General features: G+C 42.0%; 1 long non-coding RNA gene across 3 annotated transcripts; it reads right to left on the reverse strand.

The window, feature by feature from the left end:
* Positions 1-15,031: 15,031 nt before the first annotated feature.
* Positions 15,032-38,553, reverse strand: LOC311518586. Of its 3 annotated transcripts, XR_014711040.1 has the most exons (5): positions 38,498-38,544; positions 35,778-35,873; positions 25,666-25,807; positions 17,962-18,109; positions 15,032-15,932 (listed from the first exon to the last, which is right to left on the reverse strand). It is a non-coding gene; the product is annotated as an uncharacterized lncRNA (long non-coding RNA). The 3 variants fall into 3 exon arrangements; XR_014711039.1 differs by lacking the exon at positions 25,666-25,807; XR_014711038.1 differs by lacking the exons at positions 25,666-25,807; positions 35,778-35,873 and having other exon boundaries at positions 38,498-38,553.
* Between the last annotated feature and the right edge of the window lie 33,536 nt (positions 38,554-72,089).

Here is a 72,089-nt window from a genome sequence, read left to right on the forward strand (position 1 = left end):
CTGGATTTCAGTCCCCCAGGGATCAGGACTGTTGGAATAAGAGGTTTTATTTGGTCCATTATAGTGATATAGGGCTAATAGCAACATTTGGTTCTGGATCAAGAGTATGTTTGCCTCCCACTCCAACCCCACCTGAAATCACTATGTTAAATCTCTCTCTCTCACACACACACACACACTGACTGACCTAGCACTGAATTCTCAGACTTTCACAACTGGTACCTCTGGGCCAAAAAAAAAAAAAAAGATTGGGGAGGAGGTGGGGAGTGAATTGTAAATTGACAGGTACAAATAACAGCATTTCTACTGTAAGTTCTTTCCTTTCGACTCTCAAATCACTTTTGAGGTTTAACTTTTGTTGACTCTCTCTAATTACATAAAGAGATTCACATATTCTACCCCTTGCACTTGTCAAAGGCCACCCAGAGATTTTTAAAGATAATATCACACCAAAAAATCATTATGAAGTGTCATAAAATGTGCTTACATAGAATCCTGTGGAGCTGATTAAGTAAGTTCTTCTAGGCAATGGCTTATAAAATCTTCAACTGATACTTGTTACAGGTCAAAACTGAGAAAATCTTATAATCACATTGGAGTACAGAAATTCACTAACCCAACACAGAGAAGAAGCATGCATAAGAACCTACCTTTGTTTCGCCAGCATTACAGAAGCAACTCCTTCATGCATACTGCACCCAATGTCTAGGGAGGGTGACTTACTGCAGAACTCATTGACTCTACCTGTCTAGGAACGACTTTCAACTTTACATGCCAGATCCTCAGCCCAATGTTGGCTGCTTTGCACCACTCCAACATCACAAAGCAGTGCTCAGGCAAGCTCAGCTGTCCACAGGAGGAGTCACAAGTGGCACAAAATGCACCATAGGGACTTTTACATGACCCAGATCCCAGTGCAGAATGGTTATCCAGATGGGAGAGGGGTCATACCATCTCTATGCAATGGCTGCCAAAATAGCCCAATGGAAGCTGAGGGCAACTGGTGCTAAATTCAAAGCTATTTAAACTTGTGCTGTCGGTTCTACACAAGCACAGACTGAACCCACGGGTCAGGAGACTGTAAAGGATGTTTAAAGATGCCCTTTGGTCTTGCACCAAGAACAGTGGATCTGGGCCTACATGCACATTACATGCAAGCAACATAGTACACACATGGCAAAAATCAGCCAAGACAAACATATAGGTCCAGATCCTCAGGTCCTTACTCAAGAAAAATGTCACTGGTGCCTGTATTCTAGAGTTCACAGACACACAGAGAGCACAATAGCACCCTGAGAATTAGCTCATCACATTAACAACTGAACTTTCTAGCTCCCTGACACATCAAGCTCAATGATGGCTAAAAGCCTGAAATGCACTAAGTTGGAGGGAGAGGGGGATGAAGAAGTGAAGAGGTGCACTGCCCTAGCAGCAGTTGCTGGAGGCATTATGCCAGTAGAGATCCAGGATAAGGCATAATGCCTCCAGGGGGTGCTGGCAGGAGAGCTTTCAGCAGCAATAGTTATCACTTCCAGTAATGTGCATTACCTCAGAGCAGTGTTTAATTTGTGCCAGGGCTTGCCAGGGCTGAGCCCCGAGGCTTGGCAGTTCACAGCCCCAGCACCTGTTGGCTTGCCACGTCAGCTATGAAAGTCAGAAAAAAATTGCTTGAGCCCTGGCACCTCTTTCATTACAAATTAAGCACTGCCTCAAAGCAGCCCTGCAGCTTTGGCCTGTGCATAACCAGTGTACTTTCCCTGCCCTGACATGCCCTTTAGGAGCGCTGCTGGCTTCACTAATTGGCCTCTCCCTTGTGCTCAGGATGTCACGCTGTGGCGGGTCCCCACATGGCAGCTGGCCGTGCTGGGGTGGAAGAGTCTCCCTGCATCATTTCTCTGCACCCCTCCAGCACTCCCGCCACGGGCAGCAACATTTTCCTCTGATTACACAGGTTCCGCTTCCATTGACTTAAATCAGAGGTGCCCTTGTGTAACAGAGCTGAATTGACCCTTGGATGAGATCCAAAGCTCATTTAAGTCACTGGAAAGACTCTCACTGGCTTCAGTAGGTTCTGACTGTGGGGATCCCTCGTCTCTTTAACTCACAGAAATATTTTGATGACAAGTCAGTACACAATGTCAGGTACACAGTTTTAAAGCCCTGACTCCTTTGTCTCCTCTAGGAATAAGTTTTCCACTGAAACAGCCTGGGTAATTATAATGCTTTTCCCCAGCAAGGTGTTAAATTTCTCTCTGATTTCCTCTCTCATCTCCACCTAGTTGATTTAATGTATTTCCAGGTCAGTCCCCATACAGCTCCAACACTTTCTATGCCACTTGTTTAGGAAATTCAGCCAAGTCAGCTTGTTCAAACTGCTTTGTAGCTACCATGGCCACCTGTTCTGATCTGAACTGTGCTCTCAAGGATAAACAGAAAGTTGGTGTTCTGCTATTCCCAGATCAGTCAAGTAAACCCACAAGTTCTGCTAGAGTGTTTTTTCAAATCACACCCTCTGCAGCAGGTGTATGACTCCCTCCTGCCCCACACCTTTCAAAAGACACAGATCTCTGCCGAGGTTCAAGGCCTTTTTTAAAAAAAAAAAAGTTTAAAACAAATCTATATTGTGATAGGATTTGTTTTAAATCTCCCCCTGCCACCGCACTCCTGTCCCTGTTATTCATTAGTTGTCCCCCGGAATTATTTGGTTTTCCAGGTCCTGTGGATCCCCCCCCCCCTTAAGCTGGGGGGGATCCTTCAGCAGTGGGTGGGCTTTGCCTGTCCACTTGGATCCCAATATAGGACCTACTGGTGCGGAGCACATAGCCGCCCACTCACACACACACACACACTTCCCTCCCCCACAGTCAGCATAGCTCAGGGCATGCAGCCGCAACTTCCCACTCCTGGGACACCAAGCACACAGCCCCTATTTCTTCCCCCCGCACCACTGATGAGGTGAAGCAGGGAATCCCTGCTTCATGGTCTGCCAACTCCCAATCAGTCCAATCTGAACTTTCTCACCTCTGTGGCTTGCTTGAGGGATTGACCCCTTCCTCTTCGCTATTTCTGACTCTGTAACCCAAGAAGTGTACGTTTCCTGCACTTCCTCAGGTCTGTGACCCACTGTGTGCATGCAGTCTCAAAAACTCACCTTTGAGCCATATCTTTGTGGAAGGTGGAGGATGAGAAGGAATTGGTGTTGTCTACATATGACCTGAACCTATTGGATTGCATCACGCTGACATGCCAGACCATCTTCTTAATGTGAATATTGTTTTGCCAGGTGGAACAGAGAAATCCTATTAGTGACTGCTCATGTAAAACGTTAAAAAATAGACTTTTCCTTCAGAAAACGAAGGTTATGTGCACACTACTACTTATTGTGGTATAACTTATGTTGCTCAGGGGTGTGAATAAGGACCCCCTTGAGCGACATAAGTTACACCGACCTAAGCACCAGTGTGGAAAGCGCTATGTCGGTGGGAGAGCTTCTCCTGCTGACATAGCTACTGCCACTCGTGGGGACTGGAGTAATTAAATCAACGGGACAGATCTCTCCCATCACCTTAGAGCATCTGCACTAGCTGTGCCACTGTAAGCTCTGTAGTGTTGCAATAGCCTTAGACCACTTTTACTCCCTTTGGCAAGTTTTTTAATCAGAGACTGGCTTCATCTCTTCTCCTCCTTCTAACATACCATAAAATGTAAATCATTGACTGGTCTTTTAGCGTCTGTAACATACAAACCCTAATAGACTTTCCTCAGTTTGGTAATGTCAGAGGTTTCTTTGTTTTTGTTGTGGGTTGGGCAGAAGACGGGAGGTGGACAGCACAAGAAATCTGACAGATTCACAAGTCATTTCCCTTACCTATAGGACGTACACAGTGAAGGCAGCGGGAATGCAATCAAACTCCAACACACAGTATGGGCTCCTTCAAATGACTTTCCTCATGATGTGGTGTCGTTTCTTTGAGCACGAGGTAATGCAGTGTTCATGCTAGCTTAGTCTGGGCTTCTCTGAAGCAGATACTGTCAATCATTTCAGATTGTGTTGAATTGAATATTCTATTTTCAATATGGTGTTTACAGTTTCCCACTAAAGGTTAAGCAGAGACTACCAAACACATTTTACTGAGCAGTACATTCATTTATCCTTGAATTGGACTCCGGACACAAGAGGTCTGTTTCTGTGATATGCAAAGCATCCTCTGCTCCTATGGACTTTAACTGACATTGAGGATGCTCCACACCTTGTAAAAAGAACTCAGCACTCTCAGGGTTGGGCCCCAAAACTATAGTCCCCATTACCATGAATGACAATAATGTGTGATTTAATAATATTGTGCCTTGATGGATTTACTGAGGGATAAATATTTTTCATAGAATCTAACACGCAGATACCACAGTCATAGATACTTTAAAAACAAGTAAACAGGTAGATCAGATAGATTCCTTAGAACTAGATGCTAACAGGGGAGAAACAAGTAGATAAATATACCATGATAAGTGACTATTAAGTGGAGGTTCAGTTTAGAGAAGGACTCAAAAGTGCAGATGCTTATCCACAACCTCTTGAATTTGCAAAACTAAGCTAGAAATCTGTTTCAACACCTCGGCTTCCAGCAATGATCAGAAATGTGAATCTGAAAAATAACAGGAAGGAAAAGTTAACATCAAATTATTCATAATGGGTTTGGTTCATGTTTGATTCAACATTTGGGTGAAGGTTTGGGTGGGGAGATCTTATTATAACTAATTCACTCATCCCAAACAATGTCCATATTAATCAGGGATTCTGTAGATTATAGTGAGGAGCATTAAGATTAAAAACTGAATAGGCAGCTGTCAAGGTTCCTTTCCCACTCTGAACTCCAGGGTACAGATGTGGGCACCTGCATGAAAGACCCCCTAAGCTTATTCTTACCAGCTAAGGTTAAAAACTTCCTCAAGGTACAAACTTTGCCTTGTCCTTGAACCCTATGCTGCCACCACCAAGTGTGTTAAACAAAGAACAGGGAAAGTGCCCACTTGGAGACATCTTCCCCCCAAAATATCCCCCCAACCCCAGCACCCCCTTTCCTGGGGAAGGCTTGATAAAAATCCCCACCAATTTGCATAGGCGAACACAGACCCAAACCCTTGGATATTAAGAACAATGAAAAAGCAATCAGGTTCTTAAAAGAAGACTTTTAATTAAAGAAAAAAAATAAACGAATCACCTCTGTAAAATCAGGATGGTAAATACCTTACAGGGTAATCAGATTCAAAACATAGAGAATCCCTCTATGCAAAACCTTAAGTTACAAAAAGACACAAAAACAGGAATATACATTCCATTCAGCACTGCTAGTTTACCAGCCATTAAACGAAAGATATCTAACACATTTCTAGCTAGATTACTTACTAACTTTCTACAGGAGTTCTGAGCTGCAATTCTGATCTGTTCCCGGCAAAAGCATCACACAGATAGACAGAGCCTTTTTCTCCCCCCACCCAGCTTTGAAAGTAACTTGTCTCCTCATTGGTCGTTTTGGTCAGGTGCCAGCGAGGTTATCTTAGCTTCTTAACCCTTTACAGATGAAAGGGTTTTGGCTCTGGCCAGGAGGAATTTTATAGTTCTTGTCAAGGTTCCTTCCCCACTCTGAACTCTAGGGTACAGATGTGGGGACCTGCATGAACAACCCCCTAAGCTTATTTTTACTAGCTTAGGTTAAAACTTCCCCAAGGTACAAACTATTTTACCTTTTGCCCTTGGACTTTATTGCTGCCACCACCAAGCGTCTAACAAATATATAACAGGAAAAGAGCCCACTTGGAAACGTCTTTTCCCCCAAAATCCTCCCCAAACCCTACACCCTCTTTCCTGGGGAACGCTTGATGAAAATCCTCACCAATTTGCATAGGTGAACACAGACCCAAACCCTTGGATCTTAAGAACAATGAAAAAGTAATCAGGTTCTTAAAAGAAGAATTTTAATTAAAGAAAAAAGTAAAAGAATCACCTCTGTAAAATCAGGATGGTAAATACCTTACAGGATAATCAGATTCGAAACATAGAGAATCCCGCTAGGCAAAACCTTAAGTTACAAAAACCCAGGGTTGTGAGTTCAATCCTTGAGGGGACCATTTAGGGATCTGGAGCAAAAATTGGGGGTTGGTCCTGCTTTGAGCAGGGGGTTGGACTAGATGACCTCCTGAGGTCCCTTCCAACCATGAGAATCGCACCTTTGATAAAAAGACACAAAACAGGAATATATATTCCATTCAGCACAGCTTATTTTATCAGCCATTTAAACAAAACAGAATTTAACGCATATCTAGCTAGATTACTTACTAAGTTCTAAGACTCCATTCCTTTTCTGTTCCTTGCAAAAACAACACACAGACTGAGAGAGAGCCTTTGTTTCTCCCCCCCCTCCAGCTTTGAAAGTATCTTGTCTCCTCATTGGTCATTTTGGTCAGGTGCCAGCGAGGTTATCCTAGCTTCTTAACCCTTTACAGGTGAAAGGATTTTCCTCTGGCCAGGAGGGATTTTAAAGGTGTTTACCCTTCCCTTTATATTTATGACAGTTCTGTATACAGAAAGATGTTTACCCTTCTGTTTATAATTATGACAACAGCATAAGAGCCTTCTCTGTAATCAGAAATCTAAGCATTCTCACAACCTAGACTCCTAGTAAGGTTGTACAATGATACTCACATATTTAAGTGTTGGATCCTTTAAAAAAACAGGGTTGTAAAACCTGTATTTTTAAATGTCACCGCTCTCACTGAGCCTACACTGAGGAAATGCCCACGGTGAATCCATGAGGAAGGCTGAAGAATAACATTCCATGTGTCTATGGTAACTTCCACCTGAGGACCTCAGGGTGCTTTACAAATACTGAAGAATGAAGCCTCACAAACCCTATTAGGCCTTGTCTAAACTAAGACAAGTGGTATTTTATTCAGATGTTAGCTCACATGTCTTAAGTGCTGTTTTAAAATGTGTTAGCACCTACTGTAGACAAGTTATAATATTTATAGTTGGCCACAGTCAACCCTGGGCTCCCACTTGAGTTGACCACAAGGCCTTAGTTAATTAAGTATCACTAACTTAATTTGTAGATGGCAAAACTAAGGTACAGAAAGATGTAATTGGCCTAAAACCACCTGGTCTGTAACACGGCCAGTAACAGAACCCTGATTTCTTGATTCCCAACCCTATGTTCTCACTCCCACTAAATACCAGTTGATTCCTGCCTAAGATGTTGACTCAGGATGAGAAGTGACAGCATATTGATAAGGCAGCACAAGGATAAGTTACAACTAGCCCTGTACCTGCTCACCGACAGCACCCCAGGGGCACCTGAGGGTATGTCTACACCACAATCCAAGGGGTGTCTGCAGCTTGGGGAGACATACTCAAGCTAGCTTTATCCATGCTAACCTGGCTAAAAATAGCTGTGTAGATGTGGTGGGGTGGGCTTTAGCGCAAGCCATACAAGCATGCCAGGGAGACTGGTTACCTATTTGCATTGCTAGCCAGTGCTGAAACCAGCGCCCCTGCATCTATACTGCTATTTTTAGCGGCACTAGTGTAGGTATGCCGACCTGTGCTACAGTCACACCTTGGATTGCAGTGTAGACATAGCTAAGGCCCCTGAACACATTTTTCACCGCTCCATTCAATATTCCCAGTCAGCTTTGTTGCAAAGAGGAACTGGAGTGGTGAACGATTATCACTTTTCAATAATGCAGATCTCTGGAATGGCCTGATCTTAAACTCACTTTACTCCCCTTACCTCCCCCATGCACACCCCCCAAATAACTTGTGTGACAAAGTTCCTCCTCTGCCTTGGTGGGTCCTGCGCTTATTGGATGATTTGCTCACCTCAGAGGTTCACGGCAGCCCACAGTTTGGCCACTTTCGTGGCTCAAATCTGCAATTCACTCAGTTAGCCTCATCACTGGCCAGCATGGGGAAAAGGAAGAAGAACAATCCCCGCAGTCGGTGCTGATCCACCTAGTGGATTGGGGAACAGGCCAGAGACCTTCCCCTCTGGTGGAACCCACAGTCCAGGTCAACTCCTCCGGTATCAACTAGGGAGTTGGGGGAATGGAGGGATGGGAGGAACCCAGTCACGCCCTCTACTCTGGGTTCCAGCCCAGGGCTCTCTGGATTGCAGCTGTCTATAGTGGCTCCTGTAACAGCTACGTGACAGCTACAACTCCCTGGGGTACTTCCCCATGGCCTCCTCCCAACACCTTCTTTATTCTCACCACAGGACCTTCCTCCTGATGTCTGACAATGCTTGTACTTCTCAGTCTTCCAGTAGTACGCCTTCTCACTCTCAGCTTCTTGTTCCTCTTGCTCCCAGCTCCTCGCAATCACACCACAAACTGAAGTGAGCTCCTTTTTAAACCCAGGTACCCTGATTAGCTTGCCTTAATTGATTTTAGCAGCTTCTTGATTGGCTGCAGGTGTTCTAATCAGCCTGTCTGCCTTAATTGTTTCCAGAAAGTTCCTGATTGTTCTGGAACCTTCCTTGTTACCTTACCCAGGGAAAAGGGACCTACTTAACCTGGGGCTAATATATCTGCCTTCTATCACTCTCCTGTAGCCATCTGGCCTGACCCTGTCACACTTGCTAAAGAGAGAGTGGCACAATTACCCTTTATTTGTTGCACGTTCGTTCCTGACCATGGGAAATCACAGCAGCCTCTGACTTCTTTTTATTTTGGTTAGTCTCTATTTGTTCCATGCTTTGTTCTTCAGATGAGGCAATTGACTCACCTCCCTTATCTTCAATCTGTAATTAGCAGAGATTAAGGGGGCTGACAGAAATGACAATCAAAAATAAGAAAATAAACAAAAGGCTCAGGGAGGAAGTGAAGGGTGTGTGTGGGGGGAAATCATACAGCTCTCCCTGTGGAGAAGGTCATCCCAGTGAGGAGGAGCAGGCAAAATCAATGGCTTTTGGCTCTGCAGTGAAGGGAGTCAATCTGTCAGGCAGATTGATGGCAGTCACTCAGCCTCTCACAGGCACCACCTGTCCCTGCCAGCACAAAGTCAATTCTGAATTCATTTGCATAGCACTTCTCCCTGGGGCCACATTTCACAGTTCCACAGCTGTGACAGCAACCAGTGGAGCAGGAGAGATAATACAACTCTCCTCTCTGAGACTGAAGCTAAAGTCATCTTCATTTCAAATAGAAGAGGAAGAGCGGTTGTGACATAGGCTGTGTCTGTGTTTTTAATGTCAAGATCACTAGCTCAGTGTAAAGTCCTAGCAGAGACAAGGCATAGGTAGTTTTTACCTTTATGTAGCTAGTCGAGGTCAACCCTATGGTTCATCTCGACTAGCTACCTACCTGTGCCTTGTCTCTACTGGGATTTCTCAGGTTAGTTATCTCTTTTGCAGTGAAGGCATCCATAACAGGAAGGCCTGCCTAAGTGTGCAGGGAGAAGTGCATTTAGTGAGATAGATCAGATAGTGATCTCTCATGCTTCACCACAGAACTGGACCTGTCCACCTGTACAATTCTGGTACAACTTAGACAAAGTGTTGGGATTTCCCCACTTCCCCCCAATAATGATGGCAGCATCAGCAAACTCATTTTCAATTGAGACCTCAGCCAGATTTACAAAGAGCTCTCCAGAAGCGATATACTTCTAATTCAGGAACACACTCAGGAGTTCCTCTTTAAATATTTTCCATTTGGACTACAGATTGGGGTCCATTCTTATTCTGGCTGAACTGGTGAACCCAGTCCCTAGTTGGACCACACCAGCTATTTCAAACTGCATTAAAGAGACAGCACTGCTTCTGTTCATCCAGGCAACTATTATATATGATTTACACATAAAAAGAGCATGACGATTTCATAATCCAAAACTTGCCTATAAACTAGCTATTTAAAAAATACGATTAGTGTCTATTGTGCCCAAAAAATGCAACTCCCAGTAACTCCGATTGGAGTCATAGGTGCTCAGCACCACTGTAAGGAACCGAATTCAGGAAAGCACTTAAGCACATGTTTAAAATTAAGCATGTGCTGAAGCCTTGATTCAGCAAGGCACTTGATCCCTCTTGCAACAAGCTTTAAACATGTGCCTAACTTTAAGCATCTGAAATGTTATGCATGTGCTTAAGTACTTTGCTGACCTGGGGTCTAAGTCCAGCCGTTTTTATTTACATCCTCAAATATGCACTTACGTGTCCAACTTATGGCTGCCAGCTTTGCAACTTTTGGCTGTAACTCCTCTGCCTCAGTTTCTCCATCTCTAAAAAAATAAAATGGGGCTAAAATGTACTAACCTCTTGATGTGTTGTGAGGATTTAAAGTCTGTACAGCAGCCAAGAAAATAAATGCTAAGTATTCTTAGTAAGAGTAACTATGCAAGTAAACACCTGATGTTGGTTTTCGCATTGTTTATATGTGAGACAACGCTTAGACTTTCTATGCTCCTCTTCTCATCTTTCAGAACTTGAGCTGCTAATTCACTTGTTTTGGTTTGGGTTGTTTTTTTTTTTAAACATAGATCTTCTTTAAAATAAATAAATATTCATTTTGCATGCATGAATGTTGAATATATTAACCCAGCTGGTGAAATAACTGTGAGGTACTTTGCCTTAATTACAGCACAGCGATATGGTGCAGTTAAACATCCATATAATTTTATATTACTGCCCTTAAGGCCCTTGCTTAGAGTCAAACTTTTTTTAAAAAAAAAACCAAGATTTAATTTGTAAGCGCCAAGGAAGTGAGAAAAAATGACTTCACTATAGATCCTTCACATTTTTCCCTTCAGTTTTAGTCTCACTTCTGAAGATTAACGTAAACAGATAGGGGGAAAGGATCTTTTTATTTCATCATGCTTTAGGGAACTTTGTTCTTATTTTTCCCCAATTCTATTTTAGGCCCCAATCTCATTTTCTCATAAGCCACAGTGGTTCATTAAGAAACATTAGGAAATAGCCAATTGTATCATTTTCCAGCAGATACTCCCTCTCTTATGCCTCCCTAATCACCAGCTCTACTCTTTTTGCATTGCATAACTCCCCAGGAGATAATTTCAGCAGAAATGTCCCCTTTAACAATACAAATAAGTGGCATTTAGGATTTTTTCCTTGCTAGATTGTTATGAGAAGTTAAATGTTTAGTGTACCCATTGCTGTGGCTTACAGGGACAGACAAAAAAAAAATAAGCACACAAAATTAAACTGCCAACAACCGGCAACACAAACAGCCCCTTCCTGTACTGCCTCAAAGTATAAGAAGAGAAACTGTCTCGGTGTTGGTCCATAATCAAACAAGTACTTAACAGAAACATCTCCTTTCTAGTGCACCTTGAAGGTTAGCAAATTTGAGTCTGGGTACAACACTGAAGGTAGCAAGTTCTACCCCAGGCAGCCTCTCTGCCATAATGGCCCTACCTCCCCTCCCCAAGAATGCATGCATCCAGGCATTATCTGCAGAAGCTTCTCAGTTGAGCTCAGTCTTTGTGATAGCGCGTATGGAGAGAAACAGGCATTAGTGTGATCATAGGGCCAGTCCCCTGACAATCTCAAATCACTTTACATTCCATTTTAAAATTGAGGAAACAGGGACAAAACTAGTTGTTCAAGGGCACCCAGAGAACAACAGAGCTAGGAACAAAACCCAGGTCTCTCTACTCCCAGTTGTGTGCTCTGACTGCTAGACAAGCCAGCCTTGCTTAGGAAGTCAGGTTCCAAAGCACAGACAACTTTATAAATTTAAGCCAACAGCTTAGACTGCACTTTGGAGTGGATTGCTACCAGAGCAGTTCCACTATCACAGAAGTAACATGCTTGTGGCAACACGCTGAGCTGTGCAGGCAGGCCACAGCCTTCTGTTACGCCAAAGCTCTGCATCAGGGAAGGTATGTGCGTAGACACAGTGTGGGCAGCGGCCATGCAAGCTTCCGTTGCCATGTGGAGTGACCCAGACCTGGCAAGACCATTTCTCTGGAAGTAAGAGTTCAGTCTCCATGTCAAGAAGCAGGATCTGTGAGTTCAGAGATCTGGGCTCCAGGTAAAAGAGGGCCTTTGTAGCCACAAAGTTTTTACTCAAGGACTCATGAGAGAGACCCGTAGCTAGATAGCTGTGGTCAACCATGCCAGTACTGCCAATACCAAGCCTTCAAAAAATCAGGCATCAGACCCTTCCCTTCCCCACCTCCCCTCCCCAAAATCATGAGATGAGCTTAAAAAATGATAAGTTTTTTCAGAAATAATGAACTGGAGAGGTGGAAGTTTGCTCTGCCTTCTGGTTTGCATGGTTAGCAGGTAGCAGGTAGCCACCCAGACAGACTGTGTGTGTGATCATTTCAGTTCAGGTTCAAAACTCAACCTTAAAAGGCACACACATAATCAGGTTTCCCATTGGCTGCTTGGAGGGAGCTGTCCCTCTGTCCTTCTCCATCGCTGTCCCGTCATTAGTGTCTACCTCCCCGCCTTACCCAATCTCCTGTCCCACTGGTGCCTTCTTTTGTGATTTTATTGCGGTTCTTGTGATGCTTGGTGTTTGCCTTGAAGCCCCAGCTGCTGAGGTTAAGATTTCAATTTTTTTGTGTCTCATGAAACACTGTTTTTTGTAATGAAAGTATGAAATAGTTTTGGCTAGTGCTGTAGTGCTATTGGCTAGTCAGGCCAAAATGGAAGGGCTTAGCCTGGGGTAATGGTTGGTGTTATAAGAACAGTAAAGAGACAGAACATTACTTTCTTCTACACTGAACAAGGAACTAAATTAGAATGAAGAAAACAATATTAGCCCCAGAGGCAAGCACACACTCACTCTAGACTTTCTACTGAGAACCATCCCCCATTCTGCCCCCACCAGCCTGTCTCCCTGCAGCAGTTTCAAACAATATATGTCCTGGTTTCCCCAGCTCCTATCAGGTTACATTAAAGTGGCATCTCTTTGTGATCTTGGTGACTTGGGAAAAAAGGTGGTGCATCACTAAGAGCAACTAGCCCAATCTGCATGTGACTAATGTGGATATGACAGTCTCAGCAGGTACAGGGACTGTTGTCTGTCTATGTTCCCTGAAGTCTGAAGCCAAAAGGAGCCACAGCCAATCATCACCCACACAGTGCAAATGTCCACCACTAGCACAGGCAGCAAAAGAGCAATGGGGATCAAAATGGGAGCACTGGAGGGGGACAATGAGCGGTCTTGTCTCAGAGAGGGGAAGCTGAATTATAGGAGAAGAGGCCCTGAGTTATGAACAAGTCAGAAGAAGAAGAAGAAATTTCTTCCTCAGAGAGAAGATACTAGGCTAGACAGGCCACAGGTCTGATTTGGTATAGCAAGTCCTATGTTCCTATTAATTCTGGCCCCCATTTAAAGTTCCCTTTCATATGCAGAACACTCTTGACATATTGGGCAAGATCTAGCAACAGATTAATAATGAACTCGGGTTTTCCTTTGGGAGCAGATAGGTGTATGGTTCCCAAGACCTGTGGGATTTCTCTCCTATCAGATAAGGTCTGTGTTATTTAAAATAGAAAGGTATGGTACAGATAGTAATCTGTTTTTTAATTCTTTTTATAAATAGAACATGCATGTCCAATCCCACTCCATTTTATTTTATTTTTAAAACCTAGTTACTCCCATTTGGCAACGTGGCTTAACTAAGCAGACGGGAGAACCCCTCTCCTTGCTATAGTGAGCGCAGCAGCTGTAGCATTTCAAGTGTAGACAAGCTCTTAAACCAAATAAGTAAGGAGGTCCCCCTCTTTTCCTTCCCAGGGATTAATAGAGTGAGTAAATGCATGTGGCCAACCTTTTTTTTTCTTTTTTTCCCTCATATCGCTCTCCCTTCAGAGCCTGACTCTCTTTACACACGCCCCACGTAGACAAGCCAACATAACAGGGAGTAAAAGAACTAATTACAAGAAGTTACAGAATTCTAACATGCAGCAAAAATGGTGGGAAGGGGGAATTAAAGGGCATCAATTAAACAAAGAGCTTTCTTAGCATAGCCTGGCAGCAGGCCAGTTCCACCCATCCACCTGCCACCTAAACCTCGGAAAAACAAAGAAAGAGGAATGTGGTTAATATTGCAGCAGTGTACGGGGAGACTTTGGCAAACCAGTGAAGTGCCTGAAATCACTATGGCTTATTGCTAAAAACAGTGAAGTCAGCAGGCTCTAAATAGCCAAGTCAGCAGGCTTAGCTTAACCAAGGCAGGGGGTGGGGAGGGTGTTGGGTGCCACAGAAAGGGCAGCTTGACCCTGCGTCCTTCCTGATAAGAATTGTGTTGAAGTTGCTGATACATGCATCTTAGAAGAGCAGGATGTGCCCCAGGAATGTCTATTGGGGCCTCAAGGCTGCAAACTCTGGAAAAACTCACACCTGGTTAATCGATAAACAGAAGGAGCCTCTTGCTTGCCCATTGGAACCGCTTGCTTAACAAGTTTTCTTTAAGGGACATGTCATTCTCTTACTCATGTATAAATAAGGGGGGGAAGTTTGAAGTAGGGGGACTCTTCAGGACTGAACTCTCTCTCTCTGGATGCATCTTGTGTTTCCCAGCTGCAGCTGTGCCACTTGAGAGCCACACTCAGCTTTGGTAATTATCAAAGGTTGGGGGTGCCAGCCATCTATCGGCCAGACGGCCGTGTCTCCCCTGATTTATTTCCTGACACCACCTCGCACAGAGTAAAAGTTACCAAGAGCTTTGGGTTGAAAGAACCCCGGGTAACAGTAGCATATAGGAGCCCCTGTCATGGACTAGGACCACTGTACAAATATCAAACCAAAGGATGTCCTTGCCCCAAAGAGCATAAGAAAACCCTGCACTCCTCATTAACTGAACTTTGTCTAATCTCCAGTTATCCCTTCTTTATAACAACCTGAGGGATTTTAATTACATATTCAGTCACTGAAGTATCTAAATTTGTATGATTACAACACTGATTAAAGAAGGGAAAATCTATTCTCATTCTCCTCTTATAAACATAACCTAATCCCAATAAAAGCTGTTTTATTCAAAACTTAACATACATTTTAATATAGGAGCTTTCATCAGCATCTACATTTTCTTTTACTACCTTTCTTAAGCAAGAAAATAGTAAAAGCATAGAGCTGAGCTTGTCAGAGTTCAGCTCTGTGCCTCTCATTTGGTTTTTCTCTTTGGAATTCTTCTGGGCTTATGTATTCATTATTTAGATCCATTTTGATTTTCTGAAAGACCCAACAATGGCATTGCTTCCTCTTGATTACTGAAAAAATTAATTGGATTCCTGTAGATGGCTAGAGTCTTGCAGGATACCCAAGAGCAAAAGATGTACCTTTTCTCTCCCTCTTCTCTTTGCAGAAATATACAGCATTCTATGAGTGGAGGAACAGACATCAAGGAATACATTTTTCTTTCCTTTGTAAATTGAATTACTCTACTGAGTTAATTTGGAGATCCTTTCTTTGGGGCTTAGAATATTAAAATAACCCCCCAGAAGCAGCAATGATAAAATTATCACCAAGAGGCCTTGGGGAAGTACTTCAATGAACTCTTTCTGGCCCCAATTCAGCAAAGCACTTAACCCTGTGCTTAAAGTTAATGACAAGCGTAAGTGCTTTGCTGAGTCAAAGTTTCCATTTCAATGTCAGGCTCAGCGAGCTCTATGGCAAATACATAACATTATTTGTACAAGACAGCATCTCTCCTACTTCCTCTCCTTCTGGAGGACCCGCTGACCAAATTTTTTATCTTTTCTCTCCATCCTCCTGATTTTCCATTTCTTCCTGGATCCTGTTTGCTTGTTTGTTTATTAATTTCCACTTGGACTATAGATTTCTTGTCTTCAATAGTCCAAGTTCAATGCTTCAATTCTTGTGCTTGGGATGGCATACCGAGGACTGTATCGGAAGGGCATCTGTGGCTGTGGGTGTTTTTCTAGGTCCCGCTTGCAAGTTAGAGGACCCTGTAACAAAGCATGTGAGCTAAGTCAGTTTGGAAAAAGCCAGTTTAAAGCAAGGTGAGATGAGTAGTATCTTTCTTCCTTAGAAAACAGCCTGTTTTCTCTATATATATTTTTGGGTGCTTGGGTGTTACTGTTGTGAATTCTCAGAAACAGTTATATTGCAACCTTTCAACAAGAGTATTTATCTTTCTGTCTAAATTCTCTGTGTCTATGCCAGGAATATAATACTCAGTTTTCCTACATACCAGCCTAACAGCATTTACTGTTTCTCTCCACCAAGAGAAAACACGTCTTTCTGCATTTCTTTTAGGATATTGAGTATTGGTGACCTGCACTGGCCTTCCAATTTCTTACTTGAGATCTGGGTGGGCTGCATGAGGCTAATTCCACAGTGGAACAATCTGTTGATCCTCAAAGACTGGTATTTTGGCTGTTTTTCCTCCCGGTTCCCCAAGGTGTAGTATAAAATCCACATCACTCTATGATTTGCAGCAAGGTATTCAAAGTGCAGGTAGCCAACCAGGTTGGGATGGGTTTGTCCATTCATTGTATGGACCAGCCTGTTTAGCATCCACAAAGCGGAAGGGAAAAAGGATTTGTGCAGAGCCTGCAATGGCTTGTATTTTCTAACCTTGAACAGTACTGTGCAGCATCTATCAAATGGTTCATACATATGCACTCTTTCAGGCATGTTACAAGTGTAAAGCAGACATCTGCTTTCTGACATAGCATGAGCACTTAACATGTGCGGCTAGAGCCATTGCACAGGAACTAGACTAGACTATTTTCAGCTTGGGCATCATCATCCTCTCTTTGAGTAACTCTTTCTAAAGCAACTGATAAACTCAGAGAGCATGAAGAAGCCAGACAAGCCGAATGGGAGCCTAACAAATGAACAGGATCATGTTCTCAAACTGTAAATAGCTTTGAAGGATTTGTTCACCATTGATGCAGATCTCTGGTGGACATTTTGCCATAGTTCTGAAAGGAATAAATAATGATTAGTGACTGATCATAGAGTGCAGCAGGCACTTTATTTTAGACAGTTTCTTGTTATTAATTTTGTACCACACCTGAGTGTGGAAGCAACTTTGGAGCGGATAGCTGCTCAGGCTAGTGTAAGCATACTTAATCTCCTGGAAAAAGCTTGTCTGCTATACTGTAGTCTGCAATGCTCTTTGAGCAGACATGGTTGCCACCACTTAAATTATAGAGGGAAGATGCTGGGATCTGTTGTGGTAATTCTGATTGAATAAATGGGCCTAGAGAGTCGAAGGTGTTAACATGCTCTTGTCATGGTACAACACTAAACATGGTTAGGTGAGTACAGAGACCTCAGCCTGCTTTGTCACATGGCCACAAAAACACTACATTTTTATAACCAATTAAAGATTTTTTTAAAAAAGGAAGAGAGAACAGCAGCTAAACATTTAACATGGAAAGTGGTAAGTAAGGCTTTTATTTTAACAAAATATCTTATTCCCTTTAGCTGTAAAGAGCACAAGTGCTGGGATTACGCCGTATCCCAAAACCCTCGGATGCCAGTAGCATGCCAGGTGTAGTGTGTCTTGGAAGCAAGCACTACATAAGAACATAAGAATGGCCCTACTGGGTCAGACCAAGGGTCCATCTAGCCCAGTATCCCATCTTCCTGCAGGGGCTTCAACAGCCAGGCCTTGTAGGCGCTAGCCCTTATGGATTCCAATAACCACTCAGACATGGGACTAAGTGAAAGGACGTTTCACTAGTGTGGCAGCGGAGGGAAAGGTTGCAGGTACCTTGGGTACAGAGGCTTAAACAGTTACAGTTCAAAGTAAGCAATAATGGTTCTGGTTTGGGTCCCTGGGGCAGCTCAGATGAGAGTCTGGGCTCTTCAGCCCTAGTGCCAAGTTCTGTCCAGTCTCTTCAAGCAAACAGGCATTTGCAGGTTTCCAGGCCAGGCTCAGTTAATGTCTCTCATTGGGGTTCCCTCTGCCCTGGCTCCCTGCCCAGCCCCTGCTGCTTCCTCATAAGCCCCACACAGACTTACACGAGCTGTAATGTCCATCAGTCACAGCCTGTTCCACACGTGGCTCTGCGTACAGTTCCTGGGGCCTCTCTCCAGCTCTCTGCTGCCATGCAGCTCCCATTGCCAAACAGAGCCCAGCCACTTCCCGGTTCAGAACCTTCCCCGTTACCTAGCCAGAGGAAAGAGACATGCAATGGGGAAGGTGCAGATGGGAAATGTAGTCCCTGCTTAACCAGGAGGAAAGGGATATCCATGGGGAAAAGCTGGTGGAAGCTGTAGTCCCCTGCTTTGCAGGTCCATCACAAGAGATTTTAAAAGGAAAAATGAACTTTGTCTTCTTATAGCATTAGAGATGCTATTAACTGTCCTTTTTGGTGACAAGAGAAAAAGTTAGCTGAGATGGGCTGGGGTGGCTGTTGTTAGAGTCTGACCCTACTTCCTGGAAGACCAAACAAGTCAACCACATACAAAAGGGAAGAAAAAAGTAAGGAAGGCAGAAAATGCAGCTGCTGTCTCTGGTGCTGACTTTCATATACAACCTTGCTGCTGGAGAAAGAGGGGCATAGCTCATCCTGTGATTAGCCTCTCAGAGACCTTGCAAACTTTTACCAGCAGCAGGCAGCTAAAAGCAATGCCCTAAGCAGCCTTTCTTGGTGTGGGCTCACAGCAGTGTTGCAAAAGATGCAATCTTTGCAGCTTCACCAGAGTCTTATTGAACAGAAGGCCAAAAGGGACAGATGGGAAAGAGAAGTAGTAAGGTGGAGGAAGGAAAAGGCCATGAGTAGGGCCCTACCAAATTCACAGCCATGAAAAACGCATCACAGATTGTGAAAACGGATCTGCCCCATGAAATCTAGCTATTGTAGGGGAGGGAGAGGAGCAGAGCTGGGGACGCCCTAGCCGGTGTCTCTTACTATGCAACAGGCTCCAGCTACTAGTCCCTGTGGGGCTGGGACTTCCTCTTCCCCTGCATGGCCATTCTCGGATGGGGGGAGATCAGACCCACCTCCAGGTACCTCCCCCAGCTGCAGGAAGCTCCATGGCTGCGCTGCCTTCAGAGCCCAGCAGAAGTGAGGGTGGCAATCCTGCGCCCCCCACCCTCCCTCCGCCACAGCTTTGCGACCCCACCCTCCCCATGGTCCCTTTTTGGGGTCAGGACCCCCGCAGTTACAACACTGTGAAATTTCAGGTGTAAACATCTGAAATCACACCATTGACTATTTTCTAAAATTCTATAACTGTGCCATTGACCAAAATGGACTGTGAATTTGGTAGGACCCTAGCCAGGAGGGAGGATATAAGAGTAGGAAACCAAGGTTCACATCCCAGCTGCTGATCAGGATTTATTCAAAGGTGGTGGAGGTGACAATGTCATTGGTTCGCACTCTCTGGCCTGGTCAGCACATCTCTCAGGATGAGTTCCGTGAAAGCAATGTCACGGTGGATGGTAGATCCCAAGCTCCCAGGAGATGGAAGAGGCTCCTACTTTCAGTTCAGTTGTCCTCCGCATTTGTGATCGTCCCGGCCACCTTTTTTCAAGGACCCCCAAAAGGGGGTGATGTTCAGAATATCCCATCCCCTCATTATTCTGTCCACAAAATAGACCTACATTCCAACACACCAACTCTGGGTCATTAACTTATTTTTCATTGTCCGTTTGTTTAGCAGTCATGATTTGAAATACAGTCCTTGGGCAGTACAAATAGCCATTTTTTATCGTGTGTGTGTGTGTGGGAGGGGGACACTAATCCAGTCTGTCTTTAACTTTTGCTGACTTTTTATATACACTATTATGTAACCAGGCTGATTTGGCATTTCATTAGCTTAGACAACTGAAAACAGGCCTCTGCACAATAAATCATTGTAGTCTTAAAGGGGTAGATGAAATTAAAGTCTAATGACCCCATCAAGCACAACATAATAATAGTCTCAAGAAATAGGTGGGACTAGAAAAGGAGAGATACGTACTGGAATAGGAACCTGAGTGGAATTAGTAGAGCAGAACATATGCAAATACCCAAATCTTCTGATTTCTGGATAAAACCTAATATTTGTAATAAGCTACGAAACTTTTCTATAAAAATCTTAAAAGTATTGGGTACTGTGACAGAGTGCTAGGTATGAAACCCGGAGTCAGCACTCTGTTCACAGCAGCTCCAATCAAGCATAGCAGATTGGAGCTTGTTCCTAATTTGTGGATGGGGCTGGGCAGAAAGGCTAATTAAGCCATTAACAGAGCCTACAAATAGACACGAGACGGAAGTGAAAAGGGGGAAAGTATGCAATGAGAGGGAGAGAGAGAGAGATTGCTCTCCCTCTGCTTGTAAAGACACTAGGTATGCTGTGAAGTTGGTGGGACTTACTTATAAATTAACTGCACAGGGTGTTGAACCAGCACAAGGGTCTCTGCATGGTTTCTTGAGTGAGACAGAAGCGGGACTGAGGAGGTCCTATTACAGTAGCTAATACACCAGAGAGGGCAACGTATCAGGTCAGAAGTTTCAAAAAACAAAAAACAGTTAACATTGCCCAGTACCTCACTTGTACTTTGTATTGGAAACAATGAATCCAGCCTGGGCAGGGGAGGTTTCACATAAAGATGGCAAATGCTTTCTTTATTTTCAGACACTGAAACTTGATCTGGAAAGGGGCTTGTAAAAAACTTCCTTTCTTCTCAGGTGAGAGTGGAAGATCACAACACATTTAGGCCAGTGATTTAAAAGCTGGAACATTTTTAAACACGAGGAAAGAACTCACTATGGGAGTGTATATGTTTGTGCCTGTGGAAAAGGCACAAACAGGGCCAGATGATGAGCTGTCCTTCTCAGGAGCCATAGATCGGCCACATGACTATATGCCCCCAGCATGACTTGAAGCACCCCCTATAGCTGTTCCCCAGAAGAACCTATGGGCCACTTTGTCCTGGTCTACACTTAAAATTTAGGTCAACCTAGTTATGTCGTTCAGAGGCATGAACAATTCACATTCCTTGTCACCACAGTTAAGCCAGCCTAGCCCCTGGAGTATGCACCGCTAGGCCAATGGAAGAATTCTTCCTTTGACCTAGCTACTGCTGCTCAGGGAAACACATTACCTACACTGATGGAAAAACCCCTTCTGTCAATATATGAAATGTCTATGCGACATCGGCATAGCTGCAGCGGTGCCACTGTAGTGCCCATAGCGGAGACATGCTCATGGCGTCCCACAACAGCTGGACTGCAGAGTGATTTGGATGTGCCTTCACCATACCCCCCTGCAGAGACCGGGATTGCACAAGCTACTGATGTAGAGGTCTTTTGATGTCTCTAGCGTTGGTGGAGAGGCCCCTTGCATGGTGTGTGTGGGTGCTTAGGGGCTATCACTGGAGCAACAAAGGGAGTGGATTATAAAACAGACTTCGGGGCACAGTATTTAAAGTGGAAACTCTAGAAAACAACATAAGGCAGAAAAGTAAGCTCCAGGGATGCAAAAGCTCTATTTTCTTTAGGTTGTCAGTACTCTAGTATCATAAGATTTCATAGAATCATAGGACTGAAAGGGACCTCGAGGTCATCTAGTCCATCTCCTGCACTCATGGCAGGACTAAGTATTATCTAGACCATCCCTGACAGGTGCTTGTCCAACCTGCTCTTAAAAATCCGCAATGATGGAGATTCTACAACCTACCTAGGCAATTTATTCCAGTGCTTAACCACCCTGACAGTTAGGAAGTTTTTCCTAATATCCAACCTAAACCTCCTTTGCTGCAATTTAAGCCCATTGCTTCTTATCCTATCCTCAGAGTTAACGAGAACAATTTACCTCCTTCTTCCTTGTAACAACCTTTTATGTACTTGAAAACTGTTATGTCTTCACGCCATCTTCTCTTCTCCTGACTAGACAAACCCAAGTTTTCAATCTTCCCTCGTAGGTCATATTTTCTAGACTTTTAATTTTTGTTTCTCTTCTCTGGACTTTCTCCAATTTGTCTACCTCTTTCATGAAATGTGGCACCCAGAACTGGACAAAATATTCCAGTTGAGGCCTAATCAGCACAGAGTAGAGCTGAAGAATTACTTCTTGTGTCTTGCTTACAACACTCCTGCTAATACATCCCAGAATGATGTTCGCTTTTTTTGCAACACTGTTGACTCATGTTTAGCTTGTGGTCCACTACGACCCCCAGATCTTTTTCCACAGCACTCCTTCCTAGGCAGTCATTTCCCATTTTGTATGTGTGAAACTGATTGTTAAGAAAGTGGAGTACTTTGCATTTGTTCATAGTGAATTTCATCCTATTTACTTCAGACCATTTCTCCAGTTTGCCCAATCTTTGGCTGGTGACTGTGAATTAGAATGCTGTGACAGGTAATGAGGGGGATGGTTTTGCAGGTCCGGAGGAACAGTGAATGAAAAAAGGAAGAAAGAGGTGTGAGGATGGCTGGTGATAGGAGGAGGGTGCCTCCCCCTACTTACATATGTGGAACTATTTGAAACCAGTAGAGTCCATGCAGTGGTCTGAATTTCCTGTCCAGGAGCGTGCGAGCTGCTTATACACACTAGGACAACCAGGGAGATACTACCAGTGAGCCTGTTGCCTCCCCCAGCGGGCAGGGCTAGGTGGCGGTACAGCCATGCCAGAGGAGTTGCCTGGGTTGGGTGCTGGCTTCTGCAAGCGGCGGCCTGACATGCTGCTGCTTTCACCACTACGGTTCCTGGTAGAGTCCTGCAGCACCACAATATCTGCTTTATATCCGTAGATATCCGCATTGGTGGATATAAATTTTGTATCCACGCCAAGCTCTATAAACCAGGTTACATTTCATAATTGGACTGATATTAAGCCAATACCAACAAAACTGCCAGTTTTGCACTTGCAATGATTACAATTCAGAGATTTGTTACAACAATATATCTACTGCAATAAGTGCAGTTTGCTCCAGATTTCTTTAACCTCGTCATAGACCAATAGCAGCAGATTCAGAAGTGTTAACTTTAGGAACACCAAGAAAACAGGGCTGCAGCCTGCACTGAACAGTTTGATGCTTAGGTAGAATATCAAGTACAAGCATGTGTAGATAAAGGTAGGACACTCATGTATAACAGAGCCCTCGCTCCTGGATCAAAGAGTGAGTCACATTGCAGAGGGGTTTTAGACCCAAAGATTGCTGTTTGCATTCCAAGAGGAAAAAATAATGGGATTTGCCAAAGGGCCTTCTGAAGAAAGGATAATAGCATGCAAGTGACAATGAGAAGATCTATTATACTGAATCATATTGACACTAAATGGTTTTAAAGGAAACACTTTGGTGCTGTGTGGTCTGCAAGCTATTGTACTGTATGGGACAGGAAATGAAATACAGGACCCTTTTCTCTGCCACTTCTGAAGACTGCACAGACTGTACGGGAATTCACAGTATGAAAAACTGTGTAACAAATTTCAGTTTGTAGTAATTCCCAGTTTAGGATATTGAGGTCAAGCAAAGGGGCCAAAGTGCATGCTGCAGTTCCTGACTTTGAGAGATCATTTTCAGTTTCTTTTGTTGTTAATTGGGAGCTGTTTGACAGCTGCTCAAAGGTTTTGAAAGCCAGTAGTCTTGGCAGAGCTGGATTAGTGGACAGTGCAAATAAGGCTGCCTATGATAAATTGCATTTAATCCTGCGCACATGACTGTATATGGGAGCGTAAGGGGTTTTACTAGCACTCATTTGGGATGAGCCACACAACTATTGCAGCTTTGACCCATGTGAATAACTTGTGTGTGTTTAAAAGTAATTCTTTAGAATAGAGTAATCCAGCAATGATATTAAGGTTTAATCTAGTAGTTCTGTGCATTTGTCCGATGGCTCACATTTAATCTTTATCATTCATCACTGGGAATGGAGCTCTTAAAAAAATGGGGGGGCGTTGTCTAACTAGTGTTACTGATCTGGGGAAAGCCCTCCAGGGACTATACTGTTCTGTTTTTAAGAAAGAGCTAAAGCTGAATGTATGTTTCAGTGGAATCCAGCTAACACCCACCCACAAATTACACTATTTTAAACAAGAGTTCTACACCTTAAAAAGATCTGGAAATAACTAGTTAAGGAATCTAAATCATGTCACCCAATACCAAATAACTTTGATCATATGCTATCTTCCCACCCAACCTTAATTTTATCTTTCTGTTTTATAATAAAAAATAGAGTGATAGATGCATAAGGTTGAATAAGCATTATAAAAATCAGTGTAGATGAAGGAATATGATCCAAGGTATATGAAGTTGTCTCAGCATTCTGTTTTTCCTCAAATGTGATATTTAGGTAGAGAAGAATAATATTTTGAGTAAAACTGGAATAAGTGATCTGCTTGATGTTGCAGGTCTAAATAAGCGTATATAGCTCTTTCAAGTTTTTATTTTAAATATACTGTGTTCCAGCTAAAACAAGTAACCGTTTCTAGTGAGTAACGCTACAGGATAGAGTTATAGAATATGGGGAATGGATTCTTGGAACACCAATAAACAGTTATTCTAGTGCTCTGGTTATCAGCAAGCATGGGGGTACACTGTGCCAAAACCAGAAGTGGAATGCATGGAAAAAGAAATGGAAGCAGGATCCTAAAGAAAAACAGTTTCTTCCAAGGCAGATCATGCAAAAAGATCAAGCTAACCCCAGAGCTGAAGCTTACAGGAATTGTTGAAAAGGCCTAGAGAAGATTTAAATTGTGTTTCCAACTTTACTTAGCTTCTACTGCAGTCACAAAACTCAGAGAATGTCATAAAAGAATACTTCTAACCATCACAGGATAAGATGCCCAGCATCGTCATTCTCCCTTTCAGCAACGGCTTTGTTCTGGGCATGTATAAAGCATATTTACCAAATTAAAAATAAACAAATGTGAGAAATGTGCTGCCTTCAGAAAATTCAGAAATATCTGTGACTGAATGGAAGTTGAATCAACAAATTGAGATCTGCCAATGACAGGCATAAGACACAAAATGACTCCTGAGAAGAGTTTAATGTTAGCAAAAGCATGTTGCACAAGCAGGTGAATAAACAAAGTAAATGAAAAACATACAGCACAAGGACAGCACAATTATCACAGCGGTCTGTAGTACTTCTGCCAAGTCACATTTATATGTTGTAGTTGGAATAGAAAAGGCAGTTTATATTTTCCCAGCGTAATGGAACCATAGATGATCCCAGTGTATACCATTAAAGTACTACTATTAAGGTCAAATGCCCTTTTTCTAATTAGTAGTTTATTTCCTCTGTTTTGTTTTCCAAAGCAATGTGGTTTATGAGTGCCACTTTATTTTTGTTTGTCTACATCTGATACAGCAAAATGCAAAGCCTTATACTCTAATGGAAGCAAACACTTAACTGCAGTGACACTTGTTCCATTTTACATTTGTATTAAGCCTTGTGAAATGCAATTAGTATTGGAGAAAAACATAACTAAAAGAATTGGCTCAAGCCAGGCAGATATTGTGTAAGTTTCTCCACAAAGATCTGACAATGTACCGCATTCCCTCCTATTGCCAGGCTCTACTCCAACACGGACGGTCAGTTGTGCCAACCTATGTGGTGGCCTGTTGATACACATCCATTGTACCATCAGTTCACCAGAGTCAATGTTCTTTTTTATGTCACACTTATTGAGACAATTAAAAAAATGCAAATCAAAGTGCAACTATGCGCCATGCACCAGAAGTCTGACTGTTCTTACACTTTTTCACCCCATTACGAGTCAAATCCTACCTTGGCTTGTGCAGTCAGAAACAATGTAAACAACAGCAGATGTATTATCTCCTGCAGAAATCCTTCTAGTCAGGGCAGGATTTCATGGTGTGGACTTGGGGGCGGCGAACAGATATGTGGTGGAACACAGACTGCTGTTACTCTAAAGAGGAACGAGAATGATTGGGAGCCAGTTGAGATTCTGACACAGACATTGTTCCAACAGACAGTTGTCTTCTGATATTGACCACCACAATCTTAAAAAAAAAAAAAAAGAATTTCCCCCAATATCTGATTCCTATACATCCAGGTGAGCAAGAAAATGATCTGTAATAATGTTACATTATTGGGAGTGACACAAATTCAATTGTAAGCATACAAAAATGCCACAGAAAAACTATTACAGCTCCTGATCATAAGTTATAGGCCGCCTGATGCTAATAAAATCCTTTAGGATGAACATAATGGCTGTACTGAGTGAGACCAAAGGTCCATCTACTCCAGGATCCTGTCTTCTGACAGTCGCTGGTGCCAGATGCTTCAGAGGGAATGAACAGAACAGAGATTACAGTTAACCATCCCCTGTCATCCAATCCCAGGTTCTGGCAGTCAGAGGTTTAGGGACACCCTGACCATCTTGGCTAATAACCATTGATGGACCTATCCTCCGTGAACATATCTAATTCCTTTTTGAACCCAGTTATACTTTTGGCCTTCACAACATCCACCGGCAATGAGTTCCACAGATTGATTGTACATTGTGTGAAGAAGTACTTCCTTATGTTAGTTTTAAACATGCTGCCTATTCATTTCATTGGGTGATCACCGGTTCTTGTCTCATGGAAGGGATAAACACTTCCCTGATCACTCTGGCCACATCATTTATGATTTTATATACCTCTATCATGTCTAATTCTAATATTTTTTTGCGATGGAGCAATCAGAACTGCAGTATTCAAGGTGGGGGCATACCATGGATTTATATAGTGACATGATATTTTCTGTCTTATCTGTCCCTTTCCTAATAGTTCATAACATTGCGTTAGCTTTTTTGACTGTCACTGCACATTGAGCAGAAATTTTAGAGAACTATCCACAGTGACTCCAAGATCTCCTTCTTGAGTAGTAACAGCTAATTCAGACCCCAACATTTTGTATGTATAGTTGGGATTATTTTTTCCAAATGTGCATTACTTCGCACTTATCAACCTTGAATTTTATCTGTGATTTTGTTGCTCAGTCATTCAGTTTTGTGAGATCTCTTTGTAATGCTTCACAGTCAGCTTTGGTCTTAACTATCTTAATTTAACTTGGACTTAACTATCTTGAGTTATTTTGTATCATCTACAAATTTTGCCACCTCACTGCTTACTCCCTTTTCCAGATCATTTATGAACATGTTGAGCAGCACACACGCTAGTACAGATCCTTAGGGGATGCAGCTATTTACCCCTCTTCATTGTCCACATGCTTGCTGATACCCTCAAAGAATTCTCAGAGATAGGTAACGCATGATTTCCCTTTGCAAAAGCCATGCTGACTCTTCCCCAACATATCATATTTGTCTTGGTCTCTGATAATTCTGTTCTTTACTAGAATGTGAACCAATTTAATGGTATCTGATGTAGCCATAATATCACCCATGTTTTGCTAGACCAACAGGTGCAGCAATACACCCTCAGGGGTATATTGCAGGCTGGCTTTATCACCTTTTGGGGATAAACTCTATCTATAATTGCTTTGTGAGAAAATGCAAACCTGATTGTGTCCTTTGTTATAGTTTAGGAGGCTTAAAAAAATTTCTCTGGTAGTTGCCCATGGTTTTATTGTGGTCTTGGTAAAATTCAAGTAGTTTATGGGGAGGGTTAACTTAATAAATTCCAGTTTATTTTAACAGAAAAATACAATTCATGTGAGATAAAAAGAACGTGTAATAAACATTTATATATTATGAGGCCTCTTGGTAATGTTTCTAGTCAAAAATCACACCCAGAGTCCTGTTCTAAACCCAACCTTTGGCCTTTATTCCCTCTCACTTCAGCAAATAAAAAAAAATCTATTTTGTCTGAACATATGTTGATCGAGGAAAATTTTGGCATCACAATTCAGTGAACATTTCATGTCTCAGATTTTTAAAGGAATATAACTTCTAAAAAGTAACTCAAATGGCACATATTTAAGACTTGCAATATATGTTGCAACCCTACTGACTCTTACACAAGTGGCTCTGTTAAACTAAATATTACTAGTTATGAATAAAGTTACTGGAGCATTTTCAATGTTTGCAAAATGGGGAGGGTACACTCGTTGCTGGGGTATGTCCTTGTGGCAGAGTCTGGAGTTTAGCTCGCACCCAGTCTGGTGACACTTTCCCTGACTTGTTTGCACCATGGCTTCTCTCTGGGACTCAGGGTGCTCCTTCTTCATGACTCAGCCCTCTGGCCAGGTCACCATTTAGTCCTCCCCTTCTAAAGTGTCAAAGTCCCACTGGATAACTTGTCTGTATGCCACATCAGGCAGTCTTCCAGTTCACATCTAAAGTCTGGTGCCACTTTCCCAGTGGCTGGTAGAGGAACCAAGGTAAAACCCTTACTCTGGGTTCCAGCCTAGGGACCCTATATCTAGCAACAAAGGTCTACTCAAACTCAGACCCTGTTGCTGTTTCCTGGGCTTCTTCCTACCTCACTTCTGTCTCCTGGTCCACCTCTAGGTTTACCACTCTGGCCCTGTTCTGCTCTCAGAAGCTACTTCACCCCTCAACTTCTCACCAGACTCTGTAGCCCAGGGCAGAATCCCAGGGCTTACTCTCCCCCTTGAACTCCTCCTCGGCCCTAGTCAACTCCCTTTCCTTCTAGGGAGTGACTATGGAACTCCTCCCTGCAGCCCACTTTAGCTCTCAGCTTCCTGGGATTTATACAAGCCCAGCCTTCACCTTCCCAGCTAGGCCTCATCTTCAATTAGACTTTGCCAGTCCCTGGCTGTCCTCCAGCTGCTTGCAAGTATTAAAGCTGACCATGGCTCCCTATGATCAGGTATCCATCCCACACAAGGCTTGAGCAGGTTAAAAGGGACCAACTAACCTTATAAGATGCATCTAGGGGAGATGCAGGACTGATAAAGTCTAACTGAAGATGAAGCCCAGCTGGGCAGGTGCAGGCTGGGCTTGTTTGTATTTACTAATGACTTTTGTATGTGGAGAGATTAGATCCTATAAACCACAAGCCAACTTCTTTCTTCAGTGTAGATCCTTATAAGATGTTCATGCTTAAAGAGCAAAATATACAACACTTACATGTGGACACAGCATGCACCCATGTTGCCTTCACTTTTAAAACAGGATTAGAGTGGCACTGAAGCCAATTCTTTTCAGTGTCCTGTTGAGGATGGTAAGCATGAGAAAGCTACCAGTTCCTAGGGGTCCATGTAACTACAAGAGTTCAGTGGAAATTGACTTTTGTCATGTGACGGGGCAAGGAGATATACTTCTTTACAATTACTCCTGTGAGTCAAACCCTTATTGTAACCCATAGATGCACACACAACTGTGTGTGCAAACACTGGCCTGCATGCTACTAGGTTCTGCAAACTTTCGGCACACAGTTTTAATGACTTAAAAGCAAACCAAAATATTGGCCGATAACATTTTAAATGCTGAAGTTAATGGAAAGGGGTTTGTATGCTCAAGTATCAGTTGTTCAGCCAGGGAATAGAATTCAAGTGAGAAAACATCTTTTTAGCTTTATTATCGAACCACTTGGTAACACCTCCATTTTTTAATATATTAGTAAAAGGTCCCATTCTAAGTCTCATATTTAGCCCACTTCTATCTCTGCAACAATGAAGAATCTGTGCTATCAGCATGGTGGAGAATATTTTTAGAACATTAGAAAAATTCCTCAAGGAATTTTATGGATTGCAAAGTAAAAAATACTGAACTGTTTCAGTTTTTAAAGCTCATTACTAACATTATTATCTACAGATTAAAAATGGCTTGTTTCTCCAAGGCAAAACTTCTAAGCTTTTATATTATACTCACAGCACATTTGAATATTTTCATACTCTTGCTTTTCATCCCACTGTAAAGGATCACTTGCAATAGGAGCATTCCTCAATCAGTGTAGCTGGAAATTTATGTAAGCCAATATGACTCTGGGGAAAGATACATTGAGTAGGGTGGCCATTTTCACATATTCCTTTTTAAAGTAAACTCACACTTTAAGATGCTTTGATCTCAGTGAACTTTTCTGATCATGTCTAAGAAGAGTCTGCATTATATATTTTGTTTAAAACAGTCACAATACTCTGTAGTCTCACTGTGCACCAAGCACGGATATTTCATTTTATTGATCACCCACAAGTCATCACCATGATTAAAATATAAAAGTCAATACACTTTACAGGATCTCCAGTACAAGAGAGAATAAAGCAAAACAAACTGTGCTTTTTTGAAGATGAGACACCTTAGGAATAGGATATTGATGAGTGAATCTCAATGGTTCTGTAGGCCTAATCTCTTAGGATGAGCACCCAACAGTGGTAAGCTTTGGAAGTTTTGGTTGGCAATGTCAAGGGAATGGACTTGTCTGTGACGTCTTTCAGCAGGAAGTACTGTTGGAAAACTTACAGCAGCTTGGCTGCCAGCCTGGGCCAGAAGAACAGAGGTACATGAAAGCTAAAAATGTGAAGGAGGAAAAGGTAATCTCAGAAATCCTTCAAAATGGATTAGGTTCAAGGTTTGGGCAAAGGTTGAGGTGAGTCCTTGCTTATATGAATAGAAAACTATTTTGTACATTATAATGGGGTGGGGGGAGAACTACACAGATGACTAGATGTATCCCATTGCCACCAGGGAAAGGAGGATTTATCATCATCATCTTTGTTTGGAATTTGGGTGCATTAAGCCAGTAGGGTTGGTATGTATATTAATATCACTATAGTGTCAAGCCATCCCTCACATGCTATTCTGTTGGCTATAGGGCATGCGGTGACAAATTCATATACTTACAGCATCTCAATTGCTGAGGCACTCAACTGCCTACTGCTGAGCCACCATCCCCTTCTTTCTGTTCTAGAGCCAGCCCTCCTGGTTGAGTGCTCTCCTTCTCCTTTAATTTGGGTGGGAGGGTGAGGAGGGCGAGGAGGCCACAAGAGAAAGTGAGTGGTTATTTTGGGCTCTCTTGGTATTCAACTCCCTCTTCTTCAGTGTGCACATGAAATCATTAATTAGGGGAGTTGGTGAGGGAAGAGGTCTGCAATTTACTAAATATGCTGATGATACCCACCTCTATCACATCAGATCTGCCCGGTGCCATGGAAAAGAACTAGAGTGGGTTAAAAGTTTCTCAACAGAACAGTTTTCCACTAAAAAACGCTGATTCAATAGAATCTAAACATTCCATGGAAACATTTTAATAGACTTGACACATTCCCATAGATTGAGATTCAAATTTCAGGAATGCTGAGATCTGGGCTTTTGGATCAGGCCCATCTCTAATAACCTCTGCAAACAATAGAGTCTTTCAGAAAATGTGTTTGTTGCCATTCAGATACTGTGATGGATAAATAAAACAGATTGGCTAGATTATCATTCTTGCCTCTGAATTATGTGCCAAAATTTCCAGAAAGCTTTTCCCAATTGTCTAAGAGTTGCATGTAGCCTAAGTATATCTCCTATTCGTGGCTGGGTCACTTTGTGCAGTCCATTTAGTTGGAATGTTCTTTTGAATTGGGATAGGGACATTTCATTTGACACACAAAACCACAGGACTGTGCTTTCCATTGTATTGTCTCTGCTCAAATGCCACGTGTTTCTCAAAGCAAGCCAATCTGTTCTGAAGGACACTGGACACTGCTGAGGCTAACATCCTTTGCCTGCAAGGCACTGTGAGGAACCAGAGCCAGTCCATGAAATTCATCACACCCCAGCAAGCAGACAATGAAATTGAAAGCATTCATCTGAAACTGCAGACCAGATGCTTCCACGGTATACTTTCAGTATGGTTCACTTAATTCCATCAGAGTCTTTATGATGGCAGGAAAAGGGGAGGGGTATCTGTTTTGTTTGATTGTTTTTAAACTAGCAGAATACTTTTCAAATCAATCAGTGTTGGGAATTCAGGTTTTCCCCATCACAAAAACTAGTGCATTTTAATGAAGACTGCCCAGCTACCAGCCACTACACAACAGAATGAGGATGTTAACACCAATTTCCTTATGAGACTTTTTGCAGTCTAAGATTTTTACCTTCAGCAAATGGTTCCTGATATTCAGCTTACATTTTCCTTTCCAAACTTTCATTCCATTATATCCTTTGGACCACCCTAAATACTTCTGTTTCTGAAAACCAGACACCAAACAGACACCCTGAGGATGATTACCACCACAACCCTACCGCAACCATTCTTTAGTAAGGAAATTTCAGTCCTTGTTGGGATCATGTTCTGTTTAGAGTATTGGTATTTTCCCATGTAAATGCCCAACTAGCTCTCATTTCTGATAGTAGTAATGTGCACTTGGTGTCATGGATGGTGATGCACCATGTAGCTATCTGTATTTCTAACCTTATTGTATCATCAGTAAAACGTGCCACAATTAGAGTCTAAAGCAAACATATCCCACCAAGGGCCCTTAAAATTCATGGTCTATCCAGCCTTTCATCCTGCACTGAATAATTTGTGAAATGCTGTGTTAGCAGGACCACTACAGACTACACTGGGGGAGGGTAGGCAGAACCACTACCCATGACAACTAATTTAGAATGATTTTTTTTAAATCTCAGATGACTGTGAAATGATGGTGCACACACCAATGACATTTCTGATCTAATATTCTGATATGAGTTGGACCCTGCTGCAGTAATGACATTTCACAAGAAAATGGTTGAATGCTTCCTCTTCTCTTGCTGTACATCTGTTTGTATGCTATGAAAAATAACATGAAGTTAGATGAAGACAGAAAATACTCTTGCTGGGAGGTTGCAATGTAACACTACTGTTTCTTAGCATTCAGACCACCACCACACTAGAATCCCACAGACAGAGAATCAAAGCAGCTGCTCCCTAAGAGAGGCATATCTCACCTCATCTTACTTTAGACTGGCCGGCTGCAGACTGATTACAGGTTTCCCTACAGAGCCCCCTACTCTACAAGGAGAGCCAAGAAACCGCCTGAGAATTTAGATCACAATTTTAAAACAGTTTTCAACAGACCATACTTTAGAGCTCTCCTGAGGTAAATTCTGTGCAGAGAATACAGTGCTAACTATGTGGAGTAAGAGGCAAGGTTTTTCATAATGTGTTTTGTTATGTAAACAGTTATGGCTTTCGAGGAATGATTTTTGAAGTCCTCTATCAATGTAGCCTAATCACTATTTTAGTATGGCTACACATAAAGACATCCACAGATTTCTACTATTACTTTGTACTGTAATTGTAAGGTATGCTAAGGAGGACTTCCAGCGGACCCAAGACTTGTATAACTGCTATGGAAAACTAGGGAAACTTGCCTGATACAAATGCTACCTACAAATCACAAGGATCCTTATTCAAATATCACTGCTCTGATAACAGGATGTTGAGTCAGAATGGGACCATCGGCTGGGTGAGGGACTCCACCAATTGAGCATGTGCCTTGTGGCCAAATTCTGCTTTGCCGTGTAAAAGCAGAGTATGTCCACTTCCAAGCAGTAGCAGCAAGAACAGTCTTGCCCCCACCACCTGCACTGAGAATGTCCACAGAAGTCTGTGTGGTTGCTAAGGAAACCCCAGCATTTCTTTAGCTAGCTATTTTACTGAAGCCCAGAGAAAGACATGGGGAGCACTTCTTAGTGGCAACTCCGTACAGCCAGAAGCAGCAGGCAAGTGCATGGTGCACACAGCTTTCACAGTCCAAGAAGACCATCAAGGATTGGGTGAGTAGACTGCACTAAGCACCAGAACTCATACCAAGTGGAGAAAGCAGCCACTCACTGCCCCTGAAGAGTCCTCAAAGGAAGCACTGTGGTAATGGGGTCTGTGCCTTTATGGACAGAGTTTCCCCAGACACTGTCTGGCCTGACGGGATCACTGAACACCACAGGCACAATCTGCCCATAAGTCAGGCAGCTAAGGGGGCTAAGGACAGTGAAACTGAGGCATAGAGAAGTTCAGTGATTTTGCCATAGTTCAATAGCAAGCCAGCAGCAGAAATGGGGTCTGAATTTAGGAGTTTAGCTCCCAGACCCTGTTTTAGCTGCTAGACTATTCCGGGTTCCATATACACAAGCTAATATCCCTGAAAAATCCATAGGTTGGGAAAGTGTGATGGAGATGACTCTCCCTCCTCTTATCTTTACCACTCCTCCCCTTCCTTCTCCCTTTGTTGCGGCTCTGTAAACAGCTCACCACTTTTGAGGTAGCACTAACATCAGAGGTGACATCATTCCTCCCTCCTCTTGGTAGCGTGGGGTGACTGCAGAGTGAAGGGCCCTTCACAGCTGGGCTCCAAGGTGAGCAGAAAGAATAAGGCATCATCAAAAACTAAACGCAGAAAATCTGCAGAGGGCTAGAGAGTGGGCCTTGGAAGAGGAGCCAAATAGATGAATTAATAGCTCATAGGAATGGGGTTTTAATGCTGCTGATGCTAATCAAAATGATTTTATGGACTGTAACTGCTCTCTCTGATCAGGCGTTGGGCTCTCCCATTCCCAGTACTCACCTGTGAATGGAAAGAGATTACAACATTACTGCCATCCCATCAGCACCTCTTCCTACCCTACTGCCAAGCCCACCAGCCCCTGTAGGTTTAAATATAGGGGTTTTTACCGATACCAGGTTAAGATATGAAGGGGTAGACACTAGAAAAAAAACTTTATAGTGGTTCACATTGTTGCCACTGTATGAGTAAATTTTTTTTCAGGAGCAGTTCTCTTGAGAAGCAGGGGCATATGCTTGTGCATAGTGGTGAATTTTAGAGTTGTTGCTAATGGGGTCACAACATTTTCAAAACAAATCCAGAAGCACCTGTGATGCAAACGTGCAGGGAGGGTATTTGTAGAAGGTCCAGGAAGTGTGTAAGAACGTGGGGTGATGCGGAGTTCCTGTTAGGTTCAGTGCCCAAACAGATTTCAATAGTCAGGCCAGAGCACAAGGAGACAGGCAGTCTCTAAGGCAGCCCGGACCCAAGTCATAAAGAGTTACGCACGAGATTGCCAGCAGCATATCTTCAGCTGTGGAGAAATGCTGATGTGTCACCAGTCAAATAGGCACAGAACATGAGCATATGGATAAAAAACAAAATGCAGGGTTTTTTTTTTTTTAAAAAGGCACAAGTAGGATCAGATGAGGTATTTCCCATGCAGGGCACAGAGAACAAAACTCCCATTAACACTAATGGGAGTTATGCACGTAATGTCCCACATGCTGTTCTGAAAATCTAATATAACCCAGTGCCTAGATAGCACTTTACATAAACAAAGAGTTAAAGCATAAAAAATGAAATGTACTATCTACCTATTTAATATCTCCTAAAAATACCACATTACTTTCCATATGAACTTAACTGCTGACTATGTCCTAGGGGAAAACAGGTCTCATAAGACAATTTCTAGCTTTTAAGACTCATTTTGGAAATAGAGAATATGCTTGTTCTCTGGATCTGTGTTAGAGAAATAGGAGAGATTGTATCCAAATAGTCTTGTTTTAACTTTTGGACAGGCTCCTGCTGTCATTCAAAGGTTAAACTCCCAATAAAATCACTGGCACATGTGAGGCCTGGAAGAGAGGCCCTTTTGTTGGTAAACACTTAAGAATTTGGGGATGTAATCTCCAGTCCCAGTGTAATGAATCCTTGAACCTGATCCTACCAGCTGTTCCCTTCTATCTCATCATTTTTCTATTAATCTTAGGCATGTAGCAAAATAGAATTTGCAGACACAGGGCCCAGTCTAGTAGCCCTTAATTCCAGGAGAGTAAAGGCTGCAGGATGGAGTTAAGGCTCTATGTTCATGGCACATACAAAGCAGTTAGATAGATACTTTTAATGGAAGCCTGCAACTAAACACTATTTTATTTCTTAGGAGTCAGAACACACACAAAAACCCAAAAGCAGAGCAACTCAAAGCAGGCTGCTCTCTAAAACAAAGGGTTACTACTTACCCCAACTTATTCTAGGTTGGCTCTCTACCAATTGATTCTGTTCACATTCTTCCCTGTAGCACCCCCCTCATTTACAAGCAGGACCAGGAAACCCCTCTGAAATTTAAAGCAATAAAGTGTCAAGCTAACAGTTTTCAATACAACATAGGGCTCCAGGAAGAATTTGTCAGTTCCAGCTATGGACATGGAAAGAGCAATCTTTATGACTAAAGCTGTGTGAAATGCTTGATTGCTGGTGAAACCAACTAAAGAAATACTTCATAATTTACATAAAGCTCAGCACTTCTTGTAACCACCTATAATATATTGTCTGGACAATAAGAAAATCAAGATTAAAACTGAGACTTTTCACAAAGTACAAGTAGAATCTGGGTTTAATGTAATGATGAGTCCAGCAAATTTGGGCTTTAATGAGGGCCGTAAGTAATGATGAACAGCTGGCCTTCTTAAATCAGGATGTCTGCTGAGAGTGGGCAATTTGAAAAACCATAGGCTAGCTATTGCCAGCATTTTAGATGCATTGCCAAAAACCTAAGAAACAAGAAAAATACCTTTGCTAGAGTTTAACCCTCAAGCCATTTTTGGTGCCTAGAGACAGCTAACAAGTTCATTTAGTTCGCAAAGCAGTGACTACCTTAGGGCAAGATTTTGACTTCACTGATCATTTGTGAGCAAAATAAAAATATTTCTTGGTGGGGGAGAGAAACAGTTCTGTATATCCACTGGGAACAAGACTTAGATGGTCACATCCATATCAGAGACTACTGAAAAGCCATCACACAGTAAGAGGGGATAGAGCCACTAGTGAAAGTTATTACTCCTTATTACAATCCCTTATCAGGTCCTCTATAAGACACATTTTTGTGACTAGTTTTAGTTTTTACTCATTTTTATACTATGGTTATAAAACAAATTAAGATATTGCAATAAAGGAAAAGTTTTCAATTAAAAAGTAAACTGATAAAAATATTCAGTCATTCCACTAGGATATCAGAATCAGGACATGTGGTAGCTCAGAGGGATGTAAATTGATGAGATGCCATAGCTTTTTAATAGAATTTCTTTTATATATTTTACACTCATGATCCATCATAAACAGGCCAAACACATCCAAAATTATGATCACAACAAATGGAGGGAGAACATAACCAAGTTACCTGTACTTCTCAGAAATGTGTTGAAAGAGACCTTGACAAAACTTTCTAGCAATCAGGATGGGGACAATTGTTACCCTTTTATTACCACCCTGGATTAACTCCCCCTTGAGGATGCTCAGACTTCTGTAATAGACCCAACCCTGGACCCCACATGCCCTGTGCTGGCTGGGTCTGGACAGAGTTTAGTCACAGCTTCTAGGCACTACCTTGGAGTGCAAATCCCTTATTTAGCATGCCTTCCTGAGATGGGAGACTCCTCAGTCCAACTACCTAAGCCTTGAAACCAGTGCTAACCCTCCGAAGCATCAACTGCAATCTCCTCAGAGTTCCACTGAAGTTATGGACACAAACCTCCCTCCAGTGTCCTCATTATTTTGAGAATCCTCTGGACATTGGTCAGTGAGCTTTCAGGGTCCACAGGCCCTCCTTCCTAATCTTGCCTCTTTCTTCTGATTGATGAGAGCCCCTACTAAAAAGAGACCTGGTTCTTTAAAATTTCAGCCCTCTGTCAGGTGACCTCACTCCATGGCTTCAAGTCCCTTTCCAGGTGATTCACTTCTTGGTTACAGCCCACCTGAAGTCCTAACTAGAAAAACTGGTTCCCCTGTGTGGCAGCCAAGTCATTGTTCTAGAATGCTTCCATTTGTCTCACTGAAGTTTTGTCTACACAGGAAAGCTAATATGGCCTGTAACCTGCAGAACATAGCCTTTAGGGAATCCTCTAGCAATACAGAAGCAGTGGCCAAGCTGAATTGAAGGACCATCAGGGGCACTTACTAGCCCCGCAGACACATTTTGTCTGGGCTTACAGCCCATACAAAGGGGAGATTTTGGAGGGCTGCAGGAATTTCACTTGCTTCTGCAGTTAGGGTCAGTACAGCATGAACCATGGCTGTCTACATGATTGGTTGAGTATTATTGCTGAGACTTAGTAATTAGCAGTTAGTAGGACAAAGTCCAGTCAAATAAGCTAAGCTGTACCTGGCCCTATAGGATTACAGAAAGGAAATGGGGTGTGTCAAGGTTCCTCCCCCACTCTGAACTCCTAGTGTACAGATGTGGGGACCTGCATGAAAACCTCCTAAGCTTACTTTCACCAGCTTAGGTTAAAACTTCCCCAAGGTAAAATTAACTTGTACCCTTTTCCCTTGGATTTCCACTGCCACCAAACTTTATCTGGATTTACTGGGAAATGTAGTTTGGACAAATCTTTCCCCCCAAAATCCTCCCAACCCTTGCACCCCACTTCCTGGGGAAGGTTTGGTAAAAATCCTCAATTTGCATAGGTGACCACAGACCCAAACCCTTGGATCTTAGAACAATGAAAAAGCATTCAGTTTTCTTACAAGAAGACTTAATAGAAGAAAAGGAATCACCTCTGTAAAAATCAGGATGGTAGATACCTTACAGGGTAATTAGATCCAAAACAGAGAATCCCTCTAGGTAAAACCTTAAGTTACAAAAAAGACACACAAACAGAAATAGTCATTCTATTCAGCACAATTCTTTTCTCAGCCATTTAAAGAAATCATAATCTAACGCATACCTAGCTAGATTACTTACTAAAAGTTTTAAGACTCCATTCCTGTTCTATCCCCCGCAAAGCAGCATACCAACAGACAGACCCTTTGTTTCTCTCCCTCCCCCCAGCTTTTGAGAGTATCTTGTCTCCTCATTGGTCATTTTGGTCAGGTGCCAGCGTGGTTACCTTTAGCTTCTTAACCCTTTACAGGTGAGGATTTTTCCTCTGGCCAGGAGGAATTTTAAAGGGGTTTACCCTTCCCTTTATATTTATGACAGGGTGAATTGGTGTTACTGAGTGCACAATTTAGTCAGGAGTGGTAGTAGCCTACACCTAAAACAGAAAATGGAACAAAGTGAACATTAATGTATTTTGTGACCAAACACTTTATGATTCATTTGCTGCTTTAATTCCAGTATTTCACTTCAAGCAACTTTACATTTCTCCTACCACTTCATTTTGTTTTTCCTCCCCTCTCCTAGGGAAGAGCTGGAAGGGAAGTTCCATCCAGTACTTACATAAATTATATCTAAAATTGTAATATAAACAAAAAAGTGTGCTAAGACATTTGGCAAGTAGAATGATATTACTTTAAAATCGCTTACATTGAGAATGTGATCAAGAGACTCTGGCAGTACATTCAAAAGTAATGAAAAACTGTGCTGTACACATTTTTGCCATAAAAGCTGGGTATATTAACATCTTACTCCCAGTGTGGTGTATGTTGCTTGTTTTCTTTAGGTTACTTCCTCATGGCAGGAAATCAAACAGGATAACTGCATTGTTGTATGGGACTTATTGGCATGAGAGCAAAGCACCAGGCTGTGTAACACAACATTTTAATGTCTTCTGGACAAATGCAAAGGGAAAAAAAAGTAAGTAACAGCAATAAAAGAGGCAAAATCATGGAGACAGCTGTTGCAGCTGTGAATAGCTACCCATCTTCACTTCATAAGCATTTGCTTGGGAAAACTGATTGTTGCGAGTACGGTGCCTTCCCTTTAATTCAGTCATCAGCTGGCAGTTAATTTGACCCTCCATTTAATTTGATGAAAACCTCTGAAACGAAATCATTTAATGTTTAAAAATGTAACTTCTACCCTTCTTTTTTTCTCCTTCAGGCAGGTACTGCTGGATAAATTGATTCCTTGCTCCAGACAGTTGCTGTTTAATGGTGATGAGCAATATAGAAATGCCTACAAATAAATTAATAAAAAAGGTCAAAATCCTGATAGAGAAGATGCCCAAGAAAAACCTGCACAATAATTAAAAATGACTGTAAAACTAAAACGTGATATTATAAGCACTACATAATACTTAGAACTTATAATTACCTTTCAAATATCCAAGTGCTTTACAAATGTGGTTTAGTGTCACTTTTCCCATTTTACAGACAGGCAAATTCAGACAGAGAGATTAAGTGACTTGTGTAAAGTCACCAGGCAAGTCAGTGGAATAAATGGGAACATAATCACTGTCTCAGAATCCTTAGTCTGGTGCACTTTCCATTGGATTGCTCTGTCTCCTGTGTGAGGTGCAAGCTATGATACATAGCTTGGTGGTCACACTGATAATAAGGGAAACCACATATTTTAATCAAAGAGAGGAACAGACTTGATTGACAGATGTAAGGAGGGAGGTTCCACTTTGCCCCAAAGGAGATGTTTTCTGCAGAGCTCTAACCCTTGTCCCAAGACAGTTCTCAGTAGGGCCAAGCTGAGTCCCTTCCTGTTTTTGTAGGGGCAAGCATGACAGAAACTTTAAACATCAATTTGGCTAATGCAGAAAGTCATTGGCAAGAGACAGCAGAGACCTAAATGGTGGACAATGGAATAAATTGATAATAGCTAATGGAAACAGAAAAGACCTCATGCAGCACACCAAAACTCAGAGGCATGAGCATTTCCAATATTTCACAATGCCCTTGACTTACTATTTGTCTGAACTAGAACTGGTCATACACAGGCTCCCATATGACCTGGGGATCATGATTGTGGGATGCCTGAAAACAAAATTAAACATACACTGAACGTTATTTAAGTTACATGCCCTTAGTGAGCCAGCCTATCATAAGCAGTAGATCTGGAGTCAGGGTCAATGTTCCCTGGAGGATTGTTATTAAGTGGCCACCAGTGAAACTGGGAATGTGGACAATTAGGCTGGAAGCAACTCCGCCACATGGATAAAGCAGTCCACAGGGTTTCATAAAGTTTGCAAAAGAAGCATTTTAAGCTGAACAAGTCAGAGTACGAAGCTATGTGCATCTAGAGACTTTATTTAAGGGAAAAAGAGAAGAAGTAGTAGTCAAGGGTGCCATTAGTAAGGCCCCCACCATGGCAGAGAGACTATAAATGTTGCTCTGGCCCATAATCAATATCTGGATCTCGATCCAGTTTCCTCAAGATGCAGGAGTGATGGCACTGGGGTTTTGGTTCGGTCCTATTCTAAATTTTGTGCCTATGGATCTCCAACCATCCTACTATTTTCATCTAGTACACTCATTCTTTTCCTCCCTCCCAATAAGCAAAAAACAAGGTCTCTTACCTCATTTTATTTTTGGGGCCAGTGCCTGCGTGGTAGGTTTTCTATGTAACATTTTTACTACTCTGGTTCATGCTAGTCTATTCTGAGGACAGCTTGTGTAAGCTACAAAAATGTGGTGCTTAACTAATTCTTAAAAAAAAAAAAACACACAAAAAACACCTGAGTCAGGACACTGACAACTCTTATATTTTGAAAGATACAATGAGATATGACATGTTATTCCCCACCCCCAAAATCAGTATCTTTCCAAAAGAGCTCAGTACAGCATTTCTATAACATTCCATTTATTGTGATACTTTCCTCACTGTTCTATTTTGACAGGCAAATGAATACAGGAGAACACTAATAGGCACCTGAGGCAGATAGAGGGTTAATGAGACTTCTAATGAAATGTTCTCATTAGGTGTGAAGGGGTCTTAGAGGAGGATATGGCTTATGAGAGGGAAGTGGGCCACAGCCCAGCAGCATTGCTAACCAAATCTAAAAATGTCCTTTTTCTTTTGAGATGCCCAACCCTAGTAGTGGTAGGGAAAAAAGCAGGCCTCATCAGCTCCTAGAGCAGAAGCAGCAGGTTCATTTCAGCCTCTCACGCTCAATTTTCCTGTAAAGATTGGTGGCACACAAATACAGTGTTTTCAATCATAAATGATGCAGAGTATGTCATGTTGACTGCAACTGTGCAGGAGTTTTTACTGACAGAGGAGAGAGAAAATAAACTCCATAGCTGAACCATGATATCTGAATGACTGGGTACTGCCATAGTCAACCATGGAAAGGAGGTGGACCTTGTTATTAAGGTCTAAGAATGGGTGGTGGAGAATCTGGATTCTATTCCTATGCCCTGATTCTTCAAATGTTTAAGCATATACTTAAGTGTCACTGAAGTCAACTCAAGCACATGTTATGTACTTTATTGAATAAGGAGGGGCATGAGCATGTACTAAAAATTAAGCAAGTGCATTGCTTAATCAGGGGTCTAAAACTTTCTATGCCTCAGGCTGCACCATTTAAGTTTTGAGAGGGGGTAACCAGAACTGAATACAGTATTACTCACAACTAAAATGTTGTATTCAGTTACCTCATTTTATTTCCCAGTGGCAAGTTGTGAATATCACCCAAGCTGCCGTCTCTCTTCCTCCTCATATCCTTGTTGGTTGTTTCAGAAGAGATCACAGATCCAGTGAGCATGGAGAGTGAACTACAAAAGAAAAAGGACACTAAACTTTCTAAACTACTACATGCCACAAGGGGCCACAGCAATGGTTCCCTCAACCCACCCAGCAATATTGTTAATCTATCCAACTATACTCTTAGCCCAGCAGAAGCAGCTGTCCTATCTTGGGGCCTCTCCTTCTGCCCCTCCACCCCCCCCCCCAACATCATACAGTTCTGTGGTGACCTAGAATCCTATTTTCGATGTCTCTGACTCAAGGAATATTTCCAACACACCTCTGAACAGCATACTAATCCACAGAGGCCTCCCTACTAACACGACAGAAAGAGGGATTCTAGGTGGACTCCTCCTGAAGGTCAAGACAGCAGACTGGACTTCTATATAGAGTGCTTCCGCCGACGTGCACGGGCTGAAATAGTGGAAAAGCAGCATCACTTGCCCCATAACCTCAGCCGTGCAGAACACAATGCCATCCACAGCCTCAGGAACAACTCTGACATCATAATCAAGAAGGCTGACAAAGGAGGTGCTGTTGTCGTCATGAATAGGTTGGAATATGAACAAGAGGCTGCTCGGCAGCTCTCCAAAACCACTTTCTACAAGCCATTACCCTCTGATCCCACTGAGAGTTACCAAAAGAAACTACAGCATTTGCTCAAGAAACTCCCTGAAAAAGCACAAGATCAAATCCGCACAGACACACCCCTGGAACCCTGACCTGGGATATTCTATTACCCAAGATCCATAAACCTGGAAATCCTGGGCACCCCATCATCTCAGGCATTGGCACCCTGACAGCAGGATTATCTGGCTATGTAGACTCCCTCCTCAGGCCCTACGCTACCAGCACTCCCAGCTACCTTCGAGACACCACTGACTTCCTGAGGAAACTACAATCCATCGGTGATCTTCCTGATAACACCATCCTGGCCACTATGGATGTAGAAGCCCTCTACACCAACATTCCACACAAAGATGGACTACAAGCCGTCAAGAACACTATCCCCGATAATGTCACGGCTAACCTGGTGGCTGAACTTTGTGACTTTGTCCTCACCCATAACTATTTTACATTTGGGGACAATGTATACCTTCAAATCAGCAGCACTGCTATGGGTACCCACATGGCCCCACAGTATGCCAACATTTTTATGGCTGATTTAGAACAACGCTTCCTCAGCTCTCGTCCCCTAATGCCCCTACTCTATTTGCGCTATATTGATGACATCATCTGGACCCATGGAAAAGAAGCCCTTGGAGGAATTCCACCATGATTTCAACATAGTCCAGTCCACACAAGAGATCCACTTCCTGGACACTACAGTGCTAACAATGGTCACAAACACCACCCTATACCAGAAACCTACTGACCGCTATTCCTACCTACATGCCTCCAGCTTTTACCCTGATCACACCACACGATCCATTGTCTACAGCCAAGCTCTGCGATACAACTGCATTTGCTCCAACCCCTCAGACAGAGACAAACACCTACAAAAGCTCTATCAAGCATTCTTACAACTACAATACCCACCTGCGGAAGTGAAGAAACAGATTGATAGAGCCAGAAGAGTTCCCAGAAGTTACCTACTACAGGACAGGCCTAACAAAGAAAACAACAGAACACCACTAGCCGTCACCTTCAGCCCCCAACTAAAACCCCTCCAAAGCATTATTAAGGATCTACAACCTATCCTGAAGGATGACCCAACACTCATAAATCTTGGGAGACAGGCCAGTCCTTGCTTACAGACAACCCCCCAACCTGAAGCAAATACTCACCAGCAACCACATACCACACAACAGAACCACTAACCCAGGAACCTATCCTTGCAACAAAGCCCGTTGCCAACTGTGCCCACATATCTATTCAGGGGACACCATCACAGGGCCTAATATCAGCTACACTATCAGAGGCTCATTCACCTGCACATCCACCAATGTGATATATGCCATCATGTGCCAGCAATGCCCCTCTGCCATGTACATTGGTCAAACTGGACAGTCTCTACGTAAAAGAATAAATGGACACAAATCAGATGTCAAGAATTATAATATTCATAAACCAGTTGGAGAACACTTCAATCTCTGGTCACGCGATTACAGACATGAAAGTGGCGATATTACAACAAAAAAACTTCAAAACCAGACTCCAGCAAGAGACTGTTGAATTGGAATTAATTTGCAAATTGGATACAATTAACTTAGGCTTGAATAGAGACTGGGAGTGGCTAAGTCATTATGCAAGGTAACCTATTTCCCCTTGTTTTTTCCTACCCCGCCCCCATATGTTCTTGTTAAACCCTGGATTTGTGCTGGAAATGGCCCAACTTGATCATACACATTGTAAGGAGGGCGATCACTTCATATAAGCTATTACCAGCAGGAGAGTGGTGTGGGGAGAGAGAAAACCTTTTGTAGTGGTAAACACCCATTTTTTCATGCTTTGTGTGTATAAAAAGATCTTCTACACTTTCCACAGTATGCATCCAATGAAGTGAGCTGTAGCTCACGAAAGCTTATGCTCAAATAAATTGGTTAGTCTCTAAGGTGCCACAAGTACTCCTTTTCTTTTTGCGAATGCAGACTAACACGGCTGTTACTCTGAAATAAGTCTGGGTTGTGGCACACTGGTAGCCCAGGCTGCGAGGAAGCTTGCAGTGCTCCTGTCTGTGCTGTACCTGTCCTGTGGAGAGAGAACGTCATTTGCCATGGCTGTCAGTCCAGGCCCTTTCATCAGCTCAGTCTCATGCGTGCATGCATAAAACATTCAGAGTGATGGAACTAAGAGGAAAAAAGTAAGATACACCTACAGTATGAGCAACATGTTGAAATGGTTAGGCATTCTTTGTGCCAGGGAGGGTGGTATTGGAGAAGGTGCCCTAAGATGGAGAGGGCACCAGGATCAGACCACTGCTTTGGTAATTAAAGCCAGAAGGGGAAGTTGGGGTGTGACTGGGCAAGTGGTCTGATTGGTAGTGCCATTTGGGAAGGGGAGAATAAAAAAATCTAGTGCCCAACATTAAGTTCTACAAGAGACCCTGCTGCCAGAAAACTCCTTGTGTGCAGCTTGTGAAATGCCTGCTCATAGCACAGCAGTCTTTCACTGAAGCTGCCACCCAGTGCATCTGCAGCTTCTGGATTCAATTCACCAGCCTTATTGCAAAAATGAAAAATTATTAAAAGAAAAGGAGTGAGTGGATGTTAAAGTGTCCATGTCTGGGTTACCAGCCGTTCCTTACTATAAAGGAGCATTTCACAAACTTTTCTGGTCAGTGGCGCCTTATTAAAACTCAAATATTTTTGTGCTTGCCATATATGATATCCTTTTACAGAGAATGTATCAATGGTAACAACAAGCCTAATTTATCTGTGGGTGTTTTGAGAAGTGGCAGACAATAATTGACCTTAAAAGGTGAAGATGTGGAGAAGTGAGATTTTCCTTTGATTTACATTGTAATAAAATTTGCAACAACTTGAGATACTCCCCCACACCAATTGCCTTTCATAAGCCCCAGTAGTCACAAACCACCTATTGAAAAATACTGCTTTTGATCCACTGCCTTAAAGCATCATTTTCCAGAAGGTGTTATTCCTAGCACCATCACTTCAATCTTCCCAGCACAGAAGAAGTCACTTCCTGAAGTACAGAAGCCACAGTAGCAGTACATCTAGCAAACACAGCCATGCTGGTAATTTAAGTGTTACACCTTGTTACGGAGCCACTGGGTGATGCTCTGGAACTACTCCATACGAAGCCAGTCAGGACTCTGGGGGAGCATGCCTCCTCTCTGAGCATACTGACTCCAGGGCAAGAAGCTTACACAGCTTTGACCTTCCTGGGTCTGACCTCAGAGTATTCAGCATCCCCTTCTCACACCATGCGCTTCCCACAGCAAGTCCGCACAGGTAGGGCTCCTGTGGAAGCCAGAGGGCCTGCACCCCAATTCTGCAGTCAGACTTGACTCTCAGCCAGCCAGTAAAACAGAAGGTTTATTAGATGACAGGAACATGGTCTAAAACAGAGCCTGTAGGTACAGGAAACAGAACCCCTCAGTCAGGTCCATCTTGGGGCCAGGGAGCCCAGAGCCTCATCTGGACCTTCCTCCATTTCCCGAGCCAGCTCCAAACTGAAACTCTCCTGCCCCGCATTTGCCTTTCTCTCGCCAAGGCCCGACTTCCTTGCTTTTCATACCATGTGGGACACACCACATTTATATCTACCACCTATTACCACCCCAGTGCTCACTTTCCAAACTAACTAGTCAAAGAGCTTACAAATGAAGAATGTAGTTTCCTTAATAAAATAATGTTTTGCATGTATTTAACATCCCACATAGTTCAAAGCACTATGAACTTTAATCCTCACAACAGTTCTATATGGTAGGCAAATAGGTAACACTAGCCCATTTTACAGATTGGCCATCTGAGACACAGAGCGTAAGTGACACACCTGAGGGCACCTAACAGTTCTGCAGCTGAGCCAGAATTTAGAGTCCAAACCTCCCAGTCCTGTGCTCTATCCATGAGCCTGTGTTACTTCTCATTAACATAGATTGACCAGCAAAAGATAAAGGTCTTATATTACAAATGAAAAGAACAAATTAGGAACAGGTAGAGCCTGTCACTTGCTGAATTACCACAGAGCTCGCTAATACTGCTGCATTATGTTCAGTTTCAATAATTTAATGCCACTTCAAATAGAGAAGCTGCTCCAGACGAAACACGGCAGCTCTGAAGAAATGTTTGGATAAAACAGCAGGAAAAAATGAACCCAGATGGAGCGATGGTTGATATGGTTTACTAACAAATCATTAGAGTTAATAACAACAAAAAACCCATCATCATCATAGTCTGGTGTAAATCCTATGATTAGGATGGCCACAGTCAGAATAGCACATGCAACTGGTGGAGATTTACAAACTATACCCAGGGCACTGAAAATAGATACCTACTCTGGTAGGTCTGATTCACAGCAAGTTAGCACTGAGGGGGCAGGACCTGTTCTGCTTTAGCCACTGAATGTTGCAAGGTATGTCATTGTTAGAGTCCAATCCTGTTTACTAGAAAACAAAACTAAGACACACACAAAAGGGGAGAGAAAAGAACAGCAAAAATAGACAATACATCCATCTCTGATGTTGACTCTCATTTACAACCTCACTGCTGGAAAAATCCAGGCATGGCACTTGGTCTTATTAGCCTTTCTGAGACGTGGCAAATTCACACCATCATCAGGCAGTTTAGGGCATTGTTTTTAATTGGCCTCTTCCATTCCAGACTCACGGCAGTGTTGCAAAATATACAGTATTGGCCAGCTAAGCCAGACTCTTATTAGACAGAAGGAAAAGGAGAAGGATAGGAAAGTGAAGACAAAGCAGGGAAGAAAAAGGACACATGGGAAGGGAGTGACACAGTCTCATATCCCACAAGACAGTTGGGATTTATCTGGGGACAGTAGAGATGGCAATGTCATCTGGGTCCCTCTCTCTCTCACCCAGTCACGATCTCTCTCAGGATCAAGACAACAATGGGCCAACAGTCACACGGTGGACCCCAGGAGACAGTGGGGATGGCAGCCATGATGCTGAAGCTCACTCTTTTCCTATTCACCCATTAACCAGCTAGCAGTTGTTGTCAGACAGCTAAGTCCTCTGCTAATTTTCCCACCAAAGTCTTCATTTTTTTAAGAACTACAAAAGGGAGTCTGTGAAAGGGTTGGTACTCACCACCACAGCACCTCCTGCTGACACATCTGGGAATTAGCTCTGTCTTCTGCAGGGCACCCTCTGCTGGTGGTGTTCTATGCACTGTCTCTGCTCCACTGTCCTGGGACCCACATGGCTCCCTGCTCAGCAGCATCCTCTGCAGGACACTCTGCAGCCACTTCAGGACACTGCCCTCCAGCAGTGCCCACCACTCTGGTCTCACCCCCTTCCAGGAGGAGTGGGGGTGGTTAACACCAGTCTTCCAATTCATCCCTGCCACAGCAGCCAACCACTATCCCCAAAGTCTAGCCCCTCTGCTGGCTGTAGTCTGTCATGACCAGGTGCAGTACAGGGAGGGGGGACGACACCCAGACCCAACCACTGCTCTGGGTCCCAACCCAGGCAGCCTCTCCACCCTTCTTCTCTCCCCTCATCTGTCCATCCTCCCTGGGACACTTCCCCTCTGACCCCTTGCACCCTCTAGGCCCTTCTGGTCAGGGCCCACAGTCTGACAGGTGTCTGGCTGGAGCTCTCCTCTGCTCCCCGTAGCCTGCGCTGCGCTGTCCAAGATGCTAGTCTCCTTAGCTCAGGAGACAGACCTTCCCCTCTGAAGGTCTTTGGGAGAGACTAACTACTTTGCTCCTGGACAGCCTTTATATAGGGCCTAGCCTGGCCCTGATTGGCTGCCCTCTGCTCAGCACTGATTGGCTCCCCCACAGGCCCTCTCTGATTGGCTGCATTTCCACGCAGCTGCTCTGGCCTGTTGTAGCCCAATCTTGCCGGGGGGTGGGCACCACCCCACCACAGAGGAGTGGGTGGAATAGCCTATCCTTTTATTTTTTATTCATCAATTAGGCCTAATTTCCAGCACACCAATTTTGGTCCACTGCTTCCAGTCCCTCACTTGTCTTTTCACCAGGCATGATCTTAACAGTTCTTGAATTATATCAGTAGGTCTCTTTGTTTGCTCTGGCTCCCTTCTGCATCTTTTTCCATTATCACTTGTTATAGGTTATGACATTTTCTGAAATTTCACTAACTTTTTTACAATTCAGGTGAATTTGTAGGTTCAATAATCACAACATAATTTCTAAGGATATACACTTTATTTTAAAAAGCTATTTTCCACTGGCTAATGTTTAAAATACTGTGATATTATCTTTAGTCATAGCACTAGCTATGTTTTGCTAGGTGCTATCTTCAACTTCATTAAGGATCTGGAGGATGGCGTGGATTGCACCTTCAGCAAGTTTGCAGATAGTATTAAACTGGGAGGAGAGGTAGGTACGCTGGAGGATAGGGATAGGATACAGAGGGACCTAGACAAATTAGAGGATTGGGCCAAAAGAAATCTAATGAGGTTCAACAAGGACAAGTGCAGAGTCCTGCACTGAGGAAGGAAGAATCCCATGCATTGCTACAGACTAGGGACCGAGTGGCTAGGCAGCAGTTCTGCAGAAAAGGACCTAGGGGTTACAGTGGACGAGACGCTGGATATAAGTAAACAGTGTGCCCTTGTTGCCAAGAAGGCTAAAGGCATTTTAGGCTGTATAAGCAGGGATATTGCCAGCAGATTGAGGGACGTGATCATTCCATTCTATTCAGCACTGGTGAGGCCTCATCTGGAGTACTGTGTCCAATTTTGGGACCCACACTACAAGAAGGATGTGGAAAAATTGGAAAGAGTCCAGTGGAGGGCAACAAAAATTATTAGAGGGCTGGAGCACATGACTTATGAAGAGAGGCTGAGGGAACTGGGATTATTTAGTCTCCAGAAGAGAAGAATGAGGAGTGATTTGATAGCTGCTTTCAACTACCTGAAAGGGGGTTCCAAAGAGGATGGATCTAGACTGTTCTCAGTGGTGGCAGATGACAGAATAAGGACTAATGGTCTCAAGTTGCAGTGGGGGTGATTTAGGTTGGATATTCTCAAAAACTTTTTCACTAGGAGAGTGGTAAAGTGCTGGAATGGGTTACCTAGGGAGGTGGTGGAATCTCCTTCCTTCGAGGTTTTTAAGGTCAGGCTTGACAGAGTCGTGGCTGGGATGATTTAGTTGGGGATTGGTCCCTGCTTTGAGCAGGGGTTTGGAGTAGATGACCTCCTGAGGTCCCTTTCAACCCTGATATTCTATGATTCTATGAACTGAAATTGTGCCTCTATACTGTGCTTATGACTTTACAATCCAGATCTGCAAGTTGCTCAATTCACAACAACTGTTTTTCCTACAAAATGGTGCACGTTTCCCAAAATTTAAAACCACTTTTATATATATATATATCCAAAGACTGTAGTCCTGGACAGTTCTGTTATTTGGGTACTTGGGAAGCAGGAGTCATGGCAACTGAAAGAAAAGCATCTCCAGAAGCCACAAGCTCAGGAAGCAGTATCTAGTGGGCTCCTGCAGGGATCTGTCCTGGTTCCAGTACTGTTCAATATTTTATTAACAATTTGGATAATGGAGTGGAGAGTATTTTTATAACATTTGTGGACAACAGCAGGCTGCTAGCACTTTGGAGAAGAGGATGATAATTCAAAATGAATAATTGGTCTGAAATCAACAAGATGAAATTCAGTAAAGACAAGTGCAAAATACTACACTTAGAAAGGAAACATTAAATGTGCAACTAGAAAATGGAAAATAACTAGGGCTGTTGATTAATTGCAGTTAACTCATGTGATTAACTCAAAAAAATTAATCGCAATTAAAAAATTAATCACAATTAATTGCAGTTGTAATTGCACCGGTAAATAATGGAATACCAATTGAAATGTATTAAATATTTTGGATGTTTTTCTACCTCTTCAAATATATTGATTTCAGTTACAACACAAAGTACAAAGGGTACCCTGCTCACTTTATATTATTTTTTATTTCAAATATTTGCACTGTAAAAATGATAAACAAAAGAAACAGTATTTTTCAATTCAACTCATACAATACCATAATGCAATCTCTTTATCATGAAAGTGAAACTTACAAATGTAGATTTTTTTGTTACATAACTGCACTCAAAAACAAAACTGTGTAAAACTTTAGACCCTCCAAGTCCACTCAGTCCTACTTCTTATTCAGCCAATCGCTAAGACAAACAAGTTTGTTTACATTTAAGGGAGATAATGCTGCCCACTTCTTATTTATAATGTCACCAGAAAGTGAGAACAGGCATTCGCATGGCACTTTTGTAGTTGGCATTACAAGGTATTTATGTGCTAGATATGTTAAACATTCGTATTCCCCTTCCATGTCTCGGCCACCATTCCAGAGGACATGCTTCCATGCTGATGATGCTCACTAAAAAAATAATGCTTTAATTAAATTTGTGACTGAACTCCTTGGGGGAGAATTGTATGTCTCTGGCTCTATTTTACCCACATTCTGCCATATATTTCATATTATAGTAGTCTTGGATGATGACTCAGCACATGTTGTTCATTGTAAGAACACTTTCACTGCAGATGTGCCAAAATGCAAAGAAGGTACCAATGTGAGATTTCTAAAGATAGCTACAGCACTCAACCCAAGGTTTAAGAATCTGAAGTGCCTTCCAAAATCTGAGATGGATGTGGTGTGGAGCTTGCTTTCAGAAGTCTTAAAAGAGCAACACTCCAATGCAGAAACTACAGAACCCGAACCACCAAAATAGAAAATCAACCTTCTGCTGGTGGCATTTGACTCAGATGATGAAAATGAACATGTGACGGTCCACCTGCTTTGGATTGTTATTGAGCAGAACCCGTCATCAGCATGGATGCATGTCCTTTGGAATGGTGGTTGAAGCATGAAGGGACATATGAATCTTTAGTGCATCTGGCATGTAAATATCTTGGAATGCTGGCTACAATAGTGCCATGTGAACACTTGTTCTCACTTTCAGGTGACATTGTGAACAAGAAGCAGGCAGCATTATCTCCTGCAAATGTAAACAAACTTATTTGTCTGAAGAAAAGGAGTACTTGTGGCACCTTAGAGATTAACCAATTTATTTGAGCATGAGCTTTCGTGAGCTACAGCTCACTTCATCGGATGCATACTGTGGAAACTGCAGAAGACATTATATACACAGAGACCATGAAACAATACCTCCTCACACCCCACTCTCATGCTGGTAATAGTTTATCTAAAGTGATCATCAAGTTGGGCCATTTCCAGCACAAATCCAGGTTTTCTCACCCTCTCCCCCCACCCACAAACTCACTCTCCTGCTGGTAATAGCCCATCCAAAGTGACCACTCTCTTTAAAATGTGTATGATAATCAAGGTGGGCCATTTTCAGCACAAATCCAGGTTTTCTCACCCCCCCACCCCCCTCCAAAAACCACACACACAAACTCACTCTCCTGCTGGTAATAGCTTATCCAAAGTGACCACTCTCCTCACAATGTGTATGAAAATCAAGGTGGGCCATTTCCAGCACAAATACAGGTTTTCTCACCCCCCCACCCCCTTTTTTCAAAAAAAAAACCACCACACACACAAAAACTCACTCTCCTGCTGGTAATAGCTTATCCAAAGCGACCACTCTCCCTACAATGTGCATGATAATCAAGGTGGGCCATTTCCAGCACAAATCCAGGTTTTCTCACCCCCCACCCCCAAACACACACACAAACTCACTCTCCTGCTGGCAATAGCTCATACAAACTGACCACTCTCCTTACAATGTGCATGATAATGAAGGTGGGCCATTTCCAGCACAAATCCAGGTTTTCTCACCCCCCACCCCCAAACACACACACAAACTCACTCTCCTGCTGGCAATAGCTCATCCAAACTGACCACTCTCCTTACAATGTGCATGATAATCAAGGTGGGCCATTTCCAGCATAAATCCAAGTTTAACCAGAACGTCGTGGGGGGGGGGAGGGTAGAAAAAAACAAGGGGAAATAGTTTGTGGGGGGGGCGGCGGAGGGTGAGAAAACCTGGATTTGTGCTGGAAATGGCCCAACTTGATGATCACTTTAGATAAGCTATTACCAGCAGGAGAGTGGGGTGGGAGGAGGTATTGTTTCATGGTCTGTGTATATAATGTCTTCTGCAGTTTCCACAGTATGCATCCGATGAAGTGAGCTGTAGCTCACGAAAGCTCATGCTCAAATAAATTGGTTAGTCTCTAAGGTGCCACAAGTACTGCTTTTCTTTTTGCGAATACAGACTAACACGGCTGTTACTCTGAAACCTGTCATTATTTGTCTGAGTGATTGGCTGAACAAGAAATAGCACTGAGTGGACTTGTAGGCTCTAAAGTTTTACATTGTTTTATTTTTGAATGCAGTTATTTTTTGTACATAATTCTACATTTGTAAGTTCAACTTTCATGATAAAGAGATTGCACTACAGTACGTGTATTACGTGAATTGAAAAACACTATTTCTTTTGTTTTTTACAGCGCAAATATTTGTAATAAAAATAAATATAAAGTGAGCACTGTACACTTTGTATTCTGTGTTATAATTGAAATCAACATATTTGAAAATGTGGAAAACATCCAAAAATATTTAAATAAATGGTATTATATTATTTTTTAACAGTGAGATTAATCACGATTAATTTTTTTAATTACTTGACAGCCCTAAGAATAACTGAAAATTATCAAGGCATTATAGTGGATCACAAATTGAATATAAGGCAACAATGTGATGCCACTGCAAAAAAGCTAACATCTTTCTGGGGTGTATTAACAAAGGAGCAGTGTATTTAAGACACAGAAGTTGTTGTCCCACTCTACTCAGCATTGGTGAGACGTCAGCTGGAGTACTGTGTCCAATTCTGGGTGCCAAACTTTAGGAAAGACATGGATCAATTGGAGGGAGTCCAGAGAAGAGCAACAAAAATTATGAAAGTTTTAGAAAACCTGACCTTTGAGGAAAGATTTAAAAAAACTGGACATGTTTAGTCTTGAGAAAAGCAGACTGAGTGGGACCTGATATCAGTCTTCAAATATGTAAGGACTATTATAAAGAAGATGGTGATCAGTTAGTTGTTTTCTGTGTCCACTGAAAGTAGGACAAGAAGTAAAGGGCTCAATCTGCAGTAAGGGAGATTTAGGTTAGATGTTAGGAAAAACTTTCTAACTATAAAGATAGTTAAGCACTGGAATAGGCTTCCAAAGGAAGTTGTGGAACGCCCATCACTGGAGGTTTTTAAGAACAGGTTAGACAATCACTTGTGAGGGAAGGTCTAGATTTATTTGGTTTTGCCTTAGTGCAGAGGGCTGAACAAGATGACCTCACAATGTCCCTTCCAGCCCTAGATTTATATGATCCTCCATGCCTGGAGATTCTGAATTGCCATTACAAAAAATTCTCCCCTGTATTTTTGTCCTTCCAGCAACCTTCTGAAGCTTCCATGAATCCTCACAACTCACCCGCTTCTCAACTGCGAACACTGTCTTAAAGGTGAATAGATGAAAAATGCAAGAGATGAGAAAACCAGGGAAGTTTTCTAAAAGGCATGATACTCACTAGGGGTCTGATCTAAAGACCATCAAGGTCTGAGACTCTTTCCATTTGCTTCACTGGGCTTTGGTCCAGGCTCTCAGGGCCCCCAAAAATCCAGTTAAGTTCCCAACTTCTATCTCATTTCTTAAAAGCAGGCTCCAAAGCAGCCACAAACAAGCTCACCATCATGTTTTCTGGTACCATCTGTCTGTTGCAAGACTTCTCTAGTGACAGCCATAGCCAGAGATGCAATGGAGTAAAGGTGATGATGCACTACCATTTATTCAAACAAATAGCACATAAAACAGCCTAAAAGGGTCCTTTGTGACCCAGCAGCACCTGAAGACTAAATCAATTTTCAGTCTTGAAACTTGTGTGTTATAACTGTTTTTGTTTGTCCTGTAACAATCACCATTTTATCTAGTTCAGTGGTCCCCAATCATTTGGTGGAACTATACCAGTTTACCAGCTTCAGAGCTCAGGTTTTCCCTCAGACATTCCTATCCAATCCCATTTATTTGAATAGCTCAGCGATAAGCAACGAAGAATTGGAGCCCATAAACCTAATTATTCCAGCCATTGCTAAAATACTTACCGATTCAGTTGCATATGTTCAGCCCTAATAGAATGTGTGCTTCTCCAAGCCCAGGTTTCAATTACTTTATACTCTATTATAGAAGACAATGGAAACACAAAGATGACGTGGTGGGAACACTGGAGCGCCTGGGAGCCAGGACAGAGACTTATTAAATAAGGGAGTGAGGGAAGCTAGAGTATGATAAGAGAATGAAGTACAAGTACTAGTGTCCTTACAAGTGGAGGAGAAGCACTAATCTGCTATACTTTCCCAGTCTCCTTTATGGGTCCATATCCCTATCAATGTGATCTGAATATCTTACTTTTATAAGCCTCTCCAAACGCATGACACTTTTCTTGCCAAACACTAGAGTGCTAAGGGATCTGACTGGCAACTCTTAGTCCATGTATAGCAGCTTTTAAAAAAAGAGAACAGAGAGAAAGAAAAAGGTTCCTCTTATATATTGGAAAGCTGTTGTTTCTTTGAAGTTTCTCTGGCCCATTGTTTTGTTTTGTTTTTTAATGTTAGATGCCCAATTAATTACTTGGGGGTTTGTGTGATTCTGCTTAACAAACAGCACTATTTTCTTGGTAGGGCACATCCCATTAGTGATTGATCGTAAGAGCCTAGGAAATGAAGCTCTAAGTACTTTATCAGCTTCCTGCCCTTCCTTTGAATGACAGCCCATAATCGTTAAAAAAACACACCCCTGGCATTAAAATGATTTATTTTAATCTAAACAGCTATTACTTTAATTAAACACACTTTACTCCTCTTGAAAGTGACAAAGTACTTCTCTGAAGCCCTCTATCGCTCTATTTATCAAACAATTACAATGGAACAGCACGTCCGTTCTCCCAGACCACTTTGCCATGGAATTTCAGTTTCGCTCTGAAGAGAAAAATGCGCAGGGGAAACAATAAGTGGCCAGAATAATCTCAGATGGAACTGCAGCAATGTCAATGGAGTTCCACCTGAGGTGAGCCTGGATCATTGGTTTGAAACAGGAAACAAACCCAAACAACAAAGCGTGGATCCAAATCTACATGTAAGCTTTCTCAAAGCTCAGAAATATTCAAATCCAAGGTTTTGGCTTAGATGAAATCTCTTCATCATAGGTGGGTGAGGAATCTAAACCTCACTATTGCTATTATATAACATTTGTATTGCACTAGTGCCTAGAGGCCTGCCAGACCTCATTGTTCAAGGCACTGTACAAACATGTAGTAAATGACAGTCCCTGCTCCAAATAACTTACAATCTAAGAGGAATCCTAATACTTGGAAAAGACAAACAATCATGTTGAGAAAGACAGGGTAACAAAAGTAAGAGGATGTGAGCAATGGAGCAAACCAGTTCAGCTAACTTAAGAACTAAATATCAAAACTAACTTTTTTTTGAAATTCAAAGAAGTCCATTAGATTTTGACTTTTACAGATATACAATTCTGTAATTGCCGATTTTGACAAGGTCTCCAAACACAAATATTGTAAGAATGGCAATTCTCATAATATTCCCAACCAAGCTGAAACCAGCTATTACAGAAAGTCCAATTCTCCTCTCACTTATTCCTGGACAAATCAAGAGTAACTCCACTGCAGTCCATGGAGATAATCTGTAAAATACCAGGATTTTACAGATACTAAAATAGAATAATTGCCAGAAAACCTCACCACCACACCTTTCAATACATTTGCTTGTTTTGTAGAAATAAAGACACGTTAGCATTTTCAAAATATTCAGTTCACTCCTTTTTCCATTATCATGAGTCAGTATTTTTGGGGTTTGATTCAGGACCAAAACTGTGAGGTGTCAGAAGGAAGGTTATTGAATAGTACTTTTAGACCAGCATGCAACAGGGAAGACTACACATCTCATAAGAAAAACAGATTTTGTCATATTATCAGCCTAATTTACAGGTTGGAAGAGTTTGGTTAAACCTGACAAGCATCCACACTATTGTGTAGCTGGCCTAATCAAATCAGAATGCCAGACATTTGAGCTTCACCCATTCGAAGTCTCATGGGAAAGTCTGTTCTTATGAAAATTCTACCCCAGTTGTCTGGATAGCTGTCTGAGTTTTTCAATGCTTTATAGAACAGAACCTTTTCAGGTTCACCTTTCATTTATTATTTATTTAGCAGTATTTACACACAGTTGAAGTTGGCTGTAGCATTAGTATGTGAATATAGAGAGGAGAGAGAGAGAGAAACAAGTATAGACAATATTATATTGTACTATTTATCAGAGGACCATAAAATGAGAGTACAATTCCTATGTAGGAGGACACAGCGATGAGTCACACTTGTTTGAAAAGTTCAGGTGGTTCCTCAAATGGCTCCAGTTATCCTTACCTACTCACGTATACGGTGCACAATTTATTATCCTTGAATTGTCTACTGTAATACACATTTCCACCAAAGATCAGCACCAGTGAACATTCTTCCTGGGGGGAGTGAGGGCTGTTAAGGTTTCTTCTTGGCTCAGAGCTACTTTTATGTCCTGCGATATATACCATAGAAGCTTTCGATATACATTTTGTCTCCAGTTAAGAATATAAGAACAGCCATAATGTGTCAGACCAATGGTCCATCTAGCCCAGTACTGTATTCCAACAGTGGCCAATGCCAGGTGCTTCAGAGGGAATGAACAGGACAATTATCAAGTGATCCATCCCATATTGTCCGTTCAGAGGCTAGAGACACCCAGAGCATAGGGTTGCAATCCTGATCATCCTGGCTAATAGCCATTGATGGACTTATCCTCCATGAACTTATCTAATTCATTTTTTAACTCTGTTATAGTTTTGTGAGATCCCTTTTAACTCTTCATAGTCTGCTTTGGACTTAACTATCTTAAGTAGATTTGTATCATCTGCAAATTTTGCCACCTCACTGTTCATTTATGAATATGTTGAACAGTACTGGTCCCAGTACAGAGCCCTGGGGAACATCACTATTTACCTCTCTCCATTCTGAAAACTGATAATTTATTCCTACCCTTTGTTTCCTATCTTGTAACTAATTACGGAACCATGAGAGAACCTTCCCTCTAATCCCATGACAGCTTACTTTGTTTAAGAGCTGTCATGTGATACTATAAGAAAGGAAAACTGTCTATCTATGACATTTATAGGACAATGTAAGAAAGATCCCAACAGAAAAAAAAGGAAAACCAAGCTAAAAATAGTTCAAACAGCTATATCCAGTTTAAATACATAAAAACACTAAGGGCAGGTCTACACTACGGGGCTAAGTCAACTTAAGTTACGCAACTCCAGCTATGTGACTAACGTAGCTGGAGTTGACGTAGCTTAGGTCGACCTTCTGAGGTGTCTACACTGTGCTGAGTTGATGGGAGAAACTTTCCCATGAACTTACCTTGCCGGTGGAGTACCAGCGTCGATGGGAGAGTGATCGGCAGTCGATTTAGCGGGTCTTCACTAGACCCACTAAATCAAGCCCCCGTTGGATCAATCACTGTGTGTAAATCCCCCGGTAAGTGGAGACAAACCCTAATAGAGCTGCCTGTCCAAGCAATGGTTATATTCCAACTGGGGGGAAAAAAAGTTCACATTTTACAAATTGTTACTTTGAACAAATGACATGGTATAGCCATGTTTAACTACTATTATATGCTGGACAATGATACTTAGAACCGTAAGAAATCCCAAATTTTTATTTTGCATCTTTCTCATGGCAAAAAGCTGAGACTTCAGGCAAAAGCAACAAGTTTAGCTGAAAGAAAAATTTTAGATTTTTAATATGGAAGACTGAGTTTTAGTACTGAATGCACTATGCAAGGCTTGGGCCTACGCCCAAGGATATCACAAGATAGGAGGACTTCATGCCCTTAAGGATAATACCCCATTACTATAGGTTCTACCTTGACCTTTTTTATTATCTCCCTAGTTAGACTAATAAAGCATCCCACACTGTATGGGTGAGTGAACTTGTTTGAGTATAATATAAACCACCTGAAACATACTCCCATTCTTTACTTCAGGCTTCTTTGGAGGTTTGGAAAAATTAGGTGAGAACTCCCCTTCCTCTCCACCATCATCATCTCCCTTCCTCTCAGAGTAACTGGAAGGAAGTGCAACTATTTTCACCAGGCTGAGAAAGTGCCCATTTGAAATGGCCACAGTAGCACCTACAGGAGTTTTTTCAGGTCCCACTGCAGAAGAACTGAGGCAGTTTTGGGGAAAGTCCTCAAAGAAGTGGGAGATTCCAGGTAGTTTACAGCTCCCAGACAACCGAAGGGGGAGACAAGGGGAGAGAAAGTGCCAGATGATCACCCCCTCAAGTTGTGGGAAGAGTTAACAGATGCTGGGCCTCACTGTCCAAAGGCAACACAAGGAAAGAAGAGAGGCTCTGCCTGTTGGAAAAGAGGACTCCTATGGGGAGGAAGTAAGGATTTTCTGACCTGTGGTGTGGAGGGTGATTCATTTTGAGATTTGAAGGGGCACTAGATATGCTGATATTGCAGACAACCATGTTCTGAATATATTTAGTTCTGTTTTCATGGTTTGCTATTCTTCTCATCAGATATATCTCAGGCACTAGGAAGTGACAGCATTTTTTTATTATTGCTCTTTCAACTTCTCTAATTTCTTACCACACTGGACACCAATTCAGAATTCATTGTGCAGAATTTATTCATATTTTGTAGCAAAGTGACTTATCCTTTGGGGGAAAAAGAGAGGAGAAAGGGAAGTAAAGATTTTTTTGATGTAAGTCTTCCCTCTAGGCTTATTAACCATGGATTTAATTTCACTTCTATCATCTGAACGAGCCAATATAACCCTGTCATTCAGTCTTTCAAACATTTATTTATCTTTTTGTGATCCAGTTCCACTGTTAATGAAATAGCATGTAATAAGAGCCATTGAGATAACAAAATCTATTAATATATCTCAATATGAGTTAGTGACTTGGCAAACATGATCTGACACAAAAGTCATCAAAATTTCTGTAGGACTTTTCCACTGGGAGGTGCTTTCAGATCTCTTCCTAGTGGGCACACAATACCTCATATAAACCATCACAATTGGCACTTGTCATAAATATAAAGGGAAGGGTAAACCCCTTCAAAATCCCTCCTGGCCAGAGGAAAAATCCTCTCACCTGTAAAGGGTTAAGAAGCTAAAGGTAACCTCGCTGGCACCTGACCAAAATGACCAATGAGGAGACAAGATACTTTCAAAAGCTGGGAGGAGGGAGAGAAACAAAGGGTCTGTGACTGTCTGTATGCTGGTTTCTGCCGGGGATAGACCAGGAATGGAGTCTTAGAACTTTTAGTAAGTAATCTAGCTAGGTATGCATTAGATTATGATTTCTTTAAATGGCTGAGAAAAGAACTGTGCTGAATAGAATGACTATTTCTGTCTGTGTGTCTTTTTTGTAACTTAAGGTTTTGCCTAGAGGGATTCTCTATGTTTTGAATCTAATTACCCTGTAAGGTACCTACCATCCTGATTTTACAGGGGTGATTCCTTTACTTCTATTTCTATTAAAAGTCTTCTTGTAAGAAAACTGAATGCTTTTTCATTGTTCTCAGATCCAAGGGTTTGGGTCTGTGGTCACCTATGCAAATTGGTGAGGATTTTTACCAAACCTTTCCCAGGAAGTGGGGTGCAAGGGTTGGGAGGATTTGGGGGGGAAAGATTTGTCCAAACTACATTTCCCAGTAAATCCAGATAAAGTTTGGTGGCAGTGGAAATCCAAGGAAAAAGGGTAAAATTAACTTGTACCTTGGGGAAGTTTTAACCTAAGCTGGTGAAAGTAAGCTTAGGAGGTTTTCATGCAGGTCCCCACATCTGTACACTAGGAGTTCAGAGTGGGGGAGGAACCTTGACAGCACCTTTATTGTCAGTCTCAGCAGAAGCACAAAGGATTAATTGGGTCAGAAACAATGAATTAACTTCTTACTCCTAGAGGTAGTCTTTCCAGAAAATTTGAAGTTCACTAATGGAGCAGAGCAGAGGAAACTTGCATTGTGCTGTTCACTTTGTACCTCAACTATAGATAAATGGGATTTAGGTCATCAAGGCTTTCAATTTCACACCTTTCTATGAACACTAATTTCAGTTTAAAGAAGATTGTCTAAGAGTCTCAGAAAGGGCAAACTTGTCCACTGCCACTCATGTTAAAGTTGGCAAGGCAGGCAGCTCAACATAGAGGATGCATAGTTAGACTAGCCTTCCATGGATTTTTGTTTGCCAAAACTGAAATTGAGAAACCAACGATGGAAAAAACAAGAAAGAAAAATGCTTAAAGTGGTAAAGCAACAAGATTTGCTTCAGGGCAAAATCTGGAGAGCCCCACATATGTGTGTTATCAATAACTGTGCCGACAGAGCAGACACATACACCCATTTATCTGCCCTTGTTGAAAAAGTATGACACTCAAAAGAATATGGGAAATCTAAACTCAGAGATTGTTAAACTTATAGCAAAGGACCTTGGAAACCTGCACTGATGGCCTTAAGAAACCAAACAGTGAGAACTGATTCAGCAAAAATTTGGAACTCAAGGGAACAGCCACCTTAAAAATTTATAAGCACCTGTAATGAAAAAAACAATGCTCAGGCTTTTCAACTGCTTGATGAAGTGGACCACTTTAACTGTTTCAGACAATTCCCCCCCTCCCCCCCAGCAACTATAGTTAATCCTTAATGTAACTCTGAAACAAGATGTCATTGTGATCTTGGAAGACTTTAATGCACACATAGGAAAGGATAATGACACCTGGGCAAGAACACTCAGGAAGTTTTTTGTCAGGCAGAAGAACGGAAATGGGCAGTGACTGCTGGAAAGTGCTTGCTGACTCACTCTTCTGCCACCCAAAGATTCACAAGCCCAGTGTAGCCCAGATGGTTTAATTAAAACAGTGATTGATCATGATCACTAACAATTGTTAACAAGGACAATAGTCATGGATGTACAAGTGTGCAGAAGTGCTGAACTTGACACTGATTATCAGCTTCTGCAGACAAAAGTCTTCAAAGACGGACAGTTAACGGACCAAAATTAGTCCTGTTCAACCAAAGGTTCTTATTACAAACACACTATCAGACAGCATTGTGTTTGGAACTGCTTTAGGCCACTGAAGCACTAGAGACTGAAGTCTCAGTCCCTGTATCATCTGATGAGGCATGGCGCTGTTTCAAGTCCTCAGTGCTGACTACTGCCAGCTCAGTGCAGGGGCTGCAGCCCTTCAAACGTCATCCAGAGATCAGTGAGCAGACACTCACTGGAGTTGGAGCTAAGGAAAAAAAGCAAGGCTACAATTTGAGTCTTTAAAGAAACGTCTGTGTTACTGGGAAGATAGAGTCATGGATAGAAGAACTATATAGTGGAATGAAAACCAGTGTTTGAGTCAATGGCAGGTAAATGGCATGATTTCCTATCTCCATGGGAGTTCAGCAAGGCTGCGTTCTGTCATCATTGTTATTCCACATCGGCATTGATTTGTTGATGGATAAGCTGATGAGGCAGCTGTTGGTGGTGATAAGCAGAATGTCATTCCGCTTCGACATCTCAAATATGCTGATGACATTGTTGGCTGAGTTTGGTGAATCGCTACAGCTCATGACTGATCTGGTTGGGCAACAAGCAATGTGTGTTGGTCTGGTTATTAGTCCAGATAAAAGTGTGTTCCTGGCCATTACCACCAAGTAGCCTCTGGCTCCAGATTATAGCCATCTCAGCATTAACCTGTCCAGATGGGACACTGAGCATGGAACAACTATCAAATATTTGCGCAGCATCAGAGACAGTGCTAGAAGATGTTTGAAAGATGTGGATACTTATATAGCAATAGCGGTTGCCATCTGTCAGGCTTTATAGTGGCCTCTGTGGGGACATCATGACAAACTGGCTATGAAGCTGTGGCTCTACAGAACCAGAGTTATACCTACTCTTTTGTACAGCAGTGAAACATGGGTGCTGAGGAAGGCTGATGAACAACTGAATTACATTTTTTGAATCTTGTTGTCTTCATCAGCTGCTCCATAACAAGTGGCAGGACAAGATCAGAAATGAAGATATTTGAAGCCGAACCCAGCAACATGGCTATGGGAGGACATTAAGCCGAATGACAACAAATGCTTCTACAGAACTCTGCAAGACTCAACCATTTTCATTGAGAGAAAGAAAAATGTTTTTTCCATAACTATGATGTAGAGAAACCAGACTAGTGAATGCAATAGTAAGAAGTTCTGAACAAAGAACTCTTTAATCTGAGATAAAAATCAGCCAAGAAACACAGGCCAAGAGACAGTTACCCAGATTTTGTTGTGAGACCTTGTCTACATCTGAAGTGGCACCACTTTAATTAAAGGTGTAATTTTAAACTGATTTAGCTAAAGTGATACAAAACCCTGTGTGGACGCTCATAAGTCAGATTTAAACTGAATTAAGAGGGTGCACACAGGATTTTCAACTATTTTATTAAATCAGTTTTTAAACTGATTAAAAATGCACTGGTTCATAGAGAAGGCCTCAGTTACACAAGTATAAATCGAGAGTGACTCCCGTTGACCTCTGGTCATGTAATAACTCCATTGAGCTATTTACTGCAGTGGAGACAGCTCCGTATCTGTAAGGTACAGATACTAAATCTACCTTGTTTACATTTTGGCCAGTGTTGCTGAGTGAGGTTCTGGAAATGTTGTGGGTACTCCAGGACATGGACTGCAGGTGACAATTACATCCTTCATTATTGATGAAGGTCAGCAGCGAGTATTGGGTCTGTTGGCTGAGCAGGTCAACATTGCCCCAAGGGAAGCGATTGCTGGGGTGGGAGCCTCAAAGGTGCAGGTACTCTTAACAAATTTGCTGTGGGGCCTCTGCACATGAGATGACTGTCTCTTGATTTTGGCAGTCTTGCTAACTGTTCCAGTTGTTTCTAGTCTCCTGTTTTTGGCAAAGATCAGAGAGAATGTCTTGACTGTGCAGCTCTAGTAGTTCCAGATTTTCTTAATCCTGATCGATTATCTCTTGTAAGCAATGGATCAAATGCCTATGATCATAAGGGTCTTCTTTTATTTATCACCTGATTGATTATTTTTTTACTACCACTAACCACAAGATTTTACCAACACATTTGCAGTCACTTTCAAGCATAAACATATTTGCTTTAAGTGACCACATTCCTGTCTTTCCAAGAGGTCCCAGAGGGTAGTGCCAAAGGGACCTCTCCCATGGGGTGCTGCAGGAGTCCATTTTGTCACCCTTGCTATTCAACTTTAATGAAGATATCAGAAGAGTTAGTGTGGGGAGACAGACTGCTGTGTATTCAAGAGCCTCCTGACACACAGTGCTACATATCTTATGTCTGATCCAGCCAATACAGTGGCACAAACCGTTTCTGAGAGACTGGAGACATATATAAGTGTTAGTGGGCCATAGCTCAATCCAGATGAACAGAGATAACATTGGTAGGTTGTGGGAAGTTGCCAGAAAAGTTGGAGTATGTCTGTAATTGCTACTTTAGTTCAAACTCTGGGAATCTTATTAGATCCTGGTTTATTCCTGGGTGAGTAGTAGGTATCAGGAGTAGCTAACAGTGCACTTTTTCCATCTGCTGTTAACTAGAAGAATTTGACTTGCCCTTTCAGATGGTCTCAATTAGCCATGTGCTAGACACTTCAAGTTACTATAGTGCACTTTACATAGGGCTACAAGAGGAAACATTTGAAGCTGAAACTTGTGCAGAATACATCTGCGGGTGTTTCACACAGGGAAAATATTACACTTGTGCTCTGGGATCTGCACTGGCTCTCAGTTTTTCAGTTGGCATTCAAGGTATTAGTTTCAACTCTTGGGAGACTAAATGGTTTTGAACCTGGTTACCTGACAGACTGCCTCCCTCCTGTGGTGCACTGAAAACCATGTTACAATTACAACCTATCACTTTGTTTGTAAGGGGTTTCCTGGTCCTGTTTGCAGGCTAAGGGGCTCAGTAGGGAAGTGTGCAATCTGGACTTAGCATTGGTCAGTCTGCAAAGAGCCAGCCCAGATCAAGGTGGGATGAGTTGTGCCTCTCTGCCCTAGTTAGCACCCTGCTTTTGTCTCTGCGGTTTTGATTCGTGTGTGTTAGGGTTCTGGATTTTAAGAAATAAAGTACTGTAGTGTTACTTTGCAACCTTCCAGAAAGAGCATTCTATGTTTTTAATCTATTTTTTTTCTGTTTGTATGCCATGAAATATAAAAAACATCTTCCTTTTTAGTGCCACCATGGTTATGGTTAATGGAGGCAATAAACCCCAAAACTAAACTCGGCATTTGTTCAAATAATCTGAATAACATCTGCATTGCCAATAGAGCTAAGACAAAGTTACAGTGGGCTTACACGGGTACAAAAACACTTCTAGCATAATTGGCAGCATTTTACACTGGGTCTGCACAAGTGTAAGTGGGTAAATAAAGTGCAAGGCAGTGGGGAATTGGGCCAATAGTCCCAATGTCTATAAATCCTCATGTTCTAGATCATAAACTGCATCACAAGGTGCCAGGGAGATGTCTTACCCGCATTGTACAAGGGGTTAAAAACCAGCCTTATGTTCCCCTACTCTTGCACAGGTAAAAAGCAGGTAGGAGCATGCCTGTGGGAAGACAGGGCTTCACGTGAAGGTGCTGAGTGAACCCCAGGCTGGGGAATCTCTGTGTATGTTTGCTAATGGTAACTTGTTTTAATGCTGATGATCATTGCTGTCTTATTTTGGCAGCGCCACCCTGATGTGGCACACTGGGAGCGTTTTGTGCTTTTCTCTGAGGCATCTGGCATTAGGTAACATTGGCGACAAAGTATCAGACTAGATGGATCATGTGGTTGGTTCCATTATGGCAGTTCCTGTGAAATGGTGTAAATATGTAGTAATAGTTCTTACTAACTGGCAGTGTCAGTTAAGAATGAGGGAGCAAATAAGCCATATAGGAATTGGTTCAACCCTTCATTCATCTTACAAAGTAAACTGAAACCCTTTTTGTACTAAGGAAAAAATTCCCTTTCCTTAGTGGTCTTTGCTGATCCTCTCTGGCATCATTTAAATGTGACAAGCTTCTGTGTTATGCTGTCTCTGGCGCTTCTATCTCATTATCTGAGCTTCTTCACTAATGGAGAAGACACAATGGGAAACTGAAACTCTCTTGGTACACTAGCTGAGCCTATGACAGGAGAAAATACTCAAATGATCCTTGAGGGCCTCCAAAATGGTACCAGTTGTGTTTGCTTCTCCACCATACCTATTGTCATTCTGAGCTGCTTGGCCATACTGCCTTTGTTTTCATAGTTTCATTTTACCAGAGGCTGTTTTTCCCCTTAAAGGGGTGATTCACTGCTGATATTCCCATATGTCCATCATCTTTCTCTCAGCTGATGTTTTAGGTAGCAGATGGTTTACATAGCTGCTGCATGCATGTACCAGATTTCTGGCTACTTTACATTAGCAGTGGATGGCTAGTAAGAGATGATGATCTTGGATTATAATTGAAATTGAATTTTCAATGACCTTTGCAGTGACTCTGGTGTGTATCTAACCTCCAGTTTTTTTTTCTTTGACACTTAGTTCAGTGTCCCTTTTCAGCAGTTGTACTAGATATTTAGAAATGGATTTTTCCGTTAGCATTTTCCCCTAACTCTGAAAGAAGATCAGATTTTCTTTACTCTTCTTCACAGGAACGAAATATGGTACTGGATGGAATTAAGACGGTAGGCATCTTCGCACTAAAGGGCTTGACACTTCTTTTCCCTTTAGTTCTCTTCATTGATCATTTGATATAATCCTATTAATAGAAATTGATGATGGTGCACAAATATAGTTTTCTCAGGTTAGTTTATAGTACAGGAGGAGAACTCTATCTAGGTCCTTACATGGCTTCCATCAGCATAGTATTTGAGCATCTGGAGAAGGACCTATGGCTGTGCTCAGTAGTACTATGAATGTTTCATAATGGGTACTGACTGGAGATCTGAACACTTCCAAACTTCGGAAACTTTAGATCTGACTATGAACTCTAGGGCTGTTTCCATCTCAATAATGGGATCATTCAAAAGTCTGAATCCCAAAACTTTGAGTAAGTCTAGGTGTGGATCCACACTTTGTATAGGCTCCTATCTGTGAAGCTAACTGAACCAAATTCCTAGATCCAAGCACCCCTGAAATTTGGAAGAGTTCGGAACAGGATCCAATTTTTGTCTTATGCCATCTCTAATCTTGACACTGTTTCTTTTTTTTCCCTTCAAAAGATGGTCTTCTGATGAATGGTATCCAGGGTAGAGGTGCTGGATAGACCTGGTCTGTTGTGTGGGAAACTCCACGAACTACTGGCTTGGTTCCAAATTGAGATGAAAAATCAAAATCTCTGAATTTTTCACAAAGTGAAATATTTTAAAATATTTCATTTCAACCTCTTTGAAGCATTTCATTTTGACTTTCTCATTTCAACTTTTGTTATATTATTACTTATTTTATTATAATATAAAAGATGAAACAATACAGTCTAAACAAAATGTTTAGTATATGGTAAGTTTGGACAAAATTGATACATTCCTGTGAAAAATTTTTGATTTAATGGAATCAGCTTTTTATGAGGAAATATTGTTCCGTCAGAAAATTTTTGACCGACCCTAATGCTGGTTTGCTCATTTAACTTAGACTTTATTTGTAAATCAGAAGCTGCAAGGCTCATTAGAGAGTGTCAGATTCAGACAGTTCTGTCTCTCTCTATTTATTTTATCTATGAAAATTATGTTGACCTCTGTAGAGATGTATAATTTTGCTAATTACTGTTATGGAATGGCCTGCTAAACAAGTATTGTCTCTATGTTTTTTAAACTTAATGGCAAATATATTTAAAAAGAGACAGTTAACTATAGAACAGAAAGTGTCATAGGTTCTATTCAAATAGCAAGAGTTTTATGAATGATTTTCTGTTTAACATACCCCTCAAGGCAGTAGGCAACATATTTAGAAACATTATGAAATAAAACTTAAAGATTGGCATGCCAATAGAATTGCACCAAAAATCCATTATACTCAGTAGGATTGCACTAGGGTTGATTTTGACCCTGTAGTAATAATTTGAAAGCTTCTTGAAATTCAAACCAGATTAAGCACAGCGAGAGGAGCCAAATTATTTCTCAAATATGACTATAGAGTGAACTCAAGAAAAAAAAATCACAGAGCTTTAGCTTGTCCAACAACTTCCATACATTTCTTGGGGATGAAATCTGGTGTATAAGAACACATAAATTACTGCTCGGATCCTCTCTGTCTTCATGCATGGACTGTGCATTAAAGAATCTTCTGCACCCTCTGGAGTTCTTCCACTTGTTCTAATGCTGGTGCCCAATAAGCACCTCTGCCAAATTTTCATAGGAGTCCTGATAAGAATATTTTCATTAGCTGGCATTGGTACTCAGGACAGTGTCCATGCAACCATTACCAACTGTTTGAGCTTCCCTTTCTGCTTTCAGAGGGATTGGGATAGGGTCCAGGTGTATTTAGTAGAGAGACAAATTTATAAGAGTGGTATATAAATATACATTTTGAAAAATATTTCTTTACATCAGTATTGTAGCAGTTATATAAAGTCAGCATTGTCCAATCTGTAACTTCAATAGGATGTTGGCTTTGGGTTTGATGAAATCATATTAGGATCAGGCGCTCATAGAGAGAGTGGGTTATTTAGGATCTGCAGGAGAAGTCGATATTTTGGACCATACTTAACGCCCATTTAATCAGTAGGATCTTTCTCAAGATCAGAGTCTCTTGCTGGGTCTACTGCTGTATTCAAAATTTTGTCCAGCATTCCCTCCTATGGTACCTACATTTTTCAGGTTACAAAACCTTGAGCTCTGTTCCAGGCTACTTGAAGACAGAAGTTCGTGGACCAGTTGTATAGATATAAATCTGAAGTAATTAAAAACTCAAATAATTAGGTTAGCGTGTTTAAAGATTTAACATTTCTAGTCCTATATACTAGGTGCTTTAAATACTTGCAATATTTAATGCAACCAATCAAAATTTTGCCTTTACTATATTAACACAAATAAACTTAATTATATTAAGTTTTTCAGATTATCAACCTACTCTCTCCTCCATTTGCCTGGAGAAGAAGGTGAGCTTTGCAGTGTGCCTGGAAAGTTAGTAAATTCAAGTTCTAAGGTGCCTAGGGGAAAGCCAATTCCAAAATCAAGGGGCCTTCACAGAAAATGTCCAACAGCTCCTTCTGTTTTAATCCTACAAAGATTTTGTCTCTCATCCTGTGAGCAAGAAACCATTTCCTTTCATCCCTTTTATCTATGTCACCTTAATTTCTTCAATGGAAGTAGTGGTTAGCAACTGAAAACATAATTCTGGTATCCTCAATCTGCTTTGCTCAGCTTTGGCCTCCAAGAACCTGAAGTGCTGCTAATAGAGTTGCACCCAAAAGCAAGACTTCCATTGTTGCACGTAGTGTAATTGTAGCTGTATCAGTCCCAGGATATTAGAGAGACAAGGTGGTAATTTTTTGGCCTTTCCCCGTGTTTGAGCTTGGAGGAATTCACACAGGTCTGCTATAAAATAATCATTTGTACTATAGAATAATTTGCCTTTCAAAACTCTTTAAAAACATGTATTAAACCTCACAGAGCCTGATATTGCAAGGTGTTGAAATCAACAAGTATTAAGGTTTCTCAACACCTCACAGACAGTTCTCAATAGTACCTATAAGGCATGGGACCAAAATATCATGACACCCCTTTTCCAAAGCAGACTCAAAGACTTTCTCTGGATCACACAGCAAGTCATTTGCAGTAAGGTACTTAAGCATGTGCCTAACATTATCCACAAGTAGTCTCTGATTGGCGTCAATGAGACAACTAGTCTTTTTAAAGTTAAGCTTCTGCTTAAGCATCTAGCTGAATTGGGCCCAGAACCAGTGACCACTCCCCATTCTGTGATCTAATCATTAGACACATCTGACATTAGAGTCAGAAGGAACTTGCTTATCAGTGCTACAGTGTATGGCACTTCACTTAAAGAAAAATAAAAGGGAAAAATGAGTCTGGCAAACTACTCAGATTATTATACATCTTTCCTTCCAATTTACACCCCACAGGTTGAAGGAACAGGAGGGGAGCAAGAACAATTAAAATTTATCAGAGTGGGTAGACCTTACTTTTTGGTCTCAGACCATTTCCTCTCCCTTTCCAAAATACAGGAATAAATATTATACACACACACACCTTGACTGAAGCAAATACACAAATCAAACACCCGTCTTATCTATCATCAGGGACGCAGAGCTGCGTCTATGCTACCGTCCGTCTAGCTGCACGCTATGCTCCATGTCAGTTGCTTGACTAGGCGGGGGTTTCATTACCGAGAAAGGTGACCTGAGGCAGTCACTTGAGAGAGATTATTTCATCATGAACCAAACACTGAAGCTGTACTGGTTTCAATGCTAGAATAGTTGGTGTAAAGCCTGATTCCCCACTCTGGCACTTCGAGTGCAGAAGTAGGGGCCCACAGGATTTTTAAAATTAATACTGGCCATTCCAGGCTTGTATTAAACTCCCAAGGTTACAGCTTCTCTCTAACTTTGGATGTGTAGATGCTGCCACCACCCAAGTGCAAAAAACCCCTTTGAACCCAGGAAGGAGCACTTGGGAATTCCTCCCTGTGGGGTACCCTCAAGCCTTTTCACCCCGCCCCCTTCCAGGGAATTGCTGAGAAAGAAACCAAAGGAATCAGCTGTTGCCACCAGCTAATTAAGGAACATATGCACAAACCTCTTAGGACACCAAAAATCTAATCCTGTTCTTAAAAAAGGTAAATTTTATTAAAACCAAAAAAAAAAAGAAAATACATTTGGAACTTAGGCTTTTGCTAGATTTAAAAAACCCACTTACAAAATTTAAACATCAAGAATATCCTTCTTGAGGTCCATCTTAAAGATTACAAGCAAAACAAAAGCATTTGGGATTAGCACAGAGGAGTCCACAAGCCAATAAGAAATAAACAAAAATAAACCTAATCTTGTCTTTCTAAACATTACTAATCTACTTACATATCTGGGTTGTTAAATAAGTATTCCTAGACATCATCTGATGATTTTCACATCTGGCCTTCAGCTTCCTACAGCATAACTGCTTCCTGTTCCCCTCTTTCCCGGAGAACCACAACACACAGACAAAGGGAAGTTTTTTCCCAATTTTAAAAAGTTATAGCTCTCCCATTGGCTCTTTTGGTCAGGTGCCCACTCTTTTCCTTTTACCTGTGGGCTTGTTAACCCTTTACAGGTAAAGAATTAGAGAACAGCTACTAAGGGGAATTCTATAGTTAACTGGCTGGCTGGGTGTCCACAAAAGAGAGCTACCCCCCAACCTCATTTATCACAGTTGGGTTACCCCCTTTGCTGACAGGTGTGTTAAAAGGCTGTGCACATATCTGCATATCAAGTTCCGGTTTTGATTTAGGGGGTTTGAGGTTGCTCTTGATTTCCATTCTCTCAACCATCCCTGGATCCCTTCACCCTTTCCTCTCCCTGTTGTAGCCTCCCATCAGGCTCTTGGCTTCCTGTCTCCCACCCTGTGACCTTTCTGCCTCTGTGTGACCTCTCTCTGGGGCGTAGACTCATTTCTGGCAGTATTGCTGTAGCTCTGCACTGGGCTCTTTTATTAAAGTTGTGATAAATGAAGGGAAGGGGGGGGGGGTAGCTCCCTGTTATGGACACCCAGACAGCCAGTTAGCTATAAAATCCCTCTTAGTAGCTGTTCTCTACTTGCTTTACCTATAAAAGGTTAAAAAGTACCATTGCAGTGCACAGATAAAAGGAGTGGGCACCTGACCAAAAGAACCAATGGGAAGGCCAGAACTTTTTAAAATTGAAACATCTCCCCTTTTGTCTGTCTGTTATTCTCAGGGAGAAGCAGAGACAGGGCTGGAACTATGCTGTAAGAAGCTTGGGGCCAGGTATGAAAAATCATCTGAATCATACCTAGAAACTACTCGCTTGAAGCCCCCAGAGATGTAAGTAGATCAGAAAATGTCTAGGAAGACGCGATTAGGTTTATTTTCTATTTCTTTATGGCTTGTGGATTCCTCCATGCTAACCCCAAATGCTTTTGTTTTGCTTGTAACTTTTAAGCTTGACCTCAAGAAGGTTATATTTGATGCTTAATTCTTGTAAGTGGTTTT

This window comes from Lepidochelys olivacea, assembly GCF_965140295.1.
Source record: "Lepidochelys olivacea isolate rLepOli2 genome assembly, chromosome: 3".
NCBI lineage: Eukaryota > Metazoa > Chordata > Testudines > Cheloniidae > Lepidochelys > Lepidochelys olivacea.